This window comes from Chanodichthys erythropterus, chromosome 17 (assembly GCF_024489055.1).
Source record: "Chanodichthys erythropterus isolate Z2021 chromosome 17, ASM2448905v1, whole genome shotgun sequence".
NCBI classification, from domain to species: Eukaryota; Metazoa; Chordata; class Actinopteri; order Cypriniformes; family Xenocyprididae; genus Chanodichthys; species Chanodichthys erythropterus.
Window position 1 is genome coordinate 14,313,562 of NC_090237.1, and position 53,333 is coordinate 14,366,894.

The 53,333-nt window shown below is 40.3% G+C and overlaps 1 protein-coding gene across 2 annotated transcripts; it reads right to left on the minus strand.

Annotated features, from left to right (window-relative positions):
• Positions 1 to 2,610: 2,610 nt before the first annotated feature.
• Positions 2,611 to 41,472, minus strand: med13b (mediator complex subunit 13b). 2 transcript variants are annotated; one of them, XM_067364747.1, is made up of 30 exons: positions 40,774 to 41,472; positions 38,019 to 38,253; positions 35,215 to 35,383; positions 31,812 to 31,957; positions 25,162 to 25,359; positions 24,879 to 25,073; positions 24,320 to 24,479; positions 24,116 to 24,202; positions 23,282 to 23,986; positions 21,493 to 21,709; positions 21,383 to 21,413; positions 21,175 to 21,296; positions 20,735 to 20,819; positions 19,687 to 19,868; positions 19,398 to 19,597; positions 16,265 to 17,169; positions 15,419 to 15,586; positions 15,115 to 15,338; positions 14,293 to 14,482; positions 13,840 to 14,194; positions 13,542 to 13,758; positions 13,267 to 13,458; positions 10,162 to 10,385; positions 9,929 to 10,071; positions 8,104 to 8,262; positions 7,840 to 7,986; positions 7,593 to 7,753; positions 6,947 to 7,111; positions 6,719 to 6,819; positions 2,611 to 4,039 (listed from the first exon to the last, which is right to left on the minus strand). In XM_067364747.1, exons 1-30 carry the CDS (start codon positions 40,840 to 40,842, stop codon positions 3,907 to 3,909), a joined length of 6,285 nt encoding a protein of 2,094 aa, XP_067220848.1. In that variant the 5' UTR covers positions 40,843 to 41,472; the 3' UTR covers positions 2,611 to 3,906. The 2 variants fall into 2 exon arrangements, with proteins under 2 accessions (XP_067220848.1, XP_067220847.1); XM_067364746.1 differs by having other exon boundaries at positions 24,095 to 24,202.
• Positions 41,473 to 53,333: the final 11,861 nt, after the last annotated feature.

Below are 53,333 nucleotides of genomic sequence, written 5' to 3' on the forward strand. Positions count from 1 at the left end.
TGAGCTCCTTCCATACGGAATTCAATGACATTTCGCTTCTGAACCACAGATGAGGAGAGGTCTTCTGTGACCCCTGTTTTCAGGCCTGCTCACATGCAAAGCAGGTTATACAAGAGTCTTAAAAGAGCCTTCCTTTCAGCAGGCGACAGCAATCAAGGGCCCTCAGAAATAGCCTGTTCGTTATATTAAGCCCGTCTGCCTTTCTGTCTATTCTCCCCAGAAATTTGTAGGCAATTAATTAAATTCCCATGTCCGTGCCTGGCAGTCATTAGACTAATATCGGCTTTCAAGGGAGCACCGAAGCGGCGGTCGCCGTGCCAGGTCACATCACGAGAGACGGCGAAGCTCTGCTTCCCGTTTGCCCTCTACAGATCTCCTCTCTTTTTATTGCCATTCATTTTCCATCAGCAACACGATGCCAGCATTATGCCTGACTGATGTGGAGAGACAGAGCAATTTCCTGAGACACTTAACACCAGGTCACATGGGGTTGAAATACGATAGACAGATACAGCCATTCACAGGCTGCTACTCGAGATGATGCCAACCCAGATGTTATGTCAATGGGTGAGGAAAACACTTTCTCAGTGCTTCGATTTTCAAGGACGGTGAAATTGCGCCTCGAGTGCGCTTTCAATTTGCCCAAAGGAACGAGGTGAAAGCGAGACCTCATTCGAGTAGATATTCAAACGCATTCATTGAACTGCCTAACGGAGGAGACTAAATATGGAAATTAACTTTGACTGCCAGATGTTTCCTCTGTGTAATAGAAGTCATTACCATCACATTTAGTACTTCGTTTCCAAATCGCCTCGCATTACGCGGTGAAATGTATTCCTCCGCGAGCTCGGTAACAGTGCATTACGCGCAGATAATGATGACTTTGTTATCCTGTGGTCTGTGAGGTCCATTTCCCAGCTCGCCTAACTACAAACATCAGCCCCGACAGGCAATTACAGGAGTCCGATTACTCTCTCCTCCACTATCGCTCTCCAATCTCAGAGACCCCTGGCGTGGTGAAGAGCAAAGGTAATTTTCCCCCGGGCCTGAAACAAGGCCATGAACTTGGCTATTAAAGGCCTAACAGGTTTTGTCCAAGCAGTATGCTGGATGTTTGAGTGACACGCAGTCGATATATCCTCCGTCCTCTCGGGCCATTACGTTAACTGTCAGCGGTCTGAAGTTAGAAAATGCTGCATTCAACAGCTGATAAAATCAGCCATAAAATGCTTTTTCACATATGCAAACATTAGGTTTCCTGCATTAGCTGAAGCACTTAAAATAAAGTAAATAAATGTATGTTGTAGTAGGTACACACCTAAAGGGGCAAGTTCTTCAGCAGCTTCAGGATGTAATGGAAGCGAAACAGCTCCACCTGCTGGACATATCCAGCTGCAAATGTTATTTCATGATTACTGAGGATGAAATACCGTACACTAAACATTTACAATGGTAACCATATATATATATATATATATATATATATATATATATATATATATATATATATATATATATATATATATATATATATATATATATATTAATAAAATAGTTATTTACAGTGTTACTACTGTCAAACTTCTTTTTTTTATTAACTACTTGCAAAACTTGTACAGTGCAAAGATACATAGTTATGATTTATACATAAACTTGTAATATGACTGCATTTTTTTAAGGTATGACAAGATGAATAAAGAGAAAAGAAATTAAAAAAAAAAAAATAATAATATATATATATATATATATATATATATATATATATATATATATATATATATATATATATATATATATTTTTTTTTTTTTTTTTTTTTTAAATGCACCACTAAAACAAAACCATCAAAACTAATAAACACAGAATGACAACCTTGGATGGGATCAAAATATTCAAAAACTCTCAAACTTCTTTAAAAAAAAGTTTTTAATCTGTTTGAGGGGACAGGGTTGGTTTGTTTTGTTTTCCACTTCAGATATCTTTATCCAAAATGACGATTTAATGAACAACACCAATTGTTCTATAATGCAATAATGTAATAATCTCTCGTTCATTTAGTTTTTATTCGGTTACAGTTTAACACTATTTCAACATGCTACTTGAGAATTACATTGCATTACTTGAGTATTTCTTCAATTATGAGCACTTTTGGCCCTGTAAACACACACACTTTCCACACACTGAAGGTTTCAGTGTCATTTCCACCACATCTCTAATGACGTATTCTGTTTAATGGCATATGTGATGGAAATGACAGTGAAAACAAGAAGACTTTATTGTGGCAGAATCGTTGGTCGTGGTGAAAATGACACCACCTCTAAAGGAACAGTTAAAACTGGCATTGATTTTCACACACCAAATATTTAAATGTTATTTTACGCTTTTACTTCTCATCTTTAAAACATTTTATCATATATTTCTTGTCTTATGTTTTAAGAACTGGAAGATTTACAATAGTAAAGCATACAAGAGGGTGAAATCTATACACAAAGAAACATAATAAAAAGTTTCCAGTTTGAACTAACAGCTGATCTGTTAGTTATATTAAAAACCAAGCCCTTGGAAATACAAGTGCCTGAAGTTGAATAAACACATAATACATTTAATGCCTGTAATTTTATGCACATCTCAGTGCCTCTAGGAGCTTTCACAGCTTTCAAATGAGCAATTTTCAGGGCAGAAAGCAGAACAAAATGACAATATTTATTACTACGGAGGGAGATATTTTATCTGCAGCGGCAGCAAAAATGACTAGTACATGACACAGAGAGACAGGAGAAAAAAATGATAATAATGCCTCAGGAGTCATAATCATCATGCCAAGAAAAGTGATGATAATATAGAGTAGTGATGTAGCAGTGCTTAGGATGTCAACGAAGAGTTACAGTGCCATTAACAACCCAACACACTCGGCTCCATCGGGAAACAAGCGCATATGCACAGCCAGTCGCTTGGACACGCGAACAGGCCTGATGAGAATAGCACCATGTCATTTCACAGGGATTTGAGCCGAATAAATACACAGCAATTTCTCCCTCGAGGGCTTATCATACCTGGAGAGTATGATGAAACCTCCTGCAATATGGCGTCTCATTTTTTCCCTAGAAACCCAAGATATTTGTTCAAAATCAAGCAGGATGTGCAATGACGACCACAGGTTTTAGGTTTTACACACTTTATTCCTAAAACATTGGCTGCACCATCCATAGCGGCACACGATTGTATGTACACATTTATATACACACACAATTCTCTAAATCTGTGATATAAAATATATAATCCGACAATGTACCTCTTGTCCTCTTATTTGAACACATTAAATTGCTGTACAGGAATTCTGTAGCTACAGCCTATCTTAAAGTCCCCACCACACAAAGGTAAGAACGTGAGCTCCTGTATACTTCATCTGTACACTGTGACAGTAAAAATTGTGGAGAAAATATTTCTCTAAATATTCCTCTAAAAGCAACCTACAGCAAATTCACTTGTCGGTTCTGTAATTAAGACAATTACATATATGACAAACCATTTTCATTTCATTTAGGAAGGCAATATGCATCTTCCTCTGTTTATATAATATAAAAGATTAAGAAATTACACATTTAAAAACATACAATAAATAAGATATATGCAGGCATTTCAACTGGATAAAACCTGACCCAAACTGCACTTTCAGGCCTTTAAAAGTTCATTGAGATGGTCGAGTTTCTTTCCCTCCAGTTGTTGAGATGGACACTTGGCATAAACTGGGCAGCCTGGCATTGCTGTAAGTGCGCTGTCTGATTGCAGTTGGTTTGTCCAGCTGTGTCCTCGGCGTGGAGGCCTGCGACGGCAGTGCAGTGATGCGGTGTCTCTGCAGGGTCTGTTGTAAGAAACCATGGCAACAGTTGTGCAGAACCCCTCGTTCGCTAGAGCATGTTCATAATGAAGTTGTACATTTGGTTGAGCACAACAAAGTGCACGGGCAGACAAGAGCGCCGGTCCTGAGTCGCTGGGTCACAGGTCAGCCACGAGAGGGCATTGTACTGCTCCAGCACAAATCTGTGAAAACAACAAATATGTGAGCAACACTATTTTTTATTTATTTTTTGCTACACTGAAATGTGCTTACGATAAAGCCAACTTTTGAGGTTTAAGGTTTTAGTTCACCTAAAAATGAAAATTCTGTCATCATTTACTCAATATCATGTCGTTCCGAACCCTTAAGACACTTTCGTTCATCTTCAAAACACAAATGAAGATATTTGAATGAAACCTGAGAGATTTCTGTCCTTTCATTTACAGTCCATTACACCAAAACTTTGATGCTTCAAAATGTGAGATCATAAAAAAAATCCATATAAACCAGGCAATTTTATCAAAGTGTTTTGAAGAATTGCTTTTTATTTAATTTAAACCTTTATTCATATATAAACATTGATCAGCGAACATACATCGAGTACATCAAATATGGTAAATGAAAGCTCAAATGCGCAAGAACCAATGAAGTTCAAGCAAGAACAGCTGAGCTTACATTTACCATATTTGATTTGTTCTGCGTACAAGCTTTGATCAATATTTATATGTGAATAAAAGCCTAAATTGAATCTGATTATCACTTAAAGGGTTAATTTACCCAAAAATGAAAATTCTGTCATTAATTCTGTCACCCTCATGCCGTTCCACACCCATAAGACCTTCGTTAGTTAATCTTCGGAACGCAAATTAAGATATTTTTGTTGATATTGATATTTTGTCACTTCCTCTCTCAAGATCTATTAATGTAATAAAAATATATTTAAATCGGTTCATGTGAGTAAAGTGGTTCAATATTAATATTATAAAGCGATGAGAATATTTTTGTTGCGCCAAAAAACAACAAAATAATGACTTATTTAGTGATGGCCGATTTTAAAACACTGCTTCTTTAAGCTTCAGAGCGTTATGAATCTTGTGTTAAATCATGATTCAGATCACGTGTCATACCACCAAACTGCTGAAATCATATGACTTTGGCGCTCCGAACTGCTGATTCGACACTAATTTCTTATTTGATATTAATATTGAACCACTGTACTCACATGAACTGATTTAAATATGTTTTTAGTACATTAATGGATCTTGAGAGAGGAAAGGTCATTTTTTCCCTATGGAGGCCTCACTGAGCCATCGGATTTCAACAAAAATATCTTAATTTGAAAAAGATGTACAACATAAATCAGACATCATATTTTTAAGTAGAGTTACATACCAGCTTAGATAAGAGGGTCTTCGAATATTGTTTTGAACAAAAGGGGGTTGAAAACCACTGTAATAAAGTGACTCTTCAGAAGACTTGGATTAGCTGCTTGATTCATCTGGATTTCTTTTAAAATGCCTTTATGAACTTTCTGAAGTGTCAAAGTTTTGGTGTAATGGACTTTCAAAGGATGGACAGAAATTTTTCAGGTTTCATTAAAATTAATTTGTGTTTAAAAAATGAAAGAAAGGTATTGTGTGTTTGGAATGGCATGAGGGTGAGTAAATGACAACTATCCCTTTAAATAAACTGTGTTTAATGCCATTAAATATATTTAAAGGTGCCCTAGATTCAAAAATTGAATTTACCTCAGCATAGTTAAATAACAAGAGTTCAGTACATGGAAATGACATACAGTGAGTCTCAAACTCCATTGTTTCCTCCTTCTTATATAAATCTCGTTTGTTTAAATGACCTCCGAAGAACAGGCAAATCTCAACATAACACCGACTGTTACGTAACAGTCGGGGTGTACGCCCCCAAAATTTGCATATGCCAGCTCATGTTCCCAACATTATGAAAGGCATTAGACAAGGCAGTATTAACGTCTGGAGCAGCACAGTCAAATCATCAGACTAGGTAAGCAAGCAAGGACAATAGTGAAAAATGGCAGATGGAGCAATAATAACTGACATGATCCATGATTACATGATATTTTTGGTGATATTTGTAAATTGTCTTTCTACATGTTTCGTTAGCATGTTGCTAATGTACTGTTAAATGTGGTTAAAGTTACCATCGTTTATTACTGTATTCACGGAGACAAGACTGTCGTTATTTTCATTTTTAAACACTTGCAGACTGTATAATTCATAAACAACTTAAAACTAACGCCATTAGCCACGGAGCATTGCCTCAAATTCATTCAGAATCAAATGTAAACATCCAAATAAATACAATGCTCACATAATCCGACGCATGCAGCATGCATGACGAACCGTTTGTAAAGATCCATTTTGAGGTTTATATTAGCTGTGTGAACTTTGTTTATGCACTATTCAAGGCAAGCGCGAGCTCCGGGGGCGAAGAGCGCATGATTTAAAGGGGCTGAAACCTGAATCGGCACATTTCTAATTATGCCCCAAAACAGGCAGTTAAAAAAATTTATTAAAAAAAATCTATGGGGTATTTTGAGCTGAAACTTCACAGACACCTTCAGGGGTAAAAAACATTCGATGGCACCTTTAATATAGTTAACAAATTTGTCTAAGGCTTTTCTGAACAATGGTCTGAATAATAAAATGCAAGATGAAAGAATTTATTTATAAATCAAATCCAATCTGGGGTGTTTTAGAAGTCTGCTGCTCTCCTTGAATGGTGGCATTCTAGAAGCTCCAACAAGTATGAAATAGAAAGAGCAAAAACCCACCTGGGTTCATATTATAAATGTAATGAAATATATAAGAGGCATGGGGATATAAAGAAGAGTGTCCAGATGATACCTGAGCACATCTGAGGTATGGCTAGAGTCCAGAGGGTGGGAGTGTTTACTGTGCAGCAATTCATCTGACTGCACTGATGAAACATTAAGGTGCAGAGAAGCCTGACAGGAAGACAGAAACATTCATTATATGACACCTCTGCAGCTCTGTTAAATACATTAGATTATGAAACGAAGCTTTAATGAATCTCTGGAGTGAAATGATTATTACATTTACTGAAGAGCTCACCTTCAGGAAGAGAGGACATTGGTTCTTTGCCTGTGGGCAGGAGGACCAGAACCAGTCAGGCAGTGGACCCGCTTTAGCCGTGGACACAAAGTAGCCCAGAGCCATGGGCTGCTGGAGGATGTTGGGAGATTCGTCGTGAGACTCCATCCTGTCTGTGCTCTGGCCCTGAAGATGAGAAAGAGACAGTGAGAGGGTGGATTCAGAGGTCTATAAAGCACTGAAAAAAAAATAATACTTCAATCACTTAAGGCCCAGGTATCTTCCGTGTTCTGCTCCGTCTTGAGCACAATTGAGTGCACAAGCCTTTCAAAGTAGTGGATTTTGTTTTCAAGCGCTCGCGTCACTCTGTACGCACACCACCCGCACGGACACAAAAATCTGGCTGCATTCGGACAGTATGCGCGGACGTCTGATGATGAAAATTACATCACTCGGACAGCGTGTGGAACGCGGACTGCCGAAATATACTTTGGGCTTTACAATACTAAAGTGGAAAGTATGGATAATGATTTTTCATTATTTCTAAACTTAAATCTACGAGATACACAACCATTCAAAAAAATTTTTTTTTTTTTTTGAAAAATCTTTTCATTTGAACAGTAGTGTATGTTGAAATTCTTCAAAAGAACAGTGCAAGCATGTTTACCTTGCTGCCGTCTCCTCCGTGATGGTAATGTGAGCCTGGCGACTGTACTGGGGAGGTGGTGGGAGAGTTGGGAATTATGTTAATGAGATCAGGGTCAACCAGATCATTCTCTGACAGCAAGTCCAAGATTCCATCCATGCCACCCATTCCATCTGTGACGTCTGCAAACAATGACATCATATATTAGTCAGCTATAAACAATACTCAATCAAGCTCTTCTGCTTTATTAGATGCGAAAGTGTCTGACCATTGATGGGATTGAAGGCCTGGAGGCCGGCAGAAGTGGGGAACACGAGGATGTGAGTGCAGGAGGTGTCCTGAGGAGTGTTTAACTGGGATGTCTGCATGTTCAGGGTAGTGCTGCGGCCAAAAACGGAGCCTGTGGACACGGAGTCTACGGAGAGATGGAGAAGGAACTTTCATCAAACATTCAAAAGATTCTAAAGGTCTGAAATCGAAGTACAGCCCAGTGCAGAACAATCGCTCTGTGTGAAAGCTTCATATTAATTACCTGGCATTATGACAAAGGAAGCCTGTGGTTCCATGGCAACTAGACAGGTACTGAGGATGCTGGGACTGTCTGCGGCAGAGATGCCGCACATCCTGCACATTTCCTTAAGTCGTCTGCCGAGAGACTGCAAGTTTCGCCTACTCAACAAAATACTCCAATCTGATTGGAACAAAAACAAGAGTTAGATCAACAGCAAAATTGGTGCCAAACAGTGCTCAGCGTAAATGAGTACACCCCCTTTGAAAAGTAACATTTTAAACTCTCAATGAACACAAAAACAATTTCCAAAATGTTGACAAGACTAAGTTTAATATAACATCTGTTTAACTTATAACATGAAAGTAAGGTTAATAATATAACTTAGATTACACATTTTACAGTTTTACTCAAATTAGGGTGATGCAAAAATGAGTACACCCCACAACAAAAACTAGTACATCTAGTACTTTGTATGGCCTCCATGATTTTTAATGAAGCACCAAGTGTTCTAGGCATGGAATAAACAAGTTGGCGACATTTTGCAACATTATCTTTTTCCATTCTTCAAGAATGACCTCTTTTAGAGAGGTCTTCAAGAATGACCTCTTTTAGAGAGGATGGAGAGTGATGCTCAACTTGTCTCTTCAGAATTCCCCATAGGTGTTCGATTGGGTTCAGATCAGGAGACATACTTGGCCACTGAATCACTTTCACACTGTTCTTCTTCAGAAATCCAACAGTGGCCTTAGATGTGTTTAAGATCATTGTCATGTTGGACAAGTGCACAATGACCAAGGGCATGGAGTGATGGAAGCAACTTCTCTTTCAGTATAGAGCAGTAGATCTGTGAATTCATGATGCCATCAATGAAATGCAGCTCCCCGACACCAGCAGCACTCATGCAGCCCCACATAAGGACACTGACACCACCATGTTTCACTGTAGGCACCATGAATTTTCCTTTGTATTCCTCATCTTTGTGACGCCATACAGTTTTGAAGCCATCAGTTCCAAAAACATTTATCTTGGTCTCATCACTCCAGAGTATAGAGTCCCAATAGTCTTCATCTTTGTCAGCATGGGCCCTGGTAAACTCTAGGTGGGCTTTTTTGCGCCTGGGCTTTAGGAGATGGTACCCATGCATGCCATTTCTCTGCAGTGTACGCCGTACTGTGTCACGGGAAATAGTTACCCCAGTTTGGCTTTCTACTTCTTTAGATAACTGCAGTGAACTTGCATGCCGATTTTCTTCGATTTTCGTGGGCGACCTGGATGTCTCTGTGAGATGGTTGCAGTTCCATCTTTTTTACATTTTTGTACCACTTTTGCTACAGTATTCTGACTGATAAGTAAAGCTTTGCTGAACTTCTTGTAGCCTTCACCTTACTGGTGTAAAGAAATTATTTTCTTTCTCAGGTCTTGTGGCATTTCTCTTCCATGTGGTGCCATTGCTGACAGCATGAAATGGGAAGGGGTTTTAACACCCTTTTATAGGCAACTGTCTGCTGGACACCTGTGTAATGAATAATTAAGACTAACCTGTGGTTGAATTCTTGTTAAATTACACTACAAATGTCTAAAATTTAACTTTCAGTGGGGTGTACTTATTTTTGCATCACCCTAATTTGAGTAAAACTGAAAATTTTGTCAGTTATGTTATTAATCTTACTTTCATGTTATAAGTTAAACAGATGTTATATAAAACAGTCTTGTCAACATTTTGGAAATTGTTTTTGTGTTCACTGAGATATTGTTTAAGATGTTACTTTTCAAAGGGGGTGTACTCATTTACGCTGAGCACTGTACATGATATAAACACTTATTATTGAATAATTGCAATACCTACCACGTAACTCCCCATGACCTATCCTTCCAAGTCGGCCGATCACAATGCGCCAAGGAAGTGAAGTCATCTGTACAAGACCCAGACACCATTCCCAAAGCTTCTGAATGCCCTGTCGTCGTGCAGAGCCTTTTTTCCTCCGAGCTCTGAGTGAAAACACACAAAATCCCAGTCACACACACAGGCCTGGGCTTGAAGAAACTACACCAATCAAAGACCAACTCTTGAGTGCTCACCGGTTGGGTACGTCGATGCTGATGATGCAGGTTTCCAGCAGCTCCCCATACTGGTCAGTGCATGAGGCCAGGAGCCACCTCTGGTCATGTGAAAGGCAGTAGGCCACAAACAGCACGTTGTATTTCTGCGCAGCCTCTCCAAATGTCTCACCCAGCTCAGTCTGTTTGTCCTTGACTGGTGCCAGGATGAACGGAGGTGCGTAGAGATGTAAACACTCTGGTCTCTGTGGGCGGCAAGAACCAAGAGGTCAATATTATTATTTATTACAAAGCTGTGTTTCTCAAAATCTTTGTATAATTTTAATAACAACGGTATATCTCAAATGATCTTCAATTTTTTGATGCCACAGACCCCGAAATAAAAGATCCCATTTTAAAATGTAAAGGAAGCTACACATTTTCATGTATAAAGATGCATTTATACTGTGAAAAAAATAAAAAATAAATAAAAAAATAAATAATAATAATAATAATAAATATAGCTGCAAGCAGCAATTACGGGGCCAAGCACAAAAACGGCAGAAGCCAGCCAACATGGCTGGGAGCATCAGACCAACAGCAGCAGTGAGCAATTAGAAAAAAAAGTTATTAGCATTTTTGTCAATTTTGTTATAACTTTTGACCACAAGGTGGCGCTGGTCCGAAACTTCTCAGGCTCCTTCAGGGCATTGTCCTGATGACCCATACCAAATTTATGAATTTTGGTCAAACCCATCAGAAGTTATAAGCAAAAATAGCCATTATTCATATCTCCACTCCAGTAGGTGGCGCTGCGCCGAAACACTGTATGATGCCTCAGGTCATGCTTGTGATGACACGTACCAAGTTTGGTCTGAATATGATAAAGCATTGCAGAGATACAGCTTCAAGAGTCATTTTTGCATCATATCTCAAATGTTTTGCTCTGGTATACGAAAACGGTTTGACTTATCAACTTGAAATCCATAACTTTTTGTCGGCATGGTCTGAAGATGATACGGTTCAATTTTGGTGAAAATCGGAGCAACGGTCTAGGAGGAGTTCGAAAAAGTAGGTTTTTAAAGTAAAACAATATGGCGGACAGGAATTTCAGCTGACTATGGCAAATTTGATATCTTTGTTCTCAGCATGACCCAAGGAATCTACTGAGACCAGTTTCATTACAATTGGTTAATATAGACAAAAGTTATTAGCATTTTTGTAAATTTTGTTATAACTTTTGACCACAAGGTGGTGCTGGTCCGAAACTTCTCAGGCTCCTTCAGGGCATTGTCCTGATGAACCATACCAAATTTATGAATTTTGGTCAAACCCATCAGAAGTTATAAGCAAAAACAGCCATTTTTCATATCTCCACTCCAGTAGGTGGCGCTGTGCTGAAACATTGTATGATGCCTCAGGTCATGCTTGTGATGACACATACCAAGTTTGGTCTGAATATGATAAAGCATAGCAGAGATACAGCTTCAAGAGTCATTTTTGCATCATGCCTCAAATTCGTTGCTCTGGTATGCGAAAACGGTTTGACTTATCGACTTGAAATCCATAACTTTTTGTCAGCATGGTCTGAAGATGATACGGTTCAATTTTGGTGAAAATCGGAGCAACGGTCTAGGAGGAGTTCGAAAAAAGTAGGTTTTTAAAGAAAAACAATACAGCGGACAGGAAGTTCAGCTGACTATGGAAAGTTTGATATCTATGTTCTCAGCATGACCCAAGGAATCTACTGAAAACAGTTTCATTACAATCGGTTAATATACTCAAAAGTTATTAGCATTTCTGTAAATTTTGTTATAACTTTTGACCACAAGGTGGCGCAGTGCTGAAACTTCTCAGGCTCCTTCAGGGTATTGTGCTGGGGACCCATACCGAGTTTCGTAACGATACGCTAATGCGTTCGTAAAATACAGCATTTTAGCACGAAATTCAAAATAGCCGACGGCCAAAATGTCCGATATGGGAAAATTGGATATCATTTGACTCGGCATGATACCCCGAATCCAACAAGACCAAATTTATGATTTTTGGACAAACCCATCAGAAGTTATAAGCAAAAATATCCATTTTTCATATCTCCGCACCAGTAGGTGGCGCTGAGCCGAAACACTGCATGGTGCCTCAGGTCATGCTTGTGAAGACATGTATCAAGTTTGGTCTGAATATGATAAAGTGTTGCAGAGATACAGCCTTACTTCTATTTTCGCAAGCGCTACGTACAATTCGTTCGTGTGTTTTTCGAAAACGGTTTGAGCAATCGACTTGAATTCCATAACTTTTTGTCACCATGGTCTGAAGATGATCTGGTTTAATTTTCATGAAAATCGGACTAACGGCCTAGGAGGAGTTCGAAAAAGTAGGTTTTTCAGAAAATTCAAAATGGCGGAAAAATTTTCATGACGGAAAATGACGTCATATGATGCAATCGATTCGTCTTGACCCAAGGAATCATAGGAAAAAAGAATTTTGTTTCTAGCCCTTATGGTTCAAAAGTTATTAGCATAAACATAAGTGCAAATTTGGACAGCTGGTGGCGCTAGAGGGATTGAGTTAGAGACTCCAAATTTGCTATGGACAAAGGTCATTCTGTCCTCTAACTGTGTGCCAAATTTCACAACTTTCCCGCAAGCGGTTCTATGGGCTGCCATAGACTTCAAGAGCGGAAGAATAAGCGTACGGAACGCCAACAATAACAATAGGTGCCTAAGCACCTTCGGTGCTTGGCCCCTAATAAGACAGAAAATTACGTCATAGGGTGCAATAGTCTTCAGCCAAGGAATCAGATGAAACAAGAAATTGGTTTCTAGCCCTTACAGTTGAAAAGTTATTAGTATAAACGTGTGCAGATTTGGACAGTTGGTGGCGCTAGAGGGATTGAGATAAAGACTCCAAATTTGCTATGTTGACAGTTCAGACTGTCCTCTATCTCTGTGCCAAATTTCATAACTTTCCCACAAGCGGTTCTATAGGCTGCCATAGACTCATAAAAATATCTATAAGATTACCATATAATACTTCCTATTAAGTTTGACGGTTTCATTCATTTTTTTTCACAGATCTTCTAGCACTCCCTTGCTGACCGCAATTTGAAAACCCCTTGCCCAACATACTGGCAATTATTATGTGTACCTCTTTGCTCTGTAGTGCAGTGTCAATGGCTAGGCCGGGGCCGAAGCCTGTTAGCGTTTTGACGTTAGTGGAGGTTGGCAGACGCCGTCTGCACTGTGTGTAAACTGAGAAAGACAGAGACTTCAGGTGCTGTGCGTATATATGGCGCTCCTCACTACAGACCGGCTGCAGCAAGTACTGGCTGGGTATAATCTGGTAGAAGAAAACACAGGATGTTTAGATCCAAGCAAAGTGAAATATTACGATCAGAAAGCTCAAATCAGATGGATTCTTACTTGGACATATACAGCATTCCTGATCTGAGGAGGAAGAAACTGAAGCATCTCCAGATAACAGCGGAGAAGACCCATTGTCCACACACTGGAATTGCCGCCTTGGCCCGTCTCCTCATAGCTGAAGGGGTTCACGATGTAGATCACTATAGAGGGAGGATAAGTGACGGCATGGGAGTCTCCGTCAGTCGGCACCCCCACTTTCTCTCTTTCCATAGTGCTGTGATACAGATAAATCACGGATCAGAGGACATATATGAGAGAATCAGTAACTAGATTGTTTGGATATGAAAAGCAGTACCTCTCTGCAGGCTCAGACTGGACCTGAGGTTGGCTGGTGGCCGATGAGCCGTCCCCCAGTGTCCCTGAACTCTGACTGCCGCTTGGCTGACTAGACTGCAAGCCCTGAGCCCCAAAGGAAGGCAAGGAATTGGGCTTGGAAGACGGCAAGGTACCTATGCCCTGAGAGGAGGAGGAAGAGGTGGTGGACGTGGTGGTGGCGGTTGTGGTGTTAGTGTTGGAGGTGCTGTTGGTGGAAGGGGTGGTGTTCTGAGAGGCTGTGATGGGGCTGCTGGAGCTGGAAGATTGCAAAGTGCTGGTAGGGTTTCGTTGGGAAAGCAGTGAGTTGTCCAAAGACTGGGATGCCAGACAGGACACTAAAGAGATAAGAAATATTATAGAATATATATATATATAGGATATAAATATTATTCCTCACAACATCGAGAAGCTTTCAATTTGCTTCTGCACATACCCAAGTCATGTCGGCACACTTGCGCGTAAAGTCTGAGCTTGTTGAAAGCCTCGCTGCTGCTGTTGATGGTTTTTGGGAGCCAGTCAGTGAGAGTCTGATCTGTGAGAGGCTGGGATCCATTATCACTCACAGTCACAATGCCATCAGGGTGAGACTTGGCGATGGGCCTGTGCTGACCGAGCCGACAGGACTGCAGAACAATAAGTAATATTTATTTGTATAGCGCTTTTCACAACACACATTGTTTCAGAGCAGCTTTACAGAAAATCATGACGTTAATGTTTATAATATCTTATTGCCTTGTAGTTGCATTCATCAGATTAGTGACGGGTGATAATATAATTACACTTTGTGTCAAGACAAGCAATCAAGCAGCTGAGATATAACTATGTATGCGAAAAAAGTTGGACATACTTATATATCCAACTTTATATAAAGAGCAATGGAGTTACATTTTGCAACCATGTAAACAATCACGCAGCTGAGATTTGCTATATATTGCTTTATGTGAATGCACTGTATGTATGCAGGTTAAGTATAATGTACTATATATCAAATTTTTAACACATTGCTGGATGATAATATAGTTCAACAATATAACAAGCAGATTTTCTATACAGTACAAACCACTTAATGTGAGAGTACTGTATGTATCTGGGTAAAGGTTGTATATACATATAATAGTTGTATAAATTAATTATTAATTCATTAATACTTTGAATTAATTGGTTATGTGGCGATATTGAGAATTACGAAACCTGTGATGTTTCATTAAACTTAATTTGGCGCAGTGACATTTCAAAGTCATTAACATGTTCTAACCTCATATACTGCTGTCAAGTCTCTGAAGAAAGTCTTGGCTCCATTAAGCAGAGTTTCATTGTCGGGACACACCACCATGTATCCGATGTCCCTCTGGGAGCTATACGGGTCCAGCAGAAGCTTCTCCCAGTATGGCAGAGCAAAAGGAGACAGCACCACGAAGTCATACTCATAACCTACCAGTAAGGTGGGGATGGGGAGGGGCTCTGGAGATTCATCAGTGCCTGAGAGAAAAGAGTTGTGTTAATATACCTTTATAATTTATAAACTATGCCGAGGATGGTGTCTGTTGAGTTAGGCCTACCATACGATCCCCTGCCAGCCATCTTGTGGAACTGCTGCCAGGTGAGGGGGCCCTGGACCCCCCAAGAGCGCACAGACCTCTTTTTCTGAATGGTGTCCTGCAGGACAGGCTGAAGTGACAGCAGCATCCTCAGCACATCCTGGGAGAACAGCATGCTCATATCGAAAGCTGCAAAGACACAGAGAGAGAAGTGTTTTACAAACACACCACATTTTACTTCAGATTTAATGCTAAACACATTTAGTTTAAGAAAACCATTTTTATAGGTTACTGGTAGAATTTGCTAGAGGTCTGCATGGGGATTAAAGTCATCATGAAATGACAATTTACGCTTAAATCCCACCAAGCTCGCATTCAGATCTGTCTCCATCCAATCAACAACTGATTAATAGAACCACGTCGCGTCCAATAATCTGTTTCACTCGGAATACGGAAATAAAAATATCAGTCGCTACTTCCGGTTTCATCGCAACAAACAAATCAAAAGTGTGAAAATCTGGTGAATAAATCTAACGATCACAAAGTTGCCTCAGATCAAACCGTGCAAATTATTATTATACTTTGTTCTCATATCGTTAATGTTAACATCAACTATGTGTGACTACATGTATTAAGTGTGCATTAGCATTATCTGTAGATTTCAATTTCTGTACAGTCTGACAATCTTTAATTGTCATACCATTCAAATTACATCTAAAAAAATTGTTCTTTTAACCTCAAAAAGCAATTTAATGCCCCACCCCCCTGGTTGAGAACCACAGCTCTAAAGCTTGTGTAAAAAAACTTGGTGTAAAAATAAAAGAATAAAAAAAAATGTTTCAACAACAACACAAGAGGAAGTCTCACCATTGCGTTTGGCCCAGTGGTGTAAAGAGGAGCTCTTGACCAGCGTCTCATCGACTTTTCCTCCAGACATATTGTCCATGAACTGTCTGCCGTGCTCCAGAGCCAAGTAGCAGTCACAGTAATAGTCCCTCTCCTCCAGGCGCATGGGTGGCTTGAGACTGGAGCTGAAAAGCTCGGGCCTGATGATGGGGGAGAAAGGGTTAGTGCACAGGTCCTGCAGCAGGAGGACGAGATCATCCGGGACCTGCTCTTTAAGGACCATCCCTCTCTGAAGCGAGGCTGCGCGTACAGCCTCAAAGTGCTTCTCTGTCTCCCGTCCAGCATCCGAACCCCGTCCCATGATGTCCAGCTCATCCTCCAGGAAGAGGCCTGCCCCGTTGCCATATCGACGGTTCATGACAGCGCTAAAACCGCAGGTGCAGGGGTCCATACTTGAGTACTGCGAGTCCATGTTGGGATCACTGATGTAGACGCCAACATCCGCCCCTGTGATGTTCATGTTGCAGACGCAGATGCAACAGCTGTCGAAGTTACAGTCCTTGAAAAGGTTCATTACCGACTCGGAGAGGATGAGGGTGACGTATAAGCTGTGCGCTTCCGGGATGGAGGGCACGGTGGCAGGCTCGACCGAATTTAAAGGTCTGCAGGTGGAGGGTGTAGAGGCGGGAGAATAGAGGTCGGAGTTCTCGTATTTCAGCGAGCCCTGGACGCTGGCGGGGCCTCTGGGGGTGCGTGGGGTCCGCGGTGTCCGTGGTGTTGGGGCGGAGATTCGAGGGGTGGCAGGGGAGGGCAAGATGCCAGCGCCGCTGTTGCTGGGTGGGGCGCTGTTGGACATAAAGGTGTTGTGTGTCTGAGGGGTGCAGCTCTGATCCTGTTCAACTGCACTTCCTACACTAGGGATGTTACTGTCAAAGAAGAGGAGGACAAAGTTTCACTTGCAGTGGTCAAAATATCAAAGAAAGTGGTATTTTTGTGGAAGAAAAATGGCACAAGCATACATTCCAAGCAAAACATGTGACAAAAAGAAGTTTGTTTTTTTTAAACTATAAACAATAGATGAATTGTCCAAAATATATAGAAATAAGTATTTTGCCACTTTCTCTTTGTCAAATCGGTAGGAATATTTTCACCTCCTGGGTTAATTCAATTCAGGACACATAATCCAATACCAAATCGAAAGTTGTAACGCATGTCCGACTTGACATGTGGTATAATAAAGTGTTGCTAAGATTTTTTGCATTTATTTGATTAAAAATAAAGTAAAAACAGCAATATTGTGAAATTGTATTACAATTTAAAATAACTTTTATGTTTCAATATATTTTAAAATGTAATTTATTCCAGTGATAACAAAGCTAAATTTTCAGCAAAAATTCAGCATCATTACTCCAGTCTTCAGTGTCACATGATCCTTCAGAAATCAGCTGATTTGGTGAAATATTTCTCACTATTATCAATGTTGAAAATGCTGTTCTACTTAGTATTTTTGTGAAAACCATTTTTAGGTTTTTTTGGGATTCATTAATGAATACAAAGTTCAAGAGCACAGCATTTAGTTGAAATCGAAATCTTTTTGTAACATTATAAACCCCCAAACATGGGTAGTGTATATCTGCTCTAAACCACCAATAGAAACAGATTATGCCAGTAAATACAGAGGTCATGACCTAGGCTATGTTCAGACTGCCAGCAGATTTTACCCAGATGGGTTTTTGAAAATATGGACAGCAAAAACAAAAACAAAAAAGGAAATCTGATTTTTTCCCACCAAATCTAATTCAAATCACATTTGGAGGTGGTTTGAAATGTGATTCCAATCAGATTTTTACAGATGATGCTCTGGCTCTTCAAATCGGATTACAAAATGTCTTTTGCATCACTCTTAACGCAACACACAATGATAACGTCAAAACTGGTGACCAAAATGCCAGAAGCATCCATACAGTATTCAAACGGCATGTGCAAAGACTTTGGCCATGACTACAGCACGGAACATATATACAAGTCTCCTGCACTGATACTCGACAGGGTGCTAATTTTTAGAGCAAGATGGTGCACCTCCATTTTCCCTGCATCTTTTTCGTTTTGAAAGCCTCGTTACATATGAGGGAATGCCTATGACATTACCAAAGCAACCCATGCAGATAGATTGGTTATGTCTGGACACACAAATCTTATTTGAACACTTGCAATTAGGGCTGCACGATTAATCGCATGCGATTGTCATGCATGTCTCATCAGTAAAGCCGTTTCTGTGATTAGCGGTAAATGTCCATCACCTGCTTTCAAATGGAGCGGCACTTAATATACAGAGCCGTAGTTCGCGGACAAGCTACGCAATATCGCGTTCATAATCGCAGATGAATCGCCTTATATTAAGGCTAATCACAGAACCGGCTTTACTGATGAGACACGCATGACAATCTCTTGCAATTAATAGTGCGGACAGTCTGCCTGCAGTCTGAGCATAGCCGTAATGTTAGTTTATCTACATCCGCCAAATTGGCAAACATTACAGAGATTGTTTAAGAAAGAATCACAATCAGTGAATCAAAGTCTCCCTTGTTCTCCTCCAGTTTAAGTGAAACTACACCAGTGGCTACTCTGTTGGGAACGGTCTTCAAAAATCCACTACAATCACAGTGGAAACTATTCCAAAATAGATCCCAAAATGAAGTTAGTTTACAGAAAAGCACTCAAATATGGTAGAAAAACATCTCCGCATTAAAACAGATGCAGGTACATATTCTCCAAGTTGAGTGTGTGCTTGGCATCAATGCTGTGGACACATTCCTCAATTAAGGCTGCACTTTCATTAATACTGAATGGCTATATTAGGCTGGCAGCTGCTTGGACTACAAACAGCAGAGAAGAGTGTGTTCTGTGCTTGTTAAAAACCTGACCCACTTACTTCAACCACCACCTGCTACATATACAAGAATCCCCCTCCTAAATCAAGTAAATCAATCTGTTTAAAAGCCTTTTAGGCTTCCATACATGACAAGAAGCTTAATTAATCAATGTCTCAAGGTTCTGTTTGTTACAAAACAAAAGAACAAACATGCAAAGAGTGCAGAGAAACACTAAAATCTGATTGAGAGGAAGAAAATCCCTAATTTCTTGGCTGGTGTACCTGTCCTTGTTGAGGAAGGTCATGGCTGCAATCGGCTGCAGCATCTCCAGTTTGCCGACTGTCCAGCTTGGCCGGTACACACAATCTTCTGGAAGCTTGATGGGAAGCAGACACTGGCTGGGCAGCGTCTTCAGAGGGGCGTAAAGAGAGCAGCCGATGAGCGCTTGGCAGGACTCCGACTTAAACACGTAGGAGAAGTCCTGAAAATATGATAAAGAAACAAAGTCTTGCATCACAAAATGCCTCTTTATGAGAATATTCCTGGGAACTCTCAGCCTTAAGTTCCTACCTTAATCTCTGAGGGTCTGGGGCTACAGAAACCCTCCTCCACCTCCATCTTGAAGTTGCCACTGATAGCCCCATCCAGAAGAGACAGGCTAGCCGCTGACTCCGTATTGCCCATGTTTATAGGAGAGTAGCCCTGCTCCAGTGATGGAGGGGTTGGGAACATCTGGTGCAGGTCTGCAGAGCCTAGATCAATAAACACACACAATGAAGGAACAGAATTTTGGCACTATAAATAGAAAATAGTTAACAGATGCTTGCCATTACCAGTCTCAGTCTGTGATGACTTGTGCAGCCATATAACTGTTTTTGTTTGAGAAAACATGAAGCTATTGGATTCTGTAGCTCTATAATAGCCATGAAATAAGTAGAAGCCCATGCAATGAATTTCTAGGGATGTATTAAAAATATGGATAACCTATACTATTTTCAAATAAACAAAAATAAAACACTAAAAACCAAAATCATTTGATTCAATGATGTATTAGTTATTTTAGTATATCATTATAGTATTTATATATTATATTATTTACTCTATTTGTTTTTTTGTTTTTTTTAAATTTTAGTTTAGTTTTAGTAATTTTAATATTTTGACTTCAACAAAAACGTAAATTAGAGTAGTTGCCTTGGAAAGTAATGAAAATAAAATAAGTTTTATTCAAGCAAGACATTATAATGGACAGTATAAAAAAAAAATTATCACTGTGAAGATAAAGATTTAAGCTGAAGATTTAACATTGTTGTTAAAGTTAATTGTTATTAAATTACTAAAGATTAGCTTTAAATGAGATGATGGCAAAGATAATCTAAATGTAAATGTAAATATACAAACACATATTTTGGTTCTAATAACAGCCAATAACCAATATGGTACCAATATAAGAGCCATTCCTACAGATTTAACAGCATTAATATCAGAATTTCCACTCTTTATATGGATAATATTAACTTATATTAACACATTCCAAACCAAACTGCTCAAACACTTCCAGTAACAAAAGTTATTAGATCATAATATAAATTCAGCAGGGGTTATGATGTGGAGCACATACAAGGCAGGGGGTCTGGAGCTGCAGGTTTTGGTTCTTTCCCACCAAATTTTTCCTCCGCTCCACCAGCAGCTCTCCTGGATCCAGGCTGTTTGGAGTAAGACAAAGACAGGCTCACTTTAATTGCTCCACTGTTCCCCTAGTTCAGCAAATAAAGAACTTTATGACCACCTTAGAGTTTTTCTAATGAGGCAGGAGATCCAGAAACAAAGCGGGAAACTTACTACTGACCCCTCTCTAATTTTGGCGCCAACATGCATTATCACCATATCCAACAGATTCATTACTGCTGGGGCTTCACAAAATGTGATTCATGCCAAAAAGTGATAGAAAACAGTTGATTTACACTGTTTAAGTTAGGATAACAATGCCTATTTACTTTGCACATCACAGTTGAGTGCATTTAGGCAGTGGTTATCTGGCGAGTTCATAACAGTACTAACCGTCAGGTCATCCTCGTCAGAGTTAAAAAGGTTGTCCAGGTCATTGATAGACACAACCAGATCGGTCTCATGGATCAAGCTGGTGGTAGGAAGTGGTTTACTGCCACCTGATCCCTGGGCATCTGTGTGCAAACAAGGTGTGCTCAAGATCAGAAACATTTCCAGACATTTCCAGAAACACTGAAACAGCTGAGGAAATACTACTCACCATCAGAAGATGATACACTGCCATCGTCCCTCTAAAAGTAAAATAAATAAATAAATAAGACTGTTCAAACACAAGCACACATAATTTTTCTAAAAGAATCACTGTCTGACCTTATTTCTCTTCCCGGTTTCTCTCTCAGGTCCAGGCTTTTTGTCTTTATCAGAGAACATAAACTCCTCGTCTCCTTCCACAAATGCGTACGGATCAGATTCTCGCTCCTGGCCTCCATCGCACACAGCTGCAGAAAGGTACTGATTTTTCTTATGTTCGTACATCTTCACCAGCTCTTCCGACACCTTCAGAGGCTTTTTGGAGGAGGACATAAGCCTGCAAAAAACACCCCACACTACATTACACCACTACTAATTGTAAGAGATTGAGTCCTACTGAATAACTTATGAGTATTTTTTCTATCAGGTTGATATCAGCATTATAACTGTATTTATCATGATAGATAGATAGCTTAATTACTTAAGATGGCATTAGTAGGGCTGGAACAATGTGTTGACGTAACTAATTAAGTCAATTTGCTTGGAATGTGTCAACGTGTCATACTGTTTACATTCATCCCAAATCCTGTATGTCATGTTTCACACAAAACAAAACTCACACGCAGCTCAAACATACTCTCTGCACTCGGTTACAAAGCATTTAAAAGTCTGTGTTGGTTGTTCTGATGGATGAACCCACACCTCGTTTGGACAATTATTTAACAACACGATGAATACTAACGCTGATACTAGTGATACTAACGCTGAAGGCAGTTGTGACAGCTATTCGTTTGTTAATTAAGATATGTATTCAAGCAGGTACTTAATAATCTGCTGAATGAACAAAACATTTCAAGACCCACAACTCGCTGTCAATCCCAAACAGTGACTATGAATGCAGCCATCATGGACATTTGTATTACTGAGAGATGCCTTTAAATTCTTGGCACTTTTTTTTTTTTTTTTAAATGAGAAAATGTGGGAATGAAACATTGAAAGATCTATGGCAGAAGTCATGGTTATTATTTATTTGTAGGTTAACTAAAGGATTAATCCACTGATCAGAAAATAATTAGAATAATTTTAAGAATAATCTATAGATTAATCAATCAAAATAATCGTTACAGTCCTACTTTAAAGAAATTAATACTTTTAATTAAATTAATGTTAAATTGATCAAAAGTGACAGTAAAGACATTCAAAATGTTGCAAAAGATTTCTATTTCAAATAAATGTTCTTTTTAACTTTTTATTCATCATTCTCTTCTTCTGAACTGTCACAAAAATGTGACACTTTATTTTTAATAATAATACAGTGTCACATATTCAATAATATTATTACATTTTTAAATAAAAATAAAGTAATGTTATAGGTTATAAACCTGCACTATGGCCAGCCATAGCCACTAAATCAAAACATCAGATGTGGAGCAAAAACCTGCTGGTAAACTCTTTAGAGAAGTTGACAGTCAACAGTAACTGAAACCATTTCTCTCTTCAAGCAAAACATCATTAGGTCACACAGAGTGCACTACAATATTGGGCCAGCAAATAGTGGAAAACGTTTTTTCACCAATTACTTTTTAGCAAAGCTGCCCAATGTTATTGACAACCACTGAATCAAACAACTCGCAAAAGGGCCAAAGTAAAGTTCTTTGTGGAAGCATAACTTGCCTTTTACATTCCATAATTAAGATGTTTAAAGGCTGACATATTCTCAAGCAAGATAAAAGAAGCTTTCTTTTTCAAAAAGGCAAGGCCATGTTTTAAAAAGCAATTCAAGTGATTTTCTTGAGAATCCATCCTGCCCAACAAACAAAAACTTAATAAATACACTCTTGGCATTTAGTGTAATTATAGAATAATAACCACAATATCACTATTTAAAGTAGAAGGCTAGAGAACTCACTCTGTAACTGAGACAACACCGTCCTGGCCTCCGGTCCGGTTACCATCCTCAAAAAGCGTGACCACAGGAAGCTGAGGTGTGTGGAAATCTGCATTCTTCCCTCCAGGCACCCTAAAGTACCTCCAGGGGTTTTGCGATGTGTCCTCATGGGGGTTTATGGCAGAGCCCATGTATATGGTGGCTTCTAGGGACTCTGGGTATGGAGGTGGGCAGGGTAAGGGCAATGGGTCTAGTACAGAATCATCTGGGGGTTTCTGGGGCACCAGGCAGGGCTCAGAGGAAGAAGGATAGAAGTGTTGGTGCAAGGGCGAGGAGGAACTCTTTAGGCCATCATTAGCATCCTCTCCACGCTCACAAAGGTGCGGGCTGAGCGGCGGGGGCTGAGGGGAGCCGGCCATCTCGTCGGCTGAACCGTGCAGCATTGGGGTCTTGCTGGAGGTGACGTCGGCGTGGTGGAGGCTGGGGAAGCGGCTATCCTCGTGGCCCTGCAGACACAGCCTGTGAACACCCTCTCCCTGCTCCAAGTTGGGGTGTTCTTCACATAGAGAGCTGCGGTGGTGGAAGGGTGTCTGGGGTCTCTTCTGCTGCTTGTCCCCCTTCTCCAGCTTTTCCGCCATCTTGTGTTTGGTAGAGGGCTGAGGAGGTTGGCCAGCAGATGGCGGAAGCCCTGGGGTGCTACATGCCCGCTGTTTCTGGTTCTTTAGCCTAGAGGTAAAAGCGAAAGATCTAAATGTAATCAGCCAGCTTTCATTCATTCACAAATTTTACATAATTACATGTAATTTGTTGCAAATGTGCAGCTTTTGAGCACACCTTGAGCAACTGCACTGTGACCTTTGAGATGACTCTACGAAGTCCCAAACAGAAGCTTTGTCCGTTTCTTCCTCGCAAGCTCCGTTAGACATGGTTGAAAACTTTCTCCTGCAAAAATAAACCATACCAAATGCCAGAAGTTCATACTCAATAATAATAATAATTTCCCATTGCCAGGTTATTTACTCTGGCTGATTAGTCAAGCTGTTGTTTTTATATTCATACTTGTTCTGGGCTCTGTTAACATTGCACTCCTGCCAGACTCGTTCCACCATTTGGCTGGCAAGGCGACGGGGGATCTTGCCTCCATGATGACTGCTGCTGTCCACACTAAAGGCGCCTGACATAGCTGAGAGTTTCACCCACTTCTGGGCAGGCTGAGAGACTGCAATAGGGAAAAAAACCCTTACTAAAACATTACATAACTAATGCCTTTGACAGCAACTGAGAATGCAAGTGCTTTTGATTGTCCTTATCCATAATTCAGCAAATCATTCTTGTGAATAATAAAAATAAACAAATAATAGTAAAATAGCGAAAATATACACTGTGTGTGTGCGAATGTATATATATATATATATATATATATAAATATATACACACACACACACACACATATATATATACATACATATATGGGTTATTGGATTATTAACATTGGTTATTTAAAATATAAATAACGGGGAATCAATATAAGCTGAATCAAATTTTTGTAGTACCTTAAGTTATGAATTTTGAATATTTCCTCATTTATTCTGAATTATTGAGAATATAATAGTGGTACCTGCTTGAGCCTCCTCAGGTGAAGTGGGAGGAGTCAGAGTGACCGAAGAGATGCCAGTATCTCCATGGACCACCTGACTATGCTGACCTCCTGAGTAAGAGCCCAAGGAGGAGGAAGAACTCACTGTGGCCACGACCGGGATGTCCGACTGGGCCACCAGCACCAGGCTGGCTGGGTACACCATCCTGACCCCAGCTGCACCACATAAATTATTACTCGACCTACAGATCATTTGATATGACCATGAACTCAAAATATGTAGAGCTGAAAGTTTCTTTCTTACCAACAACAACTTCAACAGCAGCCAAGGAATCATCCTCCCAGTCGAGGTCATCCATCTTGTCATCTGTGACCTCCTTGGTGTTGGGGCCTATGGGATAGAACTGCTTCCATTCTTCGATCAACTTCTGGGTCGGTGGGTCTGAGAGTTTGAAGGACTGGCCTGTCAGAGTCCCACTCAAACCATACGGAGAGAGGATCACTGGGGAAAATCAGGCAGTTCATGAAATATTATGTCAATGTAAATGCAAGAGTGATACTTCCTTGTAAAGTCTGTTCATTTTTTAGTAACATGAGAACAATGCTTAGGGCTACAAAGTAAGCCATAAAACGAAAGTCAAAGCTCTGTTAATATTTCATACTGACATGTTCACACTAGATCTGAAACAGGACGATACATAAAATGCAAAGAGGCACTTCCTTTTCGAAACATCATGAAACACGTTTGTGAATGTTAACAGATATTTCTCGTAATTTTTCATTATTCAAAAAAAAAAAAAAAAAAAGCTTAAAAGTTATTGAATGCAAAAGTGCATTCATGTTGCTGATGCAAAGTACAAATTCAAACAGATTGGCATTTATTTGTATATTTCAATTTTAGACATTACCATTCAAAAGTTTGCGGCTGGTAAGATTTTTTTTTTATGTTTTTGAAAGAAGCCTCTTATGCACATCAAGGGTTCATCATTTATTTGATCAAGTACATAGTAAAAAACTAATATTGTGAAATATCGTTACAATTTAAAAAAATACAACCGTTTTTCATTTTAATACGTTTTAAAATGTAACTTATTCCTGTGATGGCAAAGCTGAATTTTCAGCATCATTACTCCAGTCTTCAAGCTCAAGAAACATTTCTAATTTCTTATTTTAGTGTAAATGATGTTTTTTTTTTTTAGGATTTAAGGATTTTTTTAATGAAAAGAAAATTCAGAAGAACAGCATTTATCTGAAATCTTTGTAACATTATAAATGTATTTACTGTCACTTTTGATTAATTTAATGCATCCTTGCTGCATGAAAGAATCAATTTCATTGAATAAAAAAAAAACATCTCTACTGTTCAAACATTTGTGGTCAGTAAGTGTAAACTGACTCTTTATTTTCGCAACATATTTATAAAACAAAATAATATATTTGTGAATTGCAGTGTGCATATTCGGTAACTCCATTAAAGTAAAATGAAAGTAACTGGAGCAAACAGTTTTGCATTATCGCCACTCCTCCTCCCACAACTTCTGCAGCTTTCCACACCTACAATTACACACTATTCAAAACTGTGGTGAGATCTGATCTGCACTGAACCAGGGAGTTTCATGACACTTTAACACAAACCAAACAAGCCAAGTGAAAACTTGGCTTGTCCCAACATGGATATGAGTAATAAAAATAAAATGCAAGAGATTTCTTGTGATAGATATGTTTCTAATAGGCTAATTCAGCATAATTGTGAAAAGCAAGAAAGATACTTGTTGCAGTCTTTAAAAAAAACGCACTAGCTACATTATCAGTCATCTTCATTTCCATGAAGATAAGCATTACTTGAGAGGATGTTTGGCCCTAGTATACAATAAGACAATAAAATATGAAGGGATAATAAAAGTGAGTGCACTTGGCATTCAACATCATTGCTTTTGCAGAATCATCTTACAAGAGTCTAACATAAGCATTAGATTGCCCTCTGGGAGATGGTTAATGAACTAACACATGCCAGACAACTGAGCACAGGCCCTGTGAACAAGCTCTGCCAAAGTCAATCTTCAGACATTACAGTGAGAACAACTGGAATAAAACAAAATGAAATCAATCAACCCATGACTGTTAGCCACTTATAATGCAGAACAAACAAGCTTTAGATAAGGATGTCTGTCATTGTCAATCTTGAGGAACAAGGAAAAGACTCTTCCTGTTAAGTTAAGCTATGGGAGCTTGTTATGAACTCGCAATTCTGAGAAAAAACAAAATCAAAATTGTGAGATGAACAGATGAATTTACTTATGTTTTTTACTCCATGGCAGAAACAAGCTTCCATAGCTTAACTTTTTTCCACAATTGAGAGTTTGTCTCAACACATGTAAGAAATCAAGTCAGAATTCCAAGTTTATACCTTGCAATTCTGAGAAAAAAAAGAATTGTGAATTATGTCGCAATTACTTTTTGTTGTGGAAACAAGCTTCTATATTAAGCCCTACAAAAACTCGGGTATTACATCCGGGTATTACAATCAGAGCTAAATTCGTATTTAACCTGGAATACTCATTTAAAAAAATAATAGCACAAGAGAACAGTTTGAGGAGAAACACAGATGCATCTTATTCAGGATAAAACACACTGTTCCAAGCCATAATGCAAGTCGCAAGCTTGTGAACTCAGCACCCTGGAGGGAACAGAGGTGATGTAAGAAAGCTGAAAGCAGGAGAAGTACTGAATCTGGAAAACACCTCATCAGGGCCACAGTGGGGCTACACTGAGATAATGACTACCACAAGAGAAGCCGAGTCTCAGTGGTGTTAACATGATGTAGGCCTTCCATTACTGCACCCTTGAGCAGAGGAGAAAACGTTTTTGCCACCAGTCTGACTGAGGCAACGACAAACCACAAAAAAGACAACAGAACAAAGGGGAGGGTTTGCCATCTTTTCAGTTTCAACACTGAAGTGTAAATTTCCCACTCAAGTCTACTGTCATTATGTGTTTCACTGTGAGCACAAACATTCCACTCTTTGTATATTATAACGGACCTATTGTGACAACAATAATATAAAAATAATACTAATAATAAAAAACCTCTACTCGAGTTTAACAGCATTTTTTTCCACATAGACGCATAAGTGTGGTCCACATTACAGCTTATTCTGGCCAAGATTCAGGAAAGGGCCATGGATGTAAACCAACTACTAACTTTTTTTTTCCTATTTAAATCTGAAATCAGATTTAGTACAACCACAAAATATAGGAACGTTAAGGTACATAAGTTTAGGGTTGTAAGATTGTTTTTAATATTTTTGAAAGTTTCTCTTATGCTCACCAAGGCTGCATTTATGATTACAAATAAAGCTAATAAAATGCATATCTTCTGAAATATTATTACAATATTAATATGCTGATTTGCTGCTCAAGATACATTTCTTATTATCAATTTTGAAAACAGTTGTGCTACTTAATGTTTTTTGTGAGAGCATAATTTTAAGGATTCTTTGATGAGCAGAAAGTTAAAAAGAACAGCATTTATTTTAAATCTTAGAAATCCTTTGTAACATTATATAAATGTCTTTACAGCCACTTCTTAAATTTAACGTTCACTTGAATAAGTATTAATTTGTTTATAAACAAATATGACTAACCGCATACTTTTAAATATTATATATTATATTGTACAGCATGAAAAAAAATGATATTCAAAACTCGACATTAATGCTTGTCCAGGACAAGTGGATTTACTTCCCCAAGTTCCGGACATGTAGCCTGATTAAAACGTCAATAAAACGTCATGAGAGTGAGTAATTAATGACAGAATTTTTATTTTTGGGTGAACTAATCCTTTAAAGGAGTTTAAAGAGTATTAGATCATGACAAAGGTAACCTAAAGTTAAAAACAGGAAATTATCTTAAAGTGCCCCTATTATGCCTTTTTTAAGGTTCCTAATATCGTTTTGGGAGTCTCCTACAACAGGTTTACATGCATGCAAGGTTCATTTTCTCATAGTATACATTTAATTTCACCTCAGTTCACCAAAGATTGGTAAACGATTCATTTGAAGCAGTTCAATGAATCAGTCTCTCTAAACCCCTTCTTTCCGTGAGCCTACACTGCTCTGATTGGTCAGATGGCTCAATTCTTTGTGATTGGTCTACTGCGCACACCGCGCGCCTATTGCCATAACTGAATGACAACTATCAGTTCGCAAGACATATGGACAAGAAAAGATAGCATTGATTTTACCGTATCAATTCGAGCTCGAGTCCGATGATGAAACGTCTGAAGTAGTCAACTAACCAGAAACTGATTCACAATCAAGACTGGAGTATGAAATTTCTATATATTATAAGTGTACCTTAGTCATTTATTTATAAGATGTGATAGCAGTGTCACGGTTATACTTTATGTAGGTACACCTGTGGAACTGTATCAGAATGCCAAGCGGAGCTGAAAACCTCTAACATAGGATAAACATTTAGGACGGATGTGTACACAAACTTTTTCATCATAACTATTAGGGCTGCACGATTTATCGCACGCGATTTGGCAAAGGCTGCGATTATTTCATGCGCAGCTTGTCAGAGTTGTACGGCTCTGTGATCAGTAGTAAATGCTTCTCCATCTGAAAGCCAGAGGGCGCTCTAGGGCAGAAACTGCAAATATGCCTTGCTGCCGAAGTAGAACACGTGTCATTCCAGGAAATCCTATACAATCGCTGTAGCTGAATAAACAGAAGATTGAAACATTTTGATTGATTAAACATGATTAATAAACACATGACTGCCATATTCTGTGTAAGAATCCACTTTATCTGACAGAAGGATGCTCAACTGTTATTATGAAGTGAGTTTGGAGTAAAACATTAAATGTTTGATTTTGTTGGACAAGATGTTAATAAATGCTTCTCATTTCTGGAAAGATGTTTGACGCGTGTTGTTTTTTCAAATGCACATTATAAGCGATTCAAACTTTCAGATGTTTTCAGATGAATTAGCATTTGGAGCCATAATTCATTGACAAGCCACGCAAAAGAAAAAAATTGCAGCTATGCGATTTCATAATCGCACTAAAGCCGAGTTCAGACTGCACGATTTTAGCCCCGATTTTGGCTCGCCGACAGGTTGAGAAATCGCCGACAAATGCCCGAAATCACAGGCAAATCAGTGCTCGTTCACACAGTGTGAATGAGCAAAGACGCGATCTGAGAGAATCGCCGACGAGTCGCCGATGCCAGTGAGATATTTGGCATGCTAAATATCTGGACCTGTCGGCGATTAAAAATGTGAAAAGTGTTCTGACTGAAAACTACATCGGCGATGACCGACAGCCAATGAGCAGCGGGGAGTTCGGGGAGGAGTTATAGACCACAACATCAGCAAGCATGGCTTCATTCACATAAACATTACAATTCTATCAAACGGAAACAAAACACAAACATTTGCTTGACCATCCGCAACAGCAGCACATTGAAAGGTTATTTATTTACCTCCAACTCTCGTTGCAGAACACATAATCCACATACTCCCCAACCATTTCCTCCTCCATATTTTTCTTTTCTTTTTCTTATATTTGCTGCAAATCAGCGCACCGGCAATTCATATAACAATAATAACTCCGGTCCTGCACGCGTGATATCGCGTTGTTTCCTTGTCACATCTCGCATGTGTTTGGTTGTGAAACGTAGTTTGCGTGCCAGACAGAGTTGTCGGCGATTCTTCTTATTGTAAAGTCATGCAGTGTGAAACCTTCTATCGCCGATCCATCATGCAGTGTGAACACAGCAGCGACAGAATGCTGGCAAAGATAGTCATGCAGTGTGAAAAGAACAGTGACCCGACTACTTTGAAAATCGTGCAGTCTGAACTCGGCTTAAGACAAATCGTTTAAGCGCGATTTCAAGGTTTTTTTTCAAATGGTACAATTAATCGTGCAGCCCTAATAACTATTAAAAAAATGGCTATATCATTGTTTGACATTACAATGAGTGTTTACTGTTTACAGAGAGAATACTTCAACTAGTTAGCGCAGACTAGCATCTTCACACCCTTATTACAATACAGACAGAACTCCACTCTACTGTAATAATAAAAACAGAGGAAAAAACAGTTTGTTTTACAGTTATGTAAGTGAACTGGGCCCTCAGTTAGGTTGTAAACTCCCACATTAGCCAAAAAAAAAACTGAATAGCTGATAATACATTACACTTTGTAAACAAAAGTCGTGCTCCATCCTTGATCATTACTCCAAGAAATAAGACAAGCTGCATTAATCAACACATTTTTAGACAATATTTGACACATCTGAATAGCAGATCTACAGAAACTGGAGTAAGCGGGTTAGCAGGAGACAGACTAGGATGTATGTTACACAACATAACATAGAAAAACTATGAATCTTGAACATTCGCTAGAAAATATAAACATCAATTATTAATCATACAGGTTGAGATTCAGAGGAGCAAGCTGGTCCAAATAAACTGGGCATTAATCCATATTTTAAGACCAAGCGTTTTGTAAATCCAGCGTTAAACTCCCAGAGGTTTGAGAAGCAGTCGTCAGTAAAATGAAGGGAACAACAAAAACTGTACTGCTGTGGTATTGTTGAAAAATGAATTTTCCCTAGCGTTTGTAATATGCTAATGTTTGGTTTTGACGACTCGTTTAATTGACTCAGAGTCGACTCTTACTTTTGAGAGATAACTTTATATACGGTGCACTTTCAGATTTAAAACTTTGCAGGATGTTTTCATTCACTTAGAGCTATGTTACACACTACATGAAATGTAATTTTCAAAAATCCATAATAGGGGCACTTTAACCAACAATATACCATGCATCCTTATTTTTGTGTGTGATATTCATTATACAGCCTGTCAATGTCCTGAAGTTGAGACTACAACAGCATGTGATGCAATGCAGATTTCATCTGGGGCTACTGATCAGTAATGCTCCTACCTTGAACCGAACTGCTGCTCTGCTGGGCCAGGGTCAGGTGCTCCTCACTCAACAGGTAGACAGGCTGGTGCTGGTTAATCTCCACGCTGGTGCACACGTTACTGTCTCCATGTACGAAGAATGTGAAGGAGCAGGACAGGTGTTCACTGCAGAGAAAGAGCAACAAATGGAGGATTACTCAAGGGCTCTGGAGTTACAGCCTGGGAGAAAGTAGCACGCATCCTCCTGGAGGTCCCTGGGAATCGTGTGTTGACAGCTGGAGGTCTTTCACAGTGTGTTTACAGGCTTAGTGTCCTGAGAACTGCAGTTAGTGACTGAACCTTGACCAGGAGTACTATGAAAGGAGTTAGGAAATACTAGAACATTAGATACCGGAGTATACCTTTACAAATGCAGAGTCATCGATTAACTTCAACTTTGAAGCTTTATAAAGAGTTTGATTAAATGCTTGAACACATAATGAATGTCTCACACTCTGATTTGCTTTGTAGCACACATTCTTAAAGTTAACAACCTAACACCTGTGAGTGTGTGACCTGCAGGGTAGAGTAAACAGCTGTTACAGTGTAACCAAACATGCAAATGATGAGTGATCAAACTCACACATTCAGGAAACATCAACTGAACCCACTTTTTTACAAAAGCCTTAGTTCAGTACAATTTTTCCCATTTATTTTCCTTATATGGGGGAAAAAAAATAAAAATCATAGGGCTGTGCAATTAATTGTAACTGATTTTCGAGGTATGAAGGTAATCAAGATAAAACGATTATTGTGCCGCTGCCACATTCAGTGGGCGTGCTTTCGTTCCTCCCTAAGCCAAACTTAACATCCAATTCGGCCAAATAAGTGAGTGTTGTAAAAAGCAGTCTACTGTTGCTAAACTGCGGGACGTGCCTGATATTAAACTGTCATTAAAAGCACATTAAGCTGTGAAAGAGATACTGTTCGTTGCAGAGCTTCAGTGTTTATGTCTGAATGCGGGCTCAGTATTTGCCGGCTCCTGCATCAGCATCACACATATGCGTCGTGCTGCAACTTCTTTGATAGATGGATTTCCTCAATGTTTTTTTTTTGTTTTTTTTTTTAAATCACACTGAAATCACACTGACTTGTGGCTTTTTCAGAAGCTTTAAAGTCAGCATGAAACAAAAATTCACTGTATCTAGTTTCTAAATGTAAGTTATTGATCTTATAGAGTGGTGCAGGTATGATGTCAGAATCCGAGAAGACTAATTTGCCAGTAGTAACTTCAAGATTTTCTTATGGGGTTTTTTCAATTTATGAGAAAAATAAAGCCTGTGGTACACATAATTTGACCATACTTTGACGTTTTGTTCTACAACATAAATCACACACACAAAAATTTTTGAATTTTGAAGCAGTTATGTTCATTTTTGAAAACATGATTCTAGTAATTAACTAGATAAGATAGTGGGGTGTGAGTGTGTAATTTACAGCGTAAAACAAAACGTCACAGTACATGTAAGTATTATTCATAGGTATATTATACTTTTTAGTTTATCTTTGATAAAATTTCTAAAACTAATTTTGGTCTCACTTCATTGAAAAATCTTTTCATAAGGTTCAACTGAAAAGTAAGGTCTCCTAACGGAGTTCAGGACATCACACTCCATCAACATATGCTTTGGCGATAAAGGACTCTTAATAAAGGAGGATCTTCACCCATTAACAAAATGTATGTGTTAGTCTGAATGCAGTTCCAGCAATTTTCAAAATGGGCACAACGTTTTCCACCAACCACAGGATTGATTTTGTTAAGTTTATTTCTATTACACTGATCCCAATCGGCTTGCCAAGTGTTTATAATAGGTTTGAGGTCTGAAAGTGGATATGGCCATTTTCGGAGCTCTGATGATCCATGGTATGTCTGAAGTTTAACGATAACAAACATTTCATTACAAAGTCTATATTTCTTTTGCACTGTATTTATGCTAGACACTAACAATCTCTTTGATGGCATTTACAATTTGACTTTCCAGAATTTTACAGTGGGAGCCCTCTTTGCATGCCTGAACAGTGTAGCCCATTCTCATTCATAAACACCAACACAGAGAACCAGAACTTCCTGCCTTTAATCCAACAGTGCATGCGCTCACTGGAGTGATCGAGTGACGGCCCCTGATAACACCAGGGAGTTCAGCGCCAGCATCACTTTGTGCAGTGCCAGGCACGAATGAGAGAGAAAGAAAGAGAAAGAGAGAGAAATGGGAAAGTCTGCATTCCTCATGTCTGTTAAGCACGTGTCATTACGACACGCCACCAACAAACCACACACAGACAGGTGGCACTTCAAAACTCTATATACTACCGCTCAAAAGCTTGGTGTCAGTAAGATTTTTTTTTTGTAAAGAAATGAATACTTTTATTCAGTAATAATGCATTAAACCATTTAAAAGTGACAATACATACATGTATAATATTACAAAAGATTTATATTTCAAATAAATGCTTTTCCTTTGAACTTTCTATTCATTACAAAACAATCCTGAAAAAAAAAATGCATCACGTTTCTTAAGCACCAAATCAGCATGTTAGAAAGATTTCTGAAGGATCATGTGACACTGAAAACTGCAGATTTGGGACTTTACCAACCACAACATTTTGAATGGTAGTGTATATTCAGTGCTCAATAATATGACCCAACAGCATTCAAGCACTCTTGTTCATGAAAAAACAAACAAAAACAAAGCACCAGATATGCTTAGCCGTGAGCATCAATGCTTATTAGGAAGAACTCTGGATGTTTGGCATATTTTTAAGTTCAGGCAAAGCTGAACAAGTGAAAGCGAAATGGTGGTTCCTGTTGACCTACCTAGTATGAAACCGCGAAGTCAGTGTTTTGTGAGAAGAGTAAGCTCTTCATTAAAACTTAGACAGAGGAAGCAGCTACACTTTCCAACACTTGCATCCTTAACTGACACAGAGTGCACTGCACACAGGAAGCCATATCCTCCCACCCACAGACATACCACAACAACTCTGCCCTGAGGGAGCCAATGACATCGATGCAAATGAGACAAATAATTAGATGGACCACATCTTTTGCCCCTCCCTCCCTATATTCGCCAAATATTTCACTTAAGACAGGAGCTTCATTGGGATGATGACACGCTTTGATGTATCCCAAACAGAGTATCCCAGGAGGAAACAGGACAGTATCACTGGATTCCAGAGCAGGGGCTCTTCCCTACACAAGGATGCCAACAGCCTGATGTCACTTGTATGCTGCGACAAACAATGAGGATCATGCTGTTAAAAGCTGCGGCTTTCAGCATGTATCCGCATCGCTGGGCATGAAAACACACCAGGTTATCGCCCGTAAGATAAACAACTTGCACAGCTACTGTTTTAATTAACGGTTTGCACAACGTGTCTATTACCTTTTGTTGATGGGCTTCTCATCCTTCTCGTAGGGTTTGACGAACCACTTGCCGATACGAACAAAGGATCTGTTCATGAGGCAGCGTTCCAGCAGGTTATGGATGGCTTTGAAGAGCAGCGTTCGGCACTCATAGGTCAGGCCGCTCTCCCATGAACCGTCCTCATTACCTGTGCAACAGAGAGGACAGATCAGTACTCTAGTACAGAGTTTTTTCCTGCATTGAAAATATGTTAGTGGCCACCCAAATTAATCTTTATCTCGGCACAGACTTATTTGATCATTTAATGTGACGATACCTGCTGTTCTGCAGTACCAGAACTAGTTGATAGACGGCTGCTTTAAAGGTGCCGAAGAACATGTTTTTAAAAGATGTAATATAAAAGTCTAAGGTGTCCCCTGAATGTGTCTGTGAAGTTTCAGCTCAAAATACCCCATAGTTTTTTTTTATTCATTTTTTTAACTGCCTATTTTGGGGCATCATTAAAAATGCACCGATTCAGGGTGTGTGGCCCCTTTAATTCTCGTGCTCCACGCCCCAAGAGCTTGCGCTTGCCTTAAACAACATAAAGTTCACACAGCTAATATAACCCTCAAAATGGATCTTTACAAAGTGTTCATCATGCAACATGTCTAATCGTGTGAGTATAGTATTTATTTGGATGTTTACATTTGATTCTGAATGAGTTTGATAGTGCTCCGTGGCTAAAGCTAACATTACACACTGTTGGAGAGATTTCTAAAGAATGAAATTGTGTTTATGAATTATACAGACTGCTAGTGTTCAAAAAATGAAAATAACGACAGTCTTGTCTCCGTGAATACAGTAAGAAACGATGGTAACTTTAACCACATTTAACAGTACACTAGCAACATGCTAACGAAACATTTAGAAAGACAACTTACAAATATCACTAAAAATATCATGTTATCATGAATCATGTCAGTTATTATTGCTCCATCTGCCATTTTTCGCTATTGTTCTTGCTTGCTTACCTAGTCTAATGATTCAGCTGTGCACAGATCCAGACATCCTGCCCTTGTGTAATGCTTTGAACATGAGCTGGCATATGCAAATATTGGGGTCATACATATTAATGATCCCGACTGTTACGTAACAGTCAGTGTTATGTTGAGATTCGCCTGTTCTTCGGAGGTCTTTTTAACAAATGAGATTTATATAAGGAGGAGGAAACAATGGAATTTGAGACTCACTGTATGTCATTTCCATGTACTGAACTCTTGTTATTCAACTATGCCAAGGTAAATTCAATTTTTGAATCTAGGGCACCTTTAAAACGCTCGAGTGTCCGTGTAAGCGCTCTGTGAAAAGCGTTGAAGGTTTCTATTTACAGCATGTTTGCAGCAGCATTAAGCTTTGCAGCCACAGACATACCTGTTGAGTGCATGAACGCAATGACTAATCAGATTCCGGTGTTGAGAATCTGCTCAACACCGCTCAAAATGGCAGAGTTTTTGCGCGAGTTCTGCATGCTTGCGAATCCTTTCATTATAACCAACAAAGTATAAACACAATGTCAATAAGAGATTCATTGCACAGCAGAAACAGCTTCATTGATTATAATGGGGGTTTTCACAAGAGTGCAGCTTTGGGTACCTCACAAAAATTGACAGCTTCAGTTATTATAACTAACTAACTAACTACACATTGCAAAGTTTCTGGATGGATAACCATATTTAAACCATTTGACAGTGCTAAACATAGCAATGGATGGAACAAAACAATAAGTCTCAGAATGAAATTGCAAAATAACAGACCTGCCACTTTTTCTATGCAATGTGTCATTTGCTACTTTGTTGTTCATTTTATTACTAACATTTAAAATCAGACACTGACTTTTTACATTTAAATTTACAGATTTTTAAATATAAAATAGTTCTAAACACTTTGTTTTATGATCTGTCCTGACAGTGATAGTTTTTTGATTTTTATTTCATGAATAAATAGGATTAAGTTAATCTTACAAATTGTTTCTTTGCATTTATTTTGAAGTTTATTTATTGTCAGCACTGGGCTCTCAGTTCACATGGGTAAGGTACTTTGAAATGTGTGCGTGGATGGCCGTGTTCGTCTGCCACAACTGAAGACCATTTTTGACCCAGGAAAAACCCTGTATTATTTCCACATGGACATGCTCAACTGCTGCTAGACCAGTTAAGTGCCTTTACATAACTTTTTAGTTAACCATAATGCATACAGTACAGATGGAAAGAGGCCACGTAAAAAAAAAAAAATTCAGAAAAATATTCACTGCCTCTCAAAAGATTGGGGTCAGTAATATTTTTTTCTTTTTGATAAAAATTAACACTTTTGTTTATCAAGGATGCATTAAATTGATCAAAAGAAACATGTTTTATATTTTAGACTTCAAAAAGAATTGAGCCAAGTCAGCCAATCGAAATAAGCATCATTAACTTTAGTAACCGTAGTTTTCTCTTCCATATAAGAAGAGCTACTTCTATATTGAGTAGGGTCTTAATTGTTATGCAGATAAGTCTTGCTGCAGACATACTAAAAAACTTCAATACTTCTGTTTTGACACAATTTCAGTTAGCACATAACTAAATAATAACTGCAGTTAGCAAACCTCAACAGCTGCAATAACTGGTCTATGACTAATGTCTGGAAACACCCCCAGTCTAACCACTTATTTTGCCATGAGAATTTCAGTATCAACCCCCTGACAAGCGATACGTCATCTCCGACTATGCGTATTTCTTATTCTGTATGCACGTATTTTACAGTTCGGAAGATGTGTCAGTTTAACAAGGAAGCAAACGTACATGATAGGTCATGGTGGACGAGCTCGGCAAAGTTGGGGTCGTCTCCCCACCAAAAGATCCAGAGCTCCCGCCGGCCCGGGGTCTGGTGCCTCCTCCACACACTCAGCACGTCTGCCTTCAGGCAGCGACTGAAGCTGCACAGGATGGGGTCCTCCTCCGTCACCGGGAAGAGGATGGGGGACGAGGTGGGGCCCTGCCATACAAAACACTTCCATTTAATCCCGGTGAGGTCAGCCTGAAGGCAAAGAGAGAGGGAGAATGTGTTAGAAAAATCCATCATGTGGGATGGCTTAGCAGCAACCAATGATAAAAGCAACAACTCCACTGGGGTTAATAGGCATGCATATGCAAAAACACAGCCAAACGGGCAATCTAAGTGTCTGATTGTACAACTTTGATAAATGTAGACATGTAAGAACAGTGACTAATGCAAGATGACGCCATCTAGCCACGTCCATAAAGAATCGTGAATCAACAAATAGGCCTATTCAAAAAATTCACTGTAGCATTAAGTTCTAAAAAAAAAAAAAAAAAAAAAACTTTTGCTCAACCAACAGGCCAAGTTGATAAGTATCTGAAAACTTTTTTCACATGCATCATTCGCTAATCCAAGAGTCACTGAACAATTTAGGGTGCATTTCATGTCCACTGATGATGAACAATGAACATAAGCATATTATAATCTCACAAATATTTTGTGCACACTTTCAGTTTGCTTGAAATTGCCTTGATGTTCCTTAAATGACAGTTTTTGCAGTGTAACATTTTAAGCGGGTCTCAAGTTTAAAAATATAAATTAAAAATATAAAAATGGAGTTTAAAGATTAAAGCTGACATGAAACAAATTGCAATCATCTTTTCTACCATATTGTGATGCAAATTTGAGAGAAACGGCTTCTAGAACAGGAAAATATAAAGGACGGGACTTTGATTTTGAACTGATTGGATCTATGCATAATTGTCGTTTGCTAATTGCGGTGACATTGTGTAAGTGACAGGTTGCTGGATTCAGGGAGGGGGGATTGTCCTGCCCTCGACGAGGACACGTGAATTTTAAAAAATAATGATGTGCAGAGATAAATCATTAATAATAAACAATGCAACATTGCATAAAACATAAGAGTTGTCCATTTTGATTTCATGGTGACTTTAAGTTTGGCAACTAGCAGATGTGTTACACTGATGAAATGCATAAAATGAAACCAGTAGTAATTTTTTTGAGCAAGTAAGCAGATTGTTTTGTACTTTCTTGTTGAAGCCCCAAACAAAGATGAGATGACATTTTAAATCTACATAATCTGCATTAAACGTAAATTCACACAAGTTGACAGCCTGACCTGGGTTAGTGTAATGTAAGCACTTTATCCAATATGTCCATTTAAATATGAGCTTTTCATAGAAGGAGGAAGTGAAATAGGGCCTGACAGACAGGAAACTTGTCATGAATACTTGGCTCAGTGTTTACAGATCACTCTACAACCACAAACAGAAGAAACTAAGTAGGTGTATAAGAAAATTGACTTATATTACTGCAGATTACACATTCAAAGTGCAACAAGCTTTACGAGTACTTAACCAAGAAGATAATTAACAGATAGACCAATGGCTATTATGAACAGTCCTTTCTTGACAAAGATCACACGTACCGTCTAAATATCAGGAAGGACACAATAAGACATAAAACATTACCACAACTTTTTAAACTGATAGACATCACCTTTATTGCCTAGTCAATCATTATATTAAGATATTTTTATATCACAAGTTTTCTAAATTGTTTGTTTTGTTTATATATGCAAATATGATCTAATGTGCACACATTTCCAGAACAAAAAAACAAACATTGAATAAAGCCAGGTTCAAAATTTTAGTTTCATTTTTCCTGACATATTGGATCTCTTTTTAATCTCTGAATGACATAAACAAAGCTATCTTACTAGATAAGAATAAATAAAAATTCAGTTACTATTGTCAGGGCTTTTATTTTCTCCATGTCAAAATGAATACTTTTTTTTTTTTTTAATTATGAAATCACTATTAAAAACATTTGACAATCTATAAAGATTTTCTCCATGTTACAAATGTTTTTACAGAGGTGATTTTGGAAGTCTCTTTTATCAGAAAATCCTGTCAACAGCCAGATTTTTTAATATATATTTTTAGGAATAAAATGATATATAAACCAAATGAATGATACATAAACCCCTCTGTAAATACCATCAAAATATAGAAAGGAAAAAAAATGAAATTTTGATATGTAACTATGTACTGAAGTGGACATATCTGACTCATTTAAAGAAATCAATATGTATTGTAATTGAAATCTACACGTGCTAAGATTAGATAAAGTAAATACTGAAATGTGTATTTTTAGATGTTTACTTCACACCAGCCTGAAATAAGAGCAAAAATCTCAGAATTGGCCAGTGGTTTTGCATTGTTGATGTTGTTCAACACTCTTCGTAAAGCTGTTTTTACTTAGAGTAACTTCATAACAACAACTTGCAGCTTGTTCCAGCCAGTTAGGTGAGCAAGTGTTTACCAACGTTACCAAACACGACCTAAATAACACAACAAAGCCGTAACTAACGCGCCAAACCTCCGTTTACACAACACAACACAAACCTGAATGTCTAATATATCTTTATAAACCTGCAGCAGTAGCGGTTTAGTTCGTATTAAGATCAACAGGCCTCAATTTGATTGACTGGCCGGCTAAAAATGGCTTCTGGCCCTCAGTCAGTTGATCTCTTACCAGACAGAATAGATTGGAGTGGCAGTCCTCCAGGCTCGCCCCGTTGGGTACAAAACAAGAACTCATCATCAAAGCGCTGCCCGGCGAGCCATCCTCTCTTTCAGATCCCAGGAACAGATAATGCGATGGCTTTTGGACCGGGTCTCCGTCTCTCGGACACAATCAGCAGGACGGGTTCGCGTCCAGCGAGCTAATTAGCTTAGCTCTGCTATTACTCAGCTAGAGGTTACTCACTTACCAGGAAAAAATGCACTAAAAACTTCCTGCGCGTATTTACCATGATCCGAGATGAGATATTGTTATCCCCACAGATTTGTTACATCAAAATAATATGTAATTACAGAAGTCCGAGGGGGTAGGAAGGTGAATTCAGCCCTCCCCCTTTAGCTTAGCATAGCATCAGGCTAGCTGGGGTTAGCCTGGCTAAGCGAGGCAGCAACAAACAGTTCAAGCCAGAAGAGTTCAGCTTTAAATTTCACTAAAAATCACTTCCTCCTTTCCAAGTCTTCGCCGGACTGCCGTCAACGACTATTCACGGAGAAGCTGACGATTGAAGTAAAACGTTTCGATTAAAAAGTACAGTTAAAAGAGGCACGACTGTGCTGTGCTCAGCTGTGTCTCACTGGTTTGTTTGAATACATTGGTCGCATCCTTTAATGGCGGCCACAGGGACACAACTCTACTACACTCTCCAGTCTACTCTACTCGGCTCCGATTGGCAGCGCTGCGACTCGAGAGAGGAATGAGTCGATCCTAGATTCCACAAAGCTCCAAAGGAGTCGACTCCCCAACACAGCTGTCAACTCCTTTTAGGGCTTTTAAAATCTTTCAGATGCCATGGACCCTCAAATATGAGCATCCTCATGCTTGGGACCACCATTCTCAAAATTTAAAGGCGTCTTTATAGTTTTTGGCATAAATAATCAATTTATACTGTAAACAAATATTATTATGAATGTGATTATTATTATAGAAAATTATTTTATTTTTTAATTTAGATTAAGTTAAATTATTATTACGTTTTCCTACTCATTATAGTAGGCCTACTGTACTGTTAAAAGTTATTTACTTATTTAAATGTAAATATATTTTTCATAGAATGTACTATTACATTAACAGAATATTAATTAATTAATTAATTACAAAATATTTTGACCCCCTTCCACCTAAAGCTAATATTATTGTTTTTACAATATTTTATATCATAATCATGATATTACCATATATATATATATATATGACTTCAGATGAAAAAACCTCTAAGTGCCATCAAAACATTTCTTCTAAAAATAGCATTTTTATCATGCTCATAGGTTTAGGTTCAATAATTTCACTTTAATGGCAATTAATAGGTACTTTTCATTGCCATTAAAGTGAAATAACTGAAAATAAACATACGAGCTAGATAAAAATGATCATTTTAGAAGAAAATTTCAGATGGCACTTGGAGGCTTTTGCATCTGAAGTCTTCATATATATATATATATATATATATATATATATATATATATATATATATATATATATATATATACACTAGCACTCAAAAGTTTGGAATCTGTAAGATTTTTGATTTTTAATGTTTTTAAAAGAAGTTTTGTCTGCTCACCAAGGCTTAATTTATTTAATTAAAAATACAGTAAAAACAGTGATATTGTGAAAAATTATTAAAATTTAAAATAACTGTTTTCTATTTGAATATATTTTACAAAATAATTTATTCTTGTGTTGGCAAAGCTGAATTTTCAGCATCATCACTCCAGTCTTCAGTGTCACATGCTCCTTCAGAAATCATTCTAATATGATGATTAGTTCCTTAAGAAATTGTTGTTATTATAATCAATGTTGAAAACAGTTGTGTACTTTTTTTTTTTTTTTTTCAGGATTCCTTGATGAATAGAAAGTTCAAAAGAACAGCATTTATCTGAAATACAAAGCTTCTGTAGCATTATAAACTACCGTTCAAAGTTTGGGGTCAGTAAGAATTTCTTATTTTTATTTTTATTTTTTAAGAAATTAAAGAAATGAATACTTTTATTCAGCAAGGATGCATTAAATCAATTAAAAGTGACAGTAAAGACATTTATAATGTTACAAAAGATTAGATTTCAAATAAACACTGTTCGTTTGAACTTTCTATTCATCAAATAATCCTGCAAAAAAATATTGTACACAAATATTTTGTACAATTGTACACATTAAATGTTTCTTGAGCAGCAGATCAGCATATTAGAATGATTTCTGAAGGATCATGTGACACTGACTGGATTAACGATGCTGAAAATTCAGCTTTGCCATCACAAGAATAAATTACATTTTAAAATATTTTCAAATAGAAAACAGTCATTTTAAATTGTAATAATATTTCACAATATTACTGTTTTTTTACTGTATTTTTAATTAAATAATTGCACCCTTGGTGAGCAGACGAAACTTCTTTTTTAAAGACATTAAAAATCTTACCGATCCCAAACTTTTGAGCGGTAGTGTGTATATATATATATATATTATTATTATTATTATTATTTTATTATTATGTAGCTAATACAATATCATGATTAAATCTATATACAGTATCTCACAAAAGTGAGTACACCTCTCACATTTCAGCAACCATTTTAGTATATCTTCTCAAGCTACAATACTATCGAAATTAAAATTTTCTAAACTTTTCTATAGTTATAGTATTGTCCCTTGAGAAGATATACTAAAATAGTTACTAAAATGTGAGAGGTGTACTCACTTTTGTGAGATACTGTATTTATATGTATTTCTGCTTTGTCCAATGATTAAGGGCTTTTTTCAATACTAGATCTACTTGTAAACCATATATTTAACCGAAGTATGTCAGCATCATCATATGTCCCTCCACAGCTTCTCTCATTGATGATTCACATCATTCGTTTCCAAGCTTCCAAAATTGAAAAAAAGTATTGAAAAAAGATTAATTTCTATAGTATTGTCTCCTGAGAAGATATGCTAAATAGTTCTCACTTTTGTGAGATACTGTATCTATATGTATTTCTGCTTTGTCCAATGATTAAGGGCTAAGGGTATTTAAAATGTGTAATATGACAATAATAACTAAAGGGTAAATCTAATATGTGCACAAATAAAACAAAGTGGAAATTAAGTTGTCAAAAGTAATAGGCTACTTTTTTTATGTTAAAATTAAGTTTGTCTTATACAATAGATCATAATGAAAAATAAGGAGCTTTTGACAGAATAAAACCCTTCAAATCACACAATTTTCTCTTTTTGTGTTGTATTTCATTGTGTTTACAACAGTTACATGAATCAGACTATGAAACAGCCCTATATCTGATAGTCAGTCTGGTCTCACTTGTACCAGCTCAACATATTTGATTGGTGAGCCATGTTCATTGTGAGCTTGGAAACTAATTATGTGAATCATCAGTGAGAGAAGCTGGGCAGAGACATATGATGACACTGACATACTTCTGCTGAATATATGGATTACAAGTAGATCAGGCATAAAGTATTGTGGCATCTGGATGAAAATTGCTTGGCTAATATGGCTTGCTATGTCAGGGTGCTGGCCAGCAATAAACAGCCATATTATATTTATATGACTCCTTAAAAAGTCTGATGATGAATAAATGTATATGAATAACTGTTTGCAAAATGCATATATAGCCTATACATGATTACATATACATTAACGTATTTAAATTAGACATTTATGATATACCTGGAAAACTGGGGCTTCACACAGTCATTTCAGCTGGATGAGACTGTCTGGTGCCAGTTAATGAGTGAATTGTTGTTTCAAACACACATTTGTCATTGTTTTTATTTAATGACTTCATGCTTGAAATGCTGGCTAATTTGAAATAAAATCAGATTATTTTGAGTAAGTAGCCTACTTTTACAATAGTACCTTTTAAATTCATTTGTTTTGACTGGCAGTGAAAAGTTAACAAGATTTTATTAAGATTAATATTATAATTATTTATGATTTAACCTTTAGTTTTACACATAAAGGTAACTTTTGCATAAATGTGAAACCAGCAAAGTGTTGAGTGTATTATCACACCCATTATGGGTTCATTAAGTCGACCCATTCCCCTGTTGTGTATTTGACATGAATGCTAAGAGAGCTCTTTTGTGTTTAATTAGTTTCAGGAAGACATTTAACACCTTTCATCATATCAGTGTTTTCTGTTGTTGTTTGTTTGAGAAGCGCGCCATCTAGTGTACAATGAGAAGACAATCCGCTCAGATGCAAATACACGTACTTTTATACACATTTTAAAACATAATATGTACGCCTCCACATGGATATACAATCACACATCCATATAAACAAATATAGCAATGTATAAAATCGACTGCTTTTATATTTGTATTTTTGCCTATTTCTGGCCAACACCTTTAACATTAATTTATGACAGAGATTCACATATCTTTGCTGTAAAGAAAACAAACCATGAAAACTGAAAACTTAAGTTTAATTTATAAAAAATAAGTTTAATTTTAGCCTTTAAATAACTTTATATTTAAGTTCCAAACCATTTTTAGTTACTGAAGCGAAAATCGAGTGGAGATTCTGCGCATGCGCCCCTGCTGATACTTTCCATATAAGATGGTTAAGAAAGCTGGTCAGTCTACATTACTGTTACCGTCACTAATATTAATGGCATTTTATTCCATGACAATCCTCCATATATTGGTCTGTGAATTATAGTAATTATTGCTTGCTATATTGTTTACATAACTTATATCGTTTTTTACCTTTAAAAGTTGTCGCCTTTAATAGCGTTTTGCGTCTGCTGATACTGAAATGAAGATGGATATACCTGCTTACCTTATTTGTTTTTGACTTGGTTAAATATCCACATTTTTCAAGGTATCGTTTGAGAGAAGCTATTTTATCCCATTGAATGATAATTTTGTGTTTTCACTTAAGTTTTGTAGTATTCCGTTCACAATGTTGATCTGGTTACCATGAGAACAGTGTCACGCGCTGCTGCCTCAGCCATCATAGAAAATGTCCAAATAAATAATTGTTTAACAAGCTGACAGAGGTCGATTAAACAACAAAGACAACACTTTCAAAAACACTCAGCTATGTGATTATTTTATTGGGTGATATGCAGTGGGTTAAATCAGTGACATTATTAGATTTGATATATGGCGTCTTCCCGTCACCTCCTCAGCCAGCTTCCCTTAGTTTTACACATATAAAAGGCAACAATTGTATTACACCGTCCAGTTTTTTCCCTGAACGACGACGTGAGCTCCTGTTGCGATTCTCGATTCAGCATAAATGACCTACAATGGCGACATTTTTCACAATCACGACAGAAAATCAAAATACTGCCCTAACTTCACTAGTAGAAAGGCAGAGCGATATAAACAAACACAGAACTGAACGCGGCGTGACGGCAGCTTCACATACGAATCTGACGTCACGCGCGCATTGAGTTCTGGGTAACTTCTTTGTTTATTCGCCATCTTGACAGGATCGCGCAGCCTTTCCGTTATTGAGTTTAGTGCAGTAATTTGTTTTCTGTCATGATTGTGAAAAATGTCACCATTGTATGTCATTAATGCTGCATCGATAATTGTGATAGTAACTCAGATCCTCGTTCTGAGAGAAAACAAGACAGTGAAAAACGTTTTTTCGCCTCTTCTACGTGTAAAAACCAAAACACCAAGGGAAGCAGGTCGAGCAGATGACAAATCTATTATTAATGGCACTGATTAAACCCACTGCTTATCACTCAATAAACTTCGTTTCTAATGATTTCGTTTGGTTTAATAAACATTACCGTTGTTGCAAGTCTGACTCTCACTGCGCTGGTGAATTAGCAGAACTTGACGGGGACATTCAAATGCTTAACAAGAAAAACGCTTCATGTGACAAACAAACAATTCTGTACATATTTATTGAAGCATACTGCGTGGAGATACGCAAATGAGCCCAAAATATGAACGCAACACGTTTGGTTTCCTCTCGTGTCCTCTCAAGAAAACGTACTCGGTTACTAACGTAACCTCGGTTCCCTGAGATACGGAACGAGTACTGCGTATGGGGAAAGGTCTCCCTTTTTCCCCGCTGCTGAAGCCTTTTTCAATAACGCAGTGTAACTGCACCGTCATTGGTTCACTCATAGACAAGTTGTTGAACCAATGGCGGCGCGGCATAGCTGCGCGGCCTATGGCGACAAAGCGCGCGAATATTCCCGCCGAAATGGGCGGGGTATAGGGCTATATAAGCAGGCGTTTCGCCATAGGATTTCAGTGTCAATCGACTGAAGCGACGACCCTGAGCCGCAGCCTCGTGGCACGGCAAGTGACGCAGTACTCGTTCCGTATCTCAGGGAACCGAGGTTACGTTAGTAACCGAGTACGTTCCCTTTCGATACTTCACTCGTACTGCGTATGGGGAACGAATTCAACCACGCCGTGCCACGGCTGGGAACGATATAGCTTGCATTTGGCCACCCAGAGGGGGGCAAAAAGGACAAGCGGAGGCAAAGCCTAACCGAACCCATGGTTACACTGAAGGAAGATACTTCCTATGGTGGCGTGAAGCGGGACCTGTTGGAAGCCGCTAATCACACCGACAGGACCCGAGCTTGTAAGGTCGGGACATCGAGGTGATAGAACCTGACAAAGGTGGACGGCGAAGACCAGCCGGCCGCCTCACAGATGTCTTGGATGGAAACTCCGTTGGACCAAGCCCACGAGGAAGCCATTCCTCTAGTGGAGTGGGCCCTGACTCCTATGGGGCAATTAGTGCCCAGTGAGGAGTAGCACAGGTTAATAGCATCCACTATCCAACGGGAAATGCGTTGTTTCGAGACCGGAGACCCTTTGGTGCGGCCGCCAAAACAAACAAAGAGCTGATCCGACAGTCTGAAAGACTGTGATCGGTCTATGTAGGTCCTCAATGCCCTGACTGGGCAGAGTAGCTACAGCTCTGGTTCGTCCGCCGAGGGAGGAAGAGCAGAGAGCGAGATGACCTGAGCTCTAAACGGAGTTGAGAGCACTTTAGGGACGTAGCCATGCCTAGGTTTCAGAACGACCTTAGAGTCACCAGGCCCGAATTCGAGGCATGCAGGGTTCACAGAGAGGGCCTGCAAATCGCCAACACGCTTTACCGATGCTAGTGCTAGTAGCAGAGCGGTTTTTAGTGTTAGGGGCCTGAGGTCGGCTGAACCCATTGGTTCAAATGGGGCTCCTTTCAAGGCCCTGAGGACCAACGAGAGGTCCCAGGAGGGAATAGTGAGAGGGCGAGGAGGATTCAAACGCCTAGCACCTCTCAAAAAACGGATCACGAGCCCGTTTCGTCCCACCGATTGGCCAGCAATAGGAGCGTGGAACGCTGCAATGGCTGCTACGTAAACCTTAAGCGTGGAAGGGGAGCGCCCCATTTCCAAGCGTTCTTGGAGGAAAGACAGTATGGAAGATACGTCACTCTCCACAGGGTCTATGTTGCGTGTTGAACACCAATCAACAAAGACTGACCACTTCTGGTCGTAGAGGCGCCTCGTAGATGGGGCTCTAGCCTGAGAAATGGTATTTAGGACGTCCTCGGGGAGGCTAGTCGGCTCCCATCGAGGGACCAGAGGTGCAGAGCCCAGAGCTGCGGCTGTGGGTGCCAGATTGTTCTGTTTGCCTGAGAGAGGAGGTCCCGTCTCAGGGGAATCGGCCACGGGGCTCTTAGAGAGAGCCTGAATAGCTCTGAGGACCAAACCTGGTTCCTCCAGAGCGGGGCCACCAGAAGGACTCTGTGCTGGTCTTCTCTGATACGCCTGATGACCTGGGGGATCAGTGCGATCGGAGGGAAAGCATAAAGGAGCGTGCTGGGCCATGTGTGGGCCAGAGCATCTACTTCCTTCGAGAAAAATGTTGGGCAATGAGAGTTGTCTTCTGAGGCGAAGAGGTCTACCTCTGCCTTCCCGAAGAACTCCCAGATCGTGAGGACCACTTGGGGGTGGAGTATCCACTCGTCGGAGGGGATGTTGCTCCGTGACAACATGTCCGCACCCAGATTGTTCCTGCCAGGAACATGAGTCGCTCTGAGCGACTGAAGCCTCGGAAGAGCCCATTCCAGCAGACGTTTCGCCAGAGCGCATAAGCGGCTGGACGAAAGACCGCCTTGGTGGTTCAGGTATGACACCACCGTCATACTGTCTGACCGAACTAGAACATGACGTCCCGTCAAGTAAGCCTGAAAGAACTGAAGGGCTTTCATCACTGCTAGCATCTCTAGACAGTTGATGTGTAGATGGCTTTCCTCGTGGCTCCACGAGCCGAAGGCCGGTCTGCCCTCGCACACAGCGCCCCAGCCCAAGTTGGAGGCGTCTGTTGAGAGCACCGTCCTCCGTGAGACCGCCTGTAAAGGGACTCCGCGTTGGAACCATACTGGATCCATCCAAGGTTTCAGGGCTAGAAGACAGGCCCGATTGACCTTGAGACATAGGCGGCCGTGCCGCCATGCGCTGGGAGGAACCCGGAACTTCAACCAGTACTGAAGAGGCCGCATCCGAAGAAGGCCTAGCTGCAGCACCGGGGAGGCGGAAGCCATCAGCCCTAGCAGCCTCTGGAAAAACTTCAGAGGGAGATAGGCTTTGTTCGTGACAGATGCCGTGAGCTGCTGAATTGCCAGGGCGCGCTCTGGCGAGACTACTGCCGTCATACGGACCGAGTCGAAAACTGCTCCCAGAAACGAAATTCGTTGAGTGGGGCATAGCGAGCTCTTGGCTAAGTTGACCCTGAGACCCAGGCATTGTAGATGGCTGAGGAGCACGGATCTGTGGCGTTCCAGCTCGTCTCGCGAACGGGCTAAGATGAGCCAGTCGTCGAGATAATTCAGAACCCGGATTCCCATCTGTCTCAGAGGGGAAAGCGCCGCGTCCATGCACTTGGTGAAAGTGCGGGGAGCCAGAGACAGCCCGAAGGGCAGGACCGTATATTGGTATGCCACCCCTTCGTATGCGAATCTCAAGAATCGTCTGTGACGGGGGGCTATCTGGATGTGAAAATACGCATCCTTCAGGTCCAGCGAGCAGAACCAGTCCTCGGGGCAAATGTGCGCGAGGATCTGCTTCAGCGTCAGCATTTTGAACTTCCGTCTCATGAGGGAGTGATTCAAAAGCCTGAGGTCTAGGATGGGTCTGAGACCGCCATCCTTTTTGGGGACCAGAAAGTAGCGGCTGTAAAAGCCTGTCTCGCTCTCTGACGGAGGAACCATTTCCACAGCTCCTTTTTCCAGCAACGACATGACTTCGGCCCGGAGGACATGAGCGTCGTCCGGATTGACCGATGTTTGAAGCACCCCGGCGAAGCGGGGGGCCGTCGTGCAAACTGGAGCGAGTAGCCCTGGTTTACGATCCCCATGACCCATTCTGACACATCGGGGATGGCCTGCCAGGCCTCGGCCCGAGTGGCTAGGGGTTGAATAATGTTGGGTGACAGACCGCCGTTGAGAGGGTCGTACACCGCGAGGGGTGGAAGAGGAAATTTGCTCTTTTTGTGATGAGGTAAAAATTTGTCCGCCGTGAAAACGGCGTTTGGAGTGGGCGCAACAGGTGTGGGCCCAGCTGTCACTTGGAGTATGTTTCCCACGCCCGGAAATAAACGAGGCGGAGGGGAAATTACTCGTGGGAGCTTTTGGGGTGGTCCGGTCGTAACGGGACGGTCCCCCATCCTCTTCCTGTCCGACGAATCAGGACGACTTCGGAGGCACCGGGTCCAGCACAATCCTGGGCCGGGGTCCCTGGCGCCTCGGGAAGGGAGGGCGCTTCGCAGGGCGCGAGCGCTGGCGATGCTCCTGGGGCGGCGCTGCCTGTGTTGCAGGTGGGGCTGGTTTGTTCTGCTGAGCCGGCGCAGTCCTGGGGCGGCTAGACGCAGAAGCGGAGCTGGAGCGCTTAGGCAAGAAATGCCTCATAGCCTGAGACGATTTCTGCGCGGCAGTAAAGCGCTCAGTGAAGCCATCCACTGCAGGCCCGAAGAGACCAGAAGGCGAGACCGGGGCGTCTAAGAAGGCCGTCTTGTCTAGGTCTTTGATCTCCGTTAGGTTGAGCCACAGGTGGCGCTCCAACACGACCAGGCTGGCCATGGAACGACCGATGGCCTGGGCCGTAGCCTTCGTAGCTCGCAGGGCAAGATCCGTGGCGCTGCGGAGATCTTTGAAGGCTGGCGCGTCGATTCCAGACTCATCCAGAGAGCGGAGGAGTTTGGCCTGGAATGCTTGAAATATGGCCATGGTGTGGAGCGCAGAGGCAGCTTGGCCCGCCGAGGTGTAAGCCCGTCCAGCCAGAGTAGAGGTGGTCCGACAGGGCTTGGAAGGAAGGGCCCTCTTCGTCTTCCAACCCACAGCCGCGGGAGGACAGAGGTGAGCAGCCACCGCTTCATCTAGGGGTGGCAAGCGCTCGTATCCCTTCTCCTCGGCGCTGTCGACGGCGGTGAGGGCGGAGCGGTGCGTAGTGTGGAGGCGGGCAGAGTAAGGAGCGCGCCACGACTTCGTCAGCTCTTCGTGGACCTCAGGAAAGAAGGGCGCTGAACGCTGGCGAGGTGCTTGGCGGCGGCCTGGCAGAAACCATTCGTCCAGGCGGCTGCGAGACGGCTCCTCTGGAGGGGCCCACTCGAGGTCCAGTTCTTCAACGGCTCTAGACAGGATGCGGAAGAGCTCGGCATCCATGCCCTGGCCATGCTCGATGGGTTCCAAGGGAGGCGGTGGAGCGGGGTCTTCCGGCTCGCCAGCCCATCCTTCCGCTTCGGAAGCCGCAAGAGACATGGAGTCGTCTTGTTCGTCGTCTGTTCCCCCGAATGAGACGAGGTCACTCGCTTCTGCGGAGGGACGCTGCTCAGGGCGAGAGAACAGAACGGGAGAGAGTTCCCTGGGAGGAGAGGGCGAGGCACGCGGGGGCTGGGCCGGCGTGAGCTCGCTCAACTCCTGGCGCTGAGTCGCTCTACCCCGCTGTCTTTTCCTCGCCGGCTCGCGGGAGGAAGGAGACGGGAGGGCGCGAGCGGCGAGATCGCCTTCAGTGAAGAAGGCGACCCGCGAGCGCAGGGAAGCGAGACTCATACACTCGCAGTGCGGGCATGAGTCTCCAGCGAGCGCGCCGTCTGCGTGGGGCTTGCCCAGGCAAGCGACACACTCGCTGTGTCCATCGTCGTCGTGCAGGGGGGCCCTGCAAGTACCACATGAGTGGCGGGGCATCGTGAGACGCCGCTGCCGTGAAAACGGCACTTGGGTGGCTCTTTTAGAGCGGCGAGGGCCGCGGAAGCTCTTAGAGCGGTGAAAACCGCTGGAAATCGCTCTTTTAGAGCGGCGTTTAAGCCGCGGATGAAGCTCTCAGGCGGCGCGCCGGATGGCGGCAGGGGACGCACAGGAAGCGGCCGGAAGCGGGAAGCGGGAGGCGGCGGCTCGGCGACGGCGCTAGAAGCTGCAGTCAGCGCTTTCTTCCACCGGCGAGTCCAGGCGAGTCCGCTGCGGGAGCCTCTTCAGACGGCGGCGAGAGCAGAAGGCGGCGAGCTTCTTCGGCTTCAGGCGGAGATCAGCGAAGAGAAGTAGATGTCGTCGCTGAAGGAGAAAACACTGAAATCCTATGGCGAAACGCCTGCTTATATAGCCCTATACCCCGCCCATTTCGGCGGGAATATTCGCGCGCTTTGTCGCCATAGGCCGCGCAGCTATGCCGCGCCGCCATTGGTTCAACAACTTGTCTATGAGTGAACCAATGACGGTGCAGTTACACTGCATTATTGAAAAAGGCTTCAGCAGCGGGGAAAAAGGGAGACCTTTCCCCATACGCAGTACGAGTGAAGTATCGAAAGGGAACGCTTATGCACTAAGACTGATATTAAAGAGACCAAATTCTATTTACAAATAAAGCACATGCAGAAAAACGGATAAGACCAAAATATAAACTTTCAGTATCACTTAAAATGCAAGCATTTTATACATTTTCTTCATAACGGTTTTATAAAGGTATGCAATTGCTTAGTGTGGTTGTCATTTGTTAAAATAAATATAAAAATACATTGTGTTCGTGTCCGTCTGTCCGCTGAATTTGACCCATAATCTCCGATTCTCCTCATCTGTGATCGTGGAAAAGGGGAATTACAATGACAACAGTTGTAGGCCCACTCAGTATGCTCGTTTAAGCACCATTTAAATGTTTCCAACAAATAAATGAATCGACTTTTCTCAGTGTGTTGATCACATAGATTTATCTGGATACGATGGCTGAAGCAGCGGTGAGCGTCCAGTGTGCGACACGGTAAACAGATCAACATTGTAAACGAAATTCTATAAAACTTCAGTGAAAATAAATAAATAAAATGATCATGCGATAAGATAAAATAGCTTCTATTCCCTGCAAACGATACCATTAAAAATGTTAACGTTGCACTTAATGGAAGAAACAAAACAAAAGGTAAGCAAGAATCCGTATTAATTTCAGTACGAGTAATAGAGGGCGATCCTGTCAAAATGGCGGCGCCGCCCCGGCATGCAACGAGGCGTGACGTCGGTTCGTATTCTCTATGGCTGCGTCCGAAAACTGGAAAATGCTGCCTTC

What these genes read in the sequence shown, in the direction of transcription:
- med13b (XM_067364746.1), bottom strand. Translation starts at nt 40,842, where the DNA reads ATGATGAGTTCTTGTTTTGTACCCAACGGGGCGAGCCTGGAGGACTGC. An exon ending in AGCATCGACGTACCCAACCG is followed by an intron (nt 10,072 to 10,161) that starts GTGAGCACTCAA and finishes GTTTTCACTCAG; the next exon opens with AGCTCGGAGGAAAAAAGGCT. An exon ending in ACGGAGGAGACGGCAGCAAG is followed by an intron (nt 7,112 to 7,592) that starts GTAAACATGCTT and finishes TCTCATCTTCAG; the next exon opens with GGCCAGAGCACAGACAGGAT.